Here is a 60,948-nt window from a genome sequence, read left to right as displayed (position 1 = left end):
ATCAGCTGTTAATCTAATATGTCACAAGCCATTTTTCTTTGCTATTTTCAAGACTTTATCTTTGTCTTTTAACGTATATTTTCATGTACCTAGGTGTAGCTTTCTTTATGTTTATCCTATTTGGAATTCGTTGAGCTCCTTTGATGTGTAGATTAATGTTTTTCATCAAATATGGATAGTTTTTAGGAATAGGATAGTTTTTATGCTCTTTACTCTGTCCTTCACTTCTGGTAGTCCCATTATGCATATTTTGGTATATTTAATAATGTCTGACATTTCTCTGTTCATTTTTCTTTACTTCTTCCCCCTTTCTCTTCTTCAGATTTCATAATCTCTATCAGTTTAACTTCAATTTCAGGAACTCTTCTGCCAGTTCAAATCTCCTTTTGAGCTTGCTAGTGAATATTTCATTCCAGTTATTATACTTTTCAACTTGAACTTTTTTTTTTTTTTTTTGGTGAGGAAGATCAGCCCTGAGCTAACATCCATGCCAATCCTCCTCTTTTTGCTGAGGAAGACTAGCCCTGGGCTAACATCTGTGCCCATCTTCCTCTACTTTATATGGGACACTGCCACAGAATGGCTTGAGAAGCGGTGAGTCGGTGCGTGCCCGGGATCCGAACCCAGGCCACCAGCAGTGGAGCGTGCGCACTTCACCGCTAAGCCACAGGGCTGGCCCCTCAACTTGAGCTTTTCCATTTGGCTCCTTCAAAATTAATTTTTATCTCTTTATTGATATTTTCTATTTAAATGAGACATCATCATCAAATCTTCCTTCACTTTTTTAACTATGGTGTCCTTTATTTCTTTGAACATATTTATAATAGTTGCTTTGAAGTCTTTGTCTGCTAAGACTGACATCTGGGTAGTTTTTCTCTCAAAGGTAGTTTTTGCCATCTTCTTTTTTCCTGTATATGGGTCATGCTTTTCTATTTCTTTGCATGCCTCATAATTTTTGGTTGAACATTGGACATTTTTGATTATATATCATAGCAAATCTATATACTGACCTACTCCCCAACTTATTTTATTTTATTGTATTTTTTTGCTGTACATTACATCCCTATGCCTTATTTATTTTATGATTGGAAGTTTGTACCTCTTAATCCTCTTCACCTGTTTTACCCATTCCCCCACCCCCCTTCCCTCTGGCAACCACCAGTTTGTTCTCTGTATTTATGAGTCTCAACTTGTTGTTTTTGTTTGCTTGTTTATTTGTTTAATGAGTAGGTTGGCCTATTTCAATGTCATCTATTTTCCCCACATTGTGCAGCCTCTGATGTCATTCCTCAGAGGGCATGGCCTTGAGTATGTGTACAGTCACCCTGGGATGAAGTGGTGTTAGCAGCATTCTCTTTGACTTTCTCTTTCCCTAATCCTTCTATCAAGCTGACTGCTTGGTACAACATTCAGCTGTTAGCTCCCACTAATTGCTGGTTGATTGCTCTATTGTTTTTAACAATGCCTTGGCAGCATAACATGCTCCACAGTATGATTCAATTAAACCGGATCCCTTTGCAAGAGTAATCTTTAAGGCCCATCTTTGACATTTGTTCCAACCCCAGGAGGGCACTTCTTAGCTATCTTTCTCCAGTTCTTCCTGGTAAACTTGTAGCTGGGTTACAGTTTAGTTTGTTGCTCTCACAGAGCCGTCAGCCTCCTCTGAATTTCTTGACACCATAATGTCCATTGCTTTTGAGATTATCTTGAGTTTGAACTTCCCCATACTCTATTTTTACCCAGTAAAGTCAGTTCCCCTAGGGGAAAGCTTTGGAGACCTCTGCTTTTACAGTTTGTTTCCTCCCCTCGGAAAAATCTCTGCCACCGCACTAGCTCTGTGGGCAGGGAGAATGACTTGTTTTCTCTGAATGACACCACTGCTTTATGAGGAGGGCAATGGGCAGAGGTGGTAGCCCTTGGCTTGCCTCTACTTGCACAGAGTTTCCCCACTACAAGCAAGCTAGGGTGAGGGTGATCAGGGCCCCAGTATTTGTGGCCTGCTACACCTGGGGTAGAATTTCTGCTCTATTAGTCGAGTTGAGTATAGTAAGATAGACCCAGACCACTCAACTGCTTTTGCATGGAACAGAGCTTGGAACTGAGGAGGAAGAGAATTGGTGGTGGCCTGCCTCTTTTGGGGGAGACCACAGCACTTGGGGGAGGGGGAGTCCTGTGTTCTTGGCTGCACCCACATTGAGGGGAGCTTCCATAATGCTGAGCTAGCTGTGTGGGAAGTGGAAGTTGTTGGTTGAGTCTCAAATGCCAAGTGTTGAGTCTCAAAGTCAAAACAGACTTAGAAACAGTCTGTCTTGCGATTTAGTAGATATTATTGAATAATATTTCTTCATTTGCTGTATGCACTTTGAACAATTTCTAGAGACGTTAAACGGTTGTTTACGTTTATTTTTAATTTTTACCCGTTATGGTTGTTTCACCGGGAAGAAAGTCTGCGGAGCTCTTTATACTGCCGTTTCAGAAGTTGTCCTCTCATCCTGGGCAATAGCTTCTGCTTCTATTTGTAATAGTATATCTCAAAGCCCTGCTCGATTCAGAGGACAAACTCCTTCCCACCGTTTTGGTCAGTCACATTTCCTTCGCATTTCTTACATTTGGAAGAAGGTTAGTTAAAGCTTCTTTACCAGACTCAGAAGCTCGCTATCATTTGCCTTCTTCCTGGAATAGGATAACCAGGGGGTATCATCTTCTTGCAAGAAAGTTTTATCCCCTGAATGTCTCTTTGCAATAAAGGCAAATTCTATTTGTCCTGATTTTCCTATGCCTAGTCCTATTTCCCTTAAAGATGTCTTTGATGTGGTAGTCCAATTTTGTTTTATCCACCATATATGTTGTATCCATTGTGTGCTAACAGCCTGAGTGTAATTAAGAAACATTTACACACAAATTTTTGTGTTTTCCAAGACAAACTGGTGTAGCAGTGCTTACCTCTAAATATGCCTTTATCGGTGTTTGTCTGAGGGTCTCTCACAGGCCACCTGGATTACAGGTGTTGTGGTCTCCAGCACATCAGCCCACTTTTGTTCGCCACAGGTTGGTCTGCTTCAATAATCTCCATGTTATATTGTTTAAAAAAAATCAAGTTAAGAAAATGATTTGGCACATAACACTTATGACACGCTGAGCAAGTGGCAGACAACTTTAGACCACTATGACCTAGTATTTTTCTTAACAGTTCATCATCAAAATTTATAGTTACACGATATTTTCAGCTCCGCTTTGAATAGCGCTCTTAAGGCTTGATCTGGGGAAGACATTCCCATAGATGTCCCAGAAAAGGTCCCTGATAGTACATGTAATCTGTAAAACGAGAGGCAAAAGATAGCCACATTAATGTATTTCCATTTAACTGGCAGGAATTTCTGTGGTTTCATCAAATAAATATGAAATAATTTACTTTAGTGGCAATGTTGCACAGCTTCGCTACCTCCCAGGCCATGGGATTTTGTTTGCAGTAATGGCAGAGGCTTCAGCCAAGAAAGCGATTTGCCTTTATGGGAATATGAATCAAAGAAAGAGACAAAATTCTTATCTTGCACGAAGTAACTTGCAAGGCACCAGAGTCATATTTACTTTTCCCTTTTGGATAATTCATCGGTTAGCTCCTTTAACTTCAAATATTATTTCACCTTCTTTCATTTATTTTTTATCATTTATTTACTCAAACAATCCCTCTCAGCATAGATCTGGTTTGACAGGGAGGTTTAGTTTGGCAACTGAACTACTAGTCTTTCTAGTACCTCAACCCCCATCCATTTCCAATTATATGAGGTAACACATCTGTATGTCTGTCATTGATTTTCTTGCCTTAATGCACTGGCTAGAACTTGCAGTACAACATTGAGTAGAGGTGGCAAGAGCAGACATCTCGCCTTGTTCCTGATCTCAGGAGAAAAGCCTTCAATATTTCACCATTAAGTATAGTGCTCACTACAGGTATCCTGTGGATGCTTTTTTATCATATTGAAAAAATTCCCTTCTATTTCTTGTTTGCTTAGAACTTCTATTGTGAGTAGATGTTGAATTTTGTCCAACGCTTTTTCTGCATCTATTGAGATGTTAGTATGTTTTTTCTTTTTTAATCTGTTAATGTAATGAATTGCACTGATTTTTGAATGATAAGCCAATGTTGCATTCCTGGGATAAACTCTACTTGGTCATGATATATTATCCTTTTCTTAAAGAAGTGTTTTTGGATGTGATTTGCTAAAATTTTGTTAAAATTTTTCATATCTATATTCTTGAGAGATAATGGTCTGCAGTTGCTTTTTGAAAATTTTCCTTTGTAATGTCTATGTCTGATTTGAGTATCAATAATGCTGGTATCATAGAATGAGTTGGATATCGTTTCGTCCTCTTCCGCTTTATGAAAGATTTTGTTTAAAATCAAATCATTCCATCACATTTCCTTGTCCTGATTTATTTTCCTAAAGCATTTATTTTGTTTCTTTGTTTACTTGCTTTTATGGTGTTTGCTTAAATTTGGCATTATTTCTTTCATAAATATTTGGTACATTCATCAGTGAAGCCATCTGGACCTGAAGTTTTCTTTGTGTGAAGGTTTTCAAATTTAATAGCCTATTTAATATAAGGCTATTCAGGTTATTGATCTACTGTTTTTTTGGCTTTGGTAACACCAAAAGGAATTCTTTCAAAAGAAATTTGTCCATTTCATCACAATTGTTGAATTTATTGTCATAAAATTGTTCATCGTGTTGTCTTTTTATTTTTATTTTATTTATTTATTTTCCCCCCAAAGCTCCAGTAGATAGCTGTATGTCATAGCTGCACGGCCTTGCTATATGTGGGACACGGCCTCAGCATGGCCAGAGAAGTGGTGTGTCGGTGCATGCCCGGGATCCGAACCCGGGCCGCCAGCAGCAGAGCGCACGCACCCAATCACTAAGCCACGGGGCCGGCCCTATTTTTATTTTAATATCTGTAGAATGTGTTGACGTCACATCTTTCATTATTGGTTTTTGTCATTTGTGTCTTTATTTTTTTCTGATCAATTTGGCTAGAGGCATATCCATTTTATTGATCTCAAATAATCAGCATTTGATTTAATTGATTTCTCTAGTGTTTTTATATTTTCTATTTAATTGAATTCTGCTTTTAACTTATTTCTTTTCTGTTTACTTTAATTTGCTATTAAATTTCATTAATAAAAAAGTTTGTTATAATTCTAGGTTTTTAAGAAATAAGCTAAAGTCGCTGACTCTTCTTTAATATAGGCATTTTAGTGCTATAAATTTCCCTCTAATTACTGCTGTAACTGTATTACACAAATTTACATAGATTGTGCTTTTGTTTTTATTAACTTCAAATTATTTTCTAATTTGCCTTTTGATTTCCTCTTTGAACAATGAATCATTTAGAAGTATGTTATTATTTACATAGATTTGAGGATTTTCCAGGTAACCTTCCACTATTGAGTTTTATGTTAATTCCTTTGTGGTCATTAAACATATTTTTAGATTTTGAATCCTTTTATGTTTATTGAGACTTGTTTTACAGCCCAGAATGTGTTTCACCTTTTTAAATGTTCTGCATGCATTTGAAAAGAATATATATATTGCTATTGTTTGGTGAAGTATTTTATATATGCTAATGAAGTCAAAAGGGTTGATAGTATTGCTATCAGCTGACATGACCTAATTATCCAGTCAACTTATCCCAGTCAAGCTTTAAGTAATATTATACTACTTCACATATAGATAAGAACCTTATAAGATTATAGCTGCATTTCTCCTCTTCTTGTCTTGGTGCTATTATTAGCATACATTTTACTCCACATATGTTATAATTCCCACAATATATTTTTATTACCTTTGCTTACTCAATCAATTATCTTTTAAAGAGATTTAAATCATAAGAAATTTATTTTTATATTTACTGTTTACACACTCCTATTCATTTTTGTAGATAAAGATGGAATCATTTTATTTCAGTCCGAAGAACTTCTTTTAGCCTTTCTTGTAATATGGATCTGTTAGTGATGACTCTTTCAGCTTTTGTATGTCTGAAAAATTAAGTATCTAACCTCTGTTTTTGGAAGTTATTTTCCTGACTATAGAATTCTAAGTGAGATTTTGTTTTTTCTTTTGGTGTTTAAACATACTGGTCCACTGTCTTTGGGCTTGCATTGCTTCCAGCAAAATATCTCCTGTCATTGTTTTAGTTGTGTCTCTGTATATAGTTTGTTTATTATTTTATGTATATTGCTGGCTGATATTAAATATTTTCTTCTTGTCATTGGTACCAAGTGATTTGATTATGACGTATCTTTGTACAATTTTTTAAGCCATAGGTGTAGTTTATTTAAAAAAACAAAAACAAACCCAAATAAGACTATTTTTGACAATAAAATATAAAGCAGGTAATCCTGTCAAGTAATTTTCATAGGTATAAATGCCTAGGTAAAATGCAGCACCTTATTAACTAAGTATGATTTTTATCATGTTTTTTATCTTTTTTTAAAATAGACTTTATTTTTTAGAGTAATTTTAAAAGCAGTTTTAGGTTTATAGAAAAATTAAGTGGAAGGTACAGAGATTTCCCACACATCCCTTCCTCTTGCATACGCACAGTCTTCCCCACTATCAATATCCTGCACAGAGTGATACGTTTGTTACAATTAATGAATCTACATTGACACATCATCATCCACAGTCCATAATTTACATTAGGGTTCACCCTTGGTGTTGTCATTCTATGAGTTTTGACAAATGTATAATGACATATATCCATTATAGTATCATACAGAGTAGTTTTATTGCCCTAAAAATCCTCTGTGCACTGCCTCTTCTTCTCTCCCTCCTCACTAGGGTAACCCCTGGCAACTACTGATCCTTTTACTATTTCCATAGTTTTTCCTTTTCCAGAATGTCATAAAGGTGGAATCATAGTATGTAGTCTTCTCAGATTGGCTTCTTTCACTTAGTAATATGCATTTAAGTTGCCTCTATGTCTTTTCATGGCTTGATAGATCATTTTATAGTATTGAATAATATTCCATTGTCTGTATATACTACAATTTATACATTCATCTACTGAAGGACATCTTGGTTGCTTCAAAGTTTTGGCACTATGGATAAAGCTGCTATAAACATCCATGTGCAGGATTTATTGTGGATGTAAGTTTTCAACTCACTTGATTAAATGTCAAGGGGAACAATTGCTGGATTGTATGGTAAGAGCGTATTCAGTTTTGTAAGAAAATGCCAGAGTGTCTTCCGAAGTGGCTGTACCATTTTGCATTCCCACCAGCAATAAATGAGAAATTCTGTTGCTCCACATCCTTGTCTACATTTGGTGTCATCAGTGTTTTGGATTTTGGCCATTATAAGAAGTGTGTAATGGTATCTCATTGTTGTTTTAATTTGTAATTCCCTAATGACATATAAGGTTGAGCATCTTTTCATATGCATATTTGCCATCTGTATATGTTCTTTAGTGAAGTGTCTGTTGAGATCTTTTGCCCGTTTTTTGATTGGATTATTTGTTTTCTTATTGTTGAGTTTTAAGAGTTCTTTGTATATTTTGGATAACAGTCATTTATCAGCTATGTCTTTTGCAAGTATTTTCTCCCAGTTTGTGGCTTGTCTTGTCATCCTCTTGACAGTCACTTTTGAAGAGCAGAAGTATTTAATTTTGATTAGCTCATTAAGTCAAGCTTATCAGTTCTTTCTTTCTTGGATTGTGTCTTTGGTGTTGTATCTAAGAAGTTATCACAATATCCAAGGTCATCTAGGTTTTCTCCTATGTTATCTCCTATCTATGTTATCTATCTTTATTGTTTTGTGTTTTACATCTAGGTTGATGACCCATTTTGGGTTAATTTTTGTGTAGGGTGTAATATCTGTCTCTACATTCATTTTTTTTTGCATGTCAATGTCCAGTTGTTCCAGCATCATTTATTGAAAGATTATCTTTACTCCATTGCTCCTTTGTAAAAGATCAGTTGGCTATATTTATGTGAGTCTATTTCTGGGCTCTGTTCCATTGATCCACTTGCCTACTCTTTCACCAATACCATACTGTCTTGATTAGTATAGTTTTATAGTCAGTCTTGAAGTTGGGTAGGATGGTTCTCTGATTTTGTTGTTCTTCTTCAATATTGTGTTGGCTCTTCTGGGTCTTTTGCTTCTCCAAATATAAACTTTAGAATCATTTTGTCAATACCCATAAATTAACTTGTTAAGATTTTGATTGGGATTGCATTGGATCTATAGTTCAATTTGGAAAGAAGTGACATCTTGAAAATATGGAATCTTATCCATGAACATGAAATATCTCTCCATTTATTTAAGTTCTTTTATTTCTTTAATCAGACTTTTGTAGTTTTGCTCATATAGATCTTGTAAAAAAATTTTTTTTAAATGTTTGAGACTTTCTTTTTATTTTTTTATTTTTTGTGAGGAAGACCAGCCCTGAGCTAATATCCGATGCCAATCCTCCTCTTTTTTTTTTTTTTTTGCTGAGGAAGACTGGCCCTGGGCTAATATCTGTGCTCATCTTCCTCTACTTTATATGGGACGCTGCCACAGCATAGCTTAACAAGCGATGTGTTGGTGCATGCCCTGGATCCAAACCAGAGAACCCCGGGCCGCTGCAGTGGAGCGCGCGCACTTAACTGCTTGCGCCACTGGGCTGGCCCAGGTCTTGTAAAATTTTGCTAGATTTTTACCTAAGTATTTCATTTTGGAAGGCATTAATGTAAATGGTGTTGTGTTTTTAATTTCAAATTCCACTTGTTCATTGCTGGTATATAGGAAAGCAATTGACTTTTATATATTAACCTTGTATCCTACAACTTTGCTACAATCACTTATTATTTGAAGGAGTTTTTTTGTTGGTTATTTTGGATTTCTACATAGACCATCATGTCATTCTCAAACAATGAGTTTTATTTCTTCCTACCTAACAACTTTATTTCCTTTTCTTGTCTTATTGTATTAGCCAGGACATCTAGTACAATGCTGAAAAAAGTGATGAAGGAAGACATTCTTTCCTTGTCCCAGGTTTAGCAGGAAAGCTTCTAGTTTTTCTTCTTGGTAGAATTTTCTTCATGTTTCTTCTGCCTGAGATTTGTTGAGCTTCTTAGTTATAAGGGTTTTTAGGTTTCATCACATTTGAAAAATTTGAAGCCATTATTTCTTCAAATATTTTTTTCATTTGTTCTTTTCTTTCCTGTCCTTCAGGGTTCTTAACAGATATATTAGACCACTGAACATTATTATCCTACAGTGCACTGACTCTGTTCATTTTCTTTCAGTCTTTTTCTCTCTGTATTTCATTTTGGATAGTTTCTATCACTATATTTTTAAGTTCACTAATCTTTGCTTCTACAGAATTTGATCTGCTGTTAATACTACAAAGTTTATTTTCTATCATAGACATTGTTTTTTACTCTGTAAAAATTCAATATATGTCTTTTTATATTTTCCATGTCTCTCTTTACATGCTTTTGCTTTCCCTTCCTTCTCAAACACATAGAATAAAATTTTAGTAACATTTTTAATATCCTTATCTACTTATTATATCATCTATGTCATATTGGTTTGTTTCAATGGACTAATTTTTGCCCTTATTTTTGAATTTGCGTGAATTTGAAACAGCAAGAAATATTTATATATAGTTCTGAATGGTTTTTGGTATTGGGGCAATGAAATGCATAATGTATGTTTTGTTAGCATTGAATACCTCAGCATCAAAAATGTAGTTTTCAGTTACATAGAAACCACATTTTTCCAGGCAATTTTATTCTCTGGGAACAATGAGATACAATAGATTTTGAAGTCAAATGTAATAAGTTTCAAAATGAAGAGGTCTTTATGAAATTAGGCAAGTTATCTTGCCTCTATGAGTTTTGACTTTCTTGAATGTAAAATTAAGACTCGAATGCCTACCTCAAGGAATATTTATAAACATTAAATTAGATATGGCTCTAAGGGACCTAATGTGGTATATGGCACATTGATAACAATAAAAAAGTTTGTCCCTTTAGTAGATGTTTATTTCCTATGTGTATCAATTCTATACAAATGAGACAATACCTATGTACCTATATGAACTTTGGTGATGTATCTAAATAATGCATACATAGTTATAGTAACTTTCTAATATGTTTAATAAACTAGCAGGAAAACGATCATTATTAAAACATTCAGTGTATTCTCTACTCTTGTGTACCCAAGGCTTTGAGTAAATACATATAGATTCTCTTGAAATGGAAAAAATTCAACAATCCAGATGTTTTATTTCCACAATGCCAGGTAATTGGATACTTGTTAATTCAGTTTTTAGGCTAAATATTTCCCTCATCTAAATGCTTAGCATCTTACAGACATAATCAGAAGAAAATATAGATATTCATACAGCAATTTAGACTTCAAGATGTTTTCATATAAAATAGATTAAAATGATGTAGTCGCAGTTTGAAAGTTTGAGAAATTTCACAATTTAGAAGACTGCTTTAGTAGTTAATTTACCTTGCATAATGCAGTTGGATGTTAAAAGAGGAAACTTAACTTTGAAGATAAAATTCCTAAAGACATATCTCAACTTATATGTAATATTAATTGCTTTGATATATATCTAAGATATATAAATATAAATAGAATGTTCATATACATACGTTCAACTGTATGTATATGAACACTCTCTTTAGTCAACTTGAACTTAATAACAGATTATTTTAAGTAATGAAATCCAAGAAGACTATAATAAGGACTTGTAATTGAGTTAGAAAACATAAAATTGATTACAATGCAAATGTTTACCTTGTCTAATTCAACTATGATAATTAAATGCTGTTCTTGGTTGACAATATCTGAAAAATTTGCTTAAATTTTGCAAATGTTTTGGCATATTTCATCAGCTTTTGGCTACATCATTGTAGGTAGTCCTTGTTACTATCCTTGTTATCACACAATTTTATCCTTTAATAGCCAAGAACTAGCTAAATGTTTTTCCTAGTGGAAAGAGTGTTACTTGGCTAACTTAACTGTGCCATTTCTGAGCAGTTTATATTAGACACAGACGGTGTTAATTTGGGAAATTATTTGTTCTTGGGGACATACTACTTAAAATAGTGTATTGGGTATATATTGAGTACATATTTAGGGATAGCAATACTCAGTCATAGGCATACATAGTTTTAGCCTTAATAAATATTGTTAAGCAAGTCTCCAAAAGAAAAAAAAAATGTTAACTTCTGTTAAAGCTCAATGTACTCGGTCACTGTGACCTAGCAAATCCACATTTGGGATTTGTTCAAATGTGCACCAGAACACATGTACAAGAATATTTATAGGAACATCATTCAAATTATCTAAAACTATAAAGAATTTAAATGTCAATCAACATTAGAAGGGATAAATAAACAGTGGTATATTTACACAATGTAATACTAAACAGCAGTGGAAAATGCTACACACAAAATCTGGGTGGATCTCATAGACATAATGTTGAGTGAAAGGAGTTGGATTCAAGAGTACATACTGAATGATTTCATTTATATGATGCTCAAGAGCAGGGAAAGTAATCTTGGATGATAAAAGTCAGAGAGAATAGTGGCTCCCTTAGGCAATAGTGGTTAGATTGTAGGTTCCTAATGGTGGTTAGATTGAGCTGTACATTTAAGAATTGTGTACTTTATGCATGCTATATTTCAATAAAATATAAGTTTAAAACTAATATGCCAGCTGTAGGAAAGAGTTTCCATATTTGGGGTGAGAAAAGCGGATCAAGGAAGAAGAGTGTGGAAGGAGTTCCATTCATTTACTTCATCCTTTGCCACTCGTTCTCTTTCCTATATTCAGTGATACAGCATCAGGGACTTGCCAGCTCAGCCACCAAATCCTCAGAGGTTCACAAAACTTGTCTGGGGCTCCTCCCGCTCGGAGGCGGATAAGGATGGATGTATATAGGGACGCCGTGTAAGAGAGAGGACTCAGATCCCCTTCAATTCCACACAGTACAACAGGAACCGCAGAAACAAAGAGCAAAACTGTGGCACGAGCAGAGTGCCGGCCGCCCCACGCTGGTTCCCGGTGTTTCAGCTGCGGTTCGCTGGACAGCGGCAGGATGACCTCCTCTGCTCCCAGTGAACGGTTGGGCAGGTACTTTTATTGACCCCAGAGGGATAAATCTTTGCTCACAAAAGGGCTGTTCTCCGCTAGCTATAAGCAAGAACAAACCACTGAAGACTGGAACAAAGACGCAACCGCTTTGCCTTTTTTTTTTTTGTTAAATTCGGAGCCAGCAGGAGCCAATGCGCGCCTTCTAGGAGCGAAGGACTGGAGCGTGTGGACAGCTGGAGTTCTCACCCGACCCTGTCCTCCCCGGGCCGCGGCGGGGTGACGCGTCCCCGCGGGCAGTAAACTTGTCCCGGAGAGAGAGAAATCCCTTAAACCCAAGTCCTGTGCGTTGCACTTGTCAGGGCACCTGGGCGCATGAAAACTCTAGCGGACTCTCCTGGAAAGGAGATCATGCCCCGCAAGTCTCTTTCCAGCCTCGCCCAGACCGCGGGGGAGAATCAGAGTCGTTTCCTTCCCGGGGTGTCCGAAGGGGGTTTCCTGCCCGCCCCCGACGGGACCACCGCCGAGTTGGTGATCCGCTGTGTGATCCCCTCCCTCTACCTGCTCATCATCACGGTGGGTTTGCTGGGCAACATCACGCTGGTGAAGATCTTCATCACCAACAGCGCCGTGAGGAGCGTCCCCAACATCTTCATCTCTAACCTGGCGGCTGGGGACGTGCTGCTGCTGCTCACCTGCGTCCCGGTGGACGCCTCGCGCTACTGCTTTGACGAGTGGATGTTCGGGGAGGTGGGCTGCAAACTGATCCCCGTCATCCAGCTCACCTCCGTGGGGGTGTCCGTGTTCACTCTCACTGCCCTCAGCGCCGACAGGTAAGGGCACAAGTAGAGGTGAGGTGGCCTAGAAACGTGGCGGAGAGCGCCGGGGAGGAGGGTGAGCCGGCATGCGGCTGGGGAGAGGAGGGAGACGGGGGTGGCTGGGAGGGGGAGGGAGAGAGTGTATCTGGGAGTTAGAGTAAAAGGAGTTAAAACGGACTAAGACGAGAAGCTTGAAAAAATATAAGAAAATTATTAATTTTAAAATAATTAAAATTGCATTAGTTTGAAAGTAGTTTTAAAATTGCATATCCTAGTCTTGCCCCTCCGCTCCACACACGTCGGGAATCTTTGTTATCTATTTCATATAAAAACTATAACATTAACGTGCAAAAGTGCAACTGTCTTGTAGAAGCTTTTTGTGTGTGCCCAAAACCTTAGAAGTGCACTTTCCTTATTCAGCAGTTTAGTAAACTTATAGGTAAGAATGTCTGCCTTAATATTAGGGAAATGTTTGATTTTGAACTTTTTTCCAAATAAGGGAAACAACATTTACACTTGTTCACCAAATTCGGCTATTTATTTGAAGGAAAAACAACTAAAATAGTAAATTTTCTTCAGACAGATGACTTTACACATTCTTTTTAATACCTCAAGTCAAGTGATATGTCGATTTTTTTTTTTTCACAAACAGGTAGGTACCAAATTTTAGTATCTGTGCTTTACAGTGCTGTAAAAATACACCTTTGATAGCAAATCTGCTTTTCACGTATTTTAAGGATGGGAGTGTCCTTTGCTTTACCTTGCAGATCAACTAGTTCAACTGTCATTTTCCAGGTGAAGATATTGAGGACCAGGGAATGTAAGTCCCCTGGCTGAGCTGAGAGGAGAATCCAGACCTGCTGACTTGGCCCAGTGCCACTACCCCAGGCCCTCTATCATCGTGGTTTGGGGGATTTAAGCAGAAGGGATGTCTGGACAGGGCTAGGGGCAAAATATCCAATTAGGCATCATTGCACAGAGCCTGGTCTGATTCCCTTAGGGGTGGGGTGTTGACTTAAGCTATTTAGATAAAGAATTTAACTTGGATGATTAAGGTTGTGTTCACTCTCCTCCTCTTTAATTTACATATTAAGTTATTAATGAAAAATGAGTCCATTTAAATTTCCTGGTATTTGCAATACTACCCTGACGTCACTTTGTCTTTGAAGAGTTAATCTGCATTGAAGGAAAGACAATACTCAGTGGAAAGTTGAGAGCCATTGTCTTTTTAATCCAAATATTATTGACTTTCTAGTTTGTGTAATAGTCTCTTCAAAGCCACATACCTATAAAAATGGGTGCTTTTGGGTAAATTGTGTACCTCATTTTATTTCTATGACACCATTTCTATCATCTTTTTAAAAGTTTTTTTTTTAATTCCATAATTAAAATGTGACTTTTTAGCTGCTCTTTTTTATGGGGCACATTTTAATTAGAAAGTTAAAAATTCTACTTAATGATTAGAATAAAACTTAATGAATAGCTACCACTACAATAGTGAAAATTGCTGTCATTGTGCTTCCACTTTTAAAAGGTAATATTAGTGGCAAGTCCCAGGGCTTGAATTTATTTCACATTACTTTGCTGAATCTATTGTCATGGAGACACACAGGTAAATTGGCTCTGGCTGAGGTCAGAGAGGATGCTATTTCTCATATATTTACTGACTTTTTTGGTTTGTGAAGTGCATCATGTACTTTTTAAATACAGCACGGATACTTTAACAACAATGATAAGGAAAGGTGGGTTGCCTCTTCTACTTGCCCAGAGGCTGCACTTGCCTATCAGTGTGTGTTTTGGAAAGGTGAATTAAGGAAATGGAATCACTGGTGATAAAATTACACAATACATTCTAATATTCACCTAAAATGGTTAGGAGATGTTTTGTTGTACATTGTCTATGCTTCTGTTTTTCTTCCAGAACATAGTAATCAAGCGTTGATTAGTCCTTGATCTTCTCACACTTTATCTCACCAAGTGGATTTGGAAACAAGTACGAGACTAATTGCACTTACTGCTGTGTTAACTTTTTTGTGTGAGCTTATTATCCTCACAACACTGTGAGGAAGGCACTATTATTATTACCATTTTAAGATTTTATTTATTTATTTTTCCCCCAAAGCCCCGGTAGATAGTTGTATGTCATAGTTGCACATCCATTCTAGTTGCTGTATGTGGGACGCGGCCTCAGCATGGCCGGAGAAGCGGTGCGTCGGTGCTCGCCCAATCCGAACCCGGGCCGCCAGCAGCGGAGTGCGCGCACTCAACCACTAAGCCACGGGGCCGGCCCATTTTAAAGTCAAGAAAACTAAGGCTTGAAATTAAGCAACATTTTGCTGATCTCACAGGATGGAGCCAGCATTTGAACCCAGTTCAAAGCCTACCCTCTTCACCATTAAGCCACGTCATTACTTTCCCAAGTATAAGAAATGACTAACGGTTTGCCCTATTTAATGGCAGACTGAAAAGTGATGTTTAAAACAAAGCACTGGAGAGTAAAAAAAGAAAAATGATCACAAAAGCTGATTCATTAGATTCAATAGAATGAAAGAAGGTCATAAAATGTAACTGCAAAATAAAAGAAACACTTGAACTCAAAATTAAGTAGTAGTTGTAGCAATAGGGGAAAAACCTCTGTTATACTTTTTAAACAGTACGTTCAATTGTCTGTTAAGCCAAATATCCTATTTCCATGACATGGCCTAAATGTCTTTGCCTAAGAAAGTAAAGGTAGAGAATTTAGAAATAGAGACCATAGTAACGTAGAAAAAAAACGGGAAGATAATTAGATTTTGGAATGCATATCCCAATGTGAAGTGGAGACAATGTTATGTATCATCAATGACAGCATCACTGGATAGCAGAGACTGAAATAAGAAATGCAGTACTTATGAATCTATCTCGAGGTCTAAATCGCCTCGTTTGATATGGCCAGAGGGTGGTATGGGTGATGATTTTTGGTACTTGTGATTATTAATCCTTGACTTTCCAAACTCTTTTGAGGAGTTTCAGCTGATGCATCTTTAGGGAAAATCATTTGTGTCCACTGTAGAAGTGCCTCAGAGGTGTCTCATAACCAGAGTGGGAGGAGGAGAGACAGTGCGTGATCTGAAGTGGGGACGGGGGGCTCTCAGTTTAATTTCACCTTTATCTTGATGGGTTTTTTTGTTATCATTTTGAAAATGTACTTCTTTTTGCTTTCTCACATTAAATAGCTGTTTACAGGCATTTGCATATTCTCTTTCTAACAGTTTTACACACACGCACATTCCCACCACCCACTGTTGTGGCACATGTGCTGTGACACTGGGTAAGGGGAGCCCCACAAGCCATAATTTGCTTACGGTTGTCTTTATAGATATCTCCCTCACTGTCGATGCCAGTAGCTGCATTTCCAAGCTTAGAATACTATTTCTTTGACTCTTGAAGATCTTCTGGTCTCTCAAAGTCCATAATTAAAATGCAAATAACTTTTAGGAATGGAGTTCTCCTTTTTCCTTTACAGGAAAAAATTTCCACAGATTCCTAGTGCAAAACTATAAACTTTATAATTTTACGTATTTACAAATATAAAACTAGGTATCAATTCCTTATTCTGTTTTTTATCATAACTATCTAAAATGCATTTATAAATTAAATTTTAAGAATCTATAGAACAATAAAAATGAAATTAATATTAATTTAGTGTCTCAGGTTATGTTGTTTTCTGATACTAAATCTCCAATGTTTGATTGAAGGCAAAAATAATATTGCACCAAATCTGACTAATGTATTAGTAATTTCAAACTTTCTTTTGCTAGTTAGGATAGTCAGACTTAATTCCATAACTGAGCTAGTTCTCTTAGGCATGAGCCTTGAATCTTTAACATTATTTGGGTATTATACCAATGCAAACAGATATTCTCTTCAGCATAATTATTTGTGGAAATATTGAAACACATTGAAAGTCTAAAACTCCCTGGTCCTCATGAAGCTTTTTCATCAGTCTCTGTCCAGGGGTGGGAGGGAATGCCATTATCTGTTTGCTGGTTTTTCGGCAAAACTTCTGACTGAGGCTCGGGTACTGGTTAACTGGCTGGCCGTCACTGGAGAGCCTCTCTTCTTTTGTCCATAGCCCTGGACAGTATGCTGAGAAGACCTTAGCTCTCAGTGGGTGCTGAGATTGGTGTGCTTCTAAACTCTTCTGGAGAGGTCAGCCTGGCCATACATATTTAAGAGAATAGTCCACACTCACTCTCAACATGGTAACCCATGTCGCCAGGGAGATGACATCTATTTCTAACTTGTTCCAAAAGAATTCAAGGAAGCTTAAAAATAGAGATCCAAACAACATACAAAAGGAACAAAAAAAGGAGGAAAACCAGGTTTAGGGAAAATAAAAGTTGAAGAATATAAGGCAACACATGCTTTCACAAAATGTGAGGTATACGTTTGAGACCTTTCTAGCTGTCAGTACAAAAAGGAAAATTTGTCTTCCATGACAAGTGCTCAGTTGTTATTTTTATATAGCCATAGAAACAGAACAAATTGTAACTTGCACTTAATTTATTAGTTTAATTTGAATTTATATGGTTTTTTGTTAAAGGCTGTTGTATTTGACTCCAGTAAATCAGATATCTTCTACTCATTAGTCTGAAATAATTCTAGCTTATTTCCCCTTCCTTTCTCTTTAGAAGGAATCTCAAACATTGAATTAGAGAGGTGCTGTATAATTCTCACAATATTCATACTAATGCCATAATTTATATATTACTTTATTTATTACTTTAGTATTATTTATTACTTTTGAAGATGATTCATCTACCTTGATCTGAAACTTTGGGACACTATAAATAAGGAGGGAATGTACCAGGCGGGGGTTCATGGCATCTGGGTACTAGTCCTACATGTGTTATGTCCGAATATTCTAGTTGGAGAAAATGATAAAACAGTCCAAAACACATGGCCATAAGGCAGTATTTTTCTCATTTGCAAAATAAGAATAACATCTTCAGCTGTAGAGCTGCATCTATCCAACCATGGATAGGATCCTATTAGCTCCCTCTCTGAATATTGAGCAGAGAGAGACCCAAAGAGGAGAAGGACGTGAGTAACTCGTGAAGCAACCAGATACTCAGTTCAGTGCTCTAGTGCTCTGCTTGTCACACTGTTCCACGTCACCACATCTCAGACAAATATCTCATCTAATAATTTATGCTGGTTCTATTTTGTCCACTTCTCGGTGGAAAGAAAGACCCTCTAAGGTGTACCTCTCTCTCAGTCTTTTGCCTGTAGTGATGCATTTAAATAGGGGGCCATCTGTTCTGGCTGAGCCATGAGGTCAGACAGTGAAGTTCAACACTTTTCTCGTTGTTAGTTGTCACCAGTAGTACAGTTCCTATTTGTGTGTTTCAAAAACTAAAATAACAATTTACCTTTGCCCTTCCAATAGCTGATTCCACAGGAGGGTTGACCTCTTTCCGAGGTCTTTAATAATTTTAATTGCATTTTAATTTTCTCATTCGCCATAAGTTCTTACTAAAAATTTTTTAGTTAGTCCTTATTTAATTGTTTATTTATTGAATTTCTGGAAAAATTGATGCTGATATGAAGTGTAGATGATTCCCTTCTGAAAAAGTTGATCCAATATTTTGTACAAAATAAGTAGTTATATGCTATATTTGTATATTTACATCCACTATTATTTTTACTTTTGAGTCAATGTGTACATTTTAGATAATATTTTATATAACCTGTAGATTTTTTTTCAGCTCTTTGGAGAACCTCACCCACATCCCAAATATACTGATGACCTGGTATTTAAAAAGTCCACTTGTTTATTTTCTATAGGAAAGGACACGTCTTCATTAAATTTCCTTTTTTAAAAATTGCTTTGCTTTTTGTTCCTTTATTCTTATTTATTTCCATATGACCAAGGTTATTTTCATTTCAATCCATGCTCCAAAATGATGACCCAACTTCATACTGCTAGCTTCAAACTTAATGAACTGTTTCTTAACATATTGTTTTAATTATTGATATAAAATATTAGCTATTATTAGGTCCACAGGCTACTCTCCATGAACACTACTGATTTATTGAGGTTCTGGGCAGTATTTTCTATTTCCAGTTATTCGTAGGTCTTCATGAGGAGCAGGAATAAGCACGAAACTTTCGCTTCTTCCTAGCACTTCCCTTGACTCATCTATTTGTCATTATGTTTTGATTTTTTTATTATGCAGATTTTCATTAGGAATATTTTTTTCAATGTCTGATGTAGACCTTGTTGTTTCCTTTCTTTTATTATTTGTGGAAATTTGGGGGGATTATTTTGAAAATTAAAATTTTAATGATTGTGGTTTAATTGAAATTAATTTTTGGAAAAGAACCAAATTTTAAGACAGAACTAAACCTTAACCATCTCATTAGGAACCAGTTTTAGATTATGAAAGCAGAACCTGGAAATGATCATAGATATTTATATAGATTATATGAAAATGCTGTTTTTAGAGATGACTTAAAAGAATATGAAATGTTACTTGATAGTACTGTTGAGGTTTAGTTTTTTCACTGTAAAAATGAGAATTAAATTGAAAAAACATAATTACAGATATAAGTTAAGTCTTTCCAGTTAAAAATACCATTGACTTTAATAATTTTATTTATTTATTTTTTTCCCCCAAAGCCCCAGTACATAGTTGTATGTCATAGCTGCACATCCCTCCAGTTGCTGTATGTGGGACGCGGCCTCAGCATGGCCGGAGAAGTGGTGCCTTGGTGCACGCCCGGAATCCAAACCCGGGCCGCCAGCAGCGGAGAGCGAGCACTCAACCGCTAAGCCATGGGGCTAGCCCCCAAAATACCATTGACTTTAAAAGGACCAGGAGATCAAATGTCTGAAAATGGATAGAACAGATAAGACATTTATTTTTTCAGTTGCATTCTCTGCAATGTGCTACAGTTGAAAAAATACAGAATTTGTAGTTATAAGATGTGTGTGTGAATCCTGAGTCATCGATCGGCTTACTGGCTCTGCCATCATTTGAACATCATTTAATCCCTTAGTGTCAATGAGCTTTTCTGTAAAACAGGGACACTAATAAGCTTTATTGCTCAGGATTATTTTATCAAATGAAACAATTAATGTGAAAGCATTTTCAAACTGTGGGTTGCTGTGGAACTACTTTTATTATATCATCTATGTGTCAGGATGACAAATGACTCATTAATTCAAGTCAATATTTAGTCACATATGCAGTTAATTATCAGAAAATAGGCATTGAAGTGGAGAGCAAAATTAGCCTATTGCAAAATTAGTGAAGGTGATCTCTCTTCCTTTTACAGCCTTTCCAACAATTCCTTTAACCATAGACTGGCTAGTTCCTACCTGTTGCCTTCATCAACACGGCTTGTCATTGTCATTCTCCTTCTCATGAAACTTTCATGTGTCATTTAAGCAATACACCTCAATGGATTAAGAACAAAGTGATTTTTGGGGGAGTAAAGAACAAATAGAATTGCTGAGCCCTCTGTAATCAAATCCAGTATTTCTCATCCTTTCCAAAGTGACACCCCACTTACTACATTATTTTTAAAAAGGTTATTTATAGTTTTAGGCATTCTGTTGTATAATAATGCATAGATATTTTTAAATGATAGATTTAATAATTTTATTCAGAATAAGATTTACTGCTATAACATATCAATACTGTTGAAACATGATGTGCCATATGGTAAAGGTCAGGCATCTGATTCTTCAAACACTGAACCTTTGGATACCAGATCCTCTCCACTGCTGAATGGTGTCCACTATGCTGGGCAAGCTTCCACAAGGATGCTTGCGGAAACATGCTCACCGCCGTATTCAATCTTCTCGTAAGGTGGTTTCTAAACCTGGCTTTTATTCAGAGCCACTTGAAAAATCTTAGTAAAATGCAGAATCTCACATTTTACATCCTAGAGACTCTGCACCAGTAAGTCTGGGGAGAAACCTAACACTCTACCTTTTTTCAGTTCTCCAGGTGATTCTGAATACTGATCCATCTTGAGCATCAGTAGATTAGACTGTGTCTCCATCTCTTGCCTCCATTCTTCCGGCAATCTACCATCCAGCTACCATCCCACTCTATTAAATCTGCTCTAAATAAGTGACCTAGGGCCAGCCCCAGTGACCTAGTGGTTAAGTTCCATGTGTTCTGCTTTGGTGGCCGGGGTTCAGTTCCCAGGTGTGGACGTACACCATTGTCTGTCAGTAGCCATGCTGTGGCAGTGGCTCACATAAAAAAGAGGAAGATTGGCAGTGGATGTTAGCTTAGGGTGAATCTCCCTCAGCCAAAAAATAACTAACTAACTAACTAACTAACTAAATAAGTGATCTATTTGTTGCTCAGAACACATTTCCTTATTAGTTCAACAAACATTTATTGAGAACCTACTACGAGTCAGGCATTGTGTCCTATACTTTAGATGCAACAGTGAGCAAGACACAGCAAGACACTAGGTTCAGGGAGCTTTTCTTCTTTACTTTTAGGGAGTATTTTAATTACCATAGCTTTGTAGTATAGTTTGAAATCAGGGCATATGATACCTCCAACTTTGTTCCTCTTTCTCAAGATTGCTTTGAATATTCGGGATCTTTTGTGGTTCCATACAAAGTGTAGGATTCTTTGTTCTAGTTCTGTGAAAAATACCATTGGTATTTTAATAGGGATTGCACTGAATCTGTAGATTACTTTGGGTAGTATGGACATTTTAACCATATTAATTCTTCCAACCTATGAGCATGATATATTTTTCCATTTATTTGTGTTGTCTTCAATTTCTTTGATCAGTGTCTTCTAGTTTTTAGCATACAGTTCTTTCACTTTCTTGGTTAAATTTATTCCTAGGTATTTTATTCTTTTTGTTGTAATTGTAAATGGGATTATTTTATTAATTTCTCTTGTAGTATGTGTAGATTTAGAAAAAGCTTGTGAAAGAGGTAAGCAAATTACTGCAATTTGGGAAATGGCAATTTAAAATATTTTCCTCTGTCTTCCTGTCTTCTGTGCTAACAAACAGTGGAATGACTTGTAGACACACAGGCACCTGGGATATTGGATATTCCAAACTTTACAAAACAGTCAGAGAATAATGGAGTGTTGGCAACACTCTCTTGGCAAGTGTCGACTGAGGAAAAATCACTACAATTTAAACAGCAGATATTTATTTGGGCAATTAGAAGTGCCATTCAGGAGACATAGATTCAAGTAGAAACCCCAAAACGTATTCCTCTAGGGAATAAAAGTCAGAGGCTTTTAAAGGCAAAGAAAGGAGGTTGTATTACAAAGAATTTTAATTGGAGCTGGAGGCAGACGGCCAGTCTTTGCTAAACATTGATTGTTGATTCTATCTTCAGAAAGTCCACAGTCCTCAGTCTTTGTGATCAGGATGTCAGTTCTCCTGCTGACTTCTCAAACAATTGCTTGTAAAACAATTGCTGTTTTGGTCCAGTCCAAAGGTTTTGTCCGGTCCAAGGTTCAAGACAGTGAAGCAGTTTCTCTGGAAAGGCAGCTCTGACTCCATTTTAAAATGACTCCACTATAGTTAATTTTGACACAAGTAGGATCTCTCCCTCCCTCCCTCCCTTCCTTTCTTCCTCTCTCCCTCCTCTCCTTCCCTCCCCTTCTCTCTCTTTTCCTTACTTTTATTTTCTTTCTTAAGAGAGTAACTTGAGATGTATTGTCTTCCCAGGTACAGAGCCATCGTAAACCCCATGGACATCCAGACATCAGGGGCGGTGCTGTGGACCTGTGTGAAGGCGGTGGCTATCTGGGTAGTCTCTGTGCTGTTGGCGGTTCCTGAAGCCGTATTTTCTGAAGTGGCGCACATTGGCAGCTTGGAAAACGGCAGCTTCACAGCGTGTCTACCCTACCCTCAGACAGATGAATTACATCCAAAGATTCATTCAGTGCTCATCTTCTTGGTCTATTTCCTGATACCACTTACTCTTATTAGTGTTTATTATTATCATATTGCAAAGACCTTAATTAAAAGTGCACGTAATCTTCCTGGAGAATACAATGAACATACCAAAAAACAGGTGAGCTTCGTAGGTGTGTGTGTTGGACTGTGCTGGACAGATGCAGTAAGTACTATTTTGTGTTTCGTTTCATGGGTTCTCAATACCAGGACTGATCAGAACAGAGTCAGAGGGCACTGGGACATGCACTAGCCTGAACTGGAAGGGGTGTCTTTGATACGTGGCCATGTCACAGCTCTCTGAAGGCCCACCAAGGTCCAGCTTATCTGCCATCTGGGCCTGGGGCTATTAGAATTTAATATCTTTGCAGGCTTTTCTTTACAAGCAAATGTTTATGCAAAGAATCACATAATAAACCAGAACTTTTTCACAGTTTAATTATAAATTTATTTCATTATTGTCTCTTCTCCCATTAGCCCACTAAGGATGACGGGAAGTCTAGGAGAAGGATGCATCAGGAAAGGGCTGTGGTTCACTGCCTGGGATCTGGGGATGAGGTTTGGGTAGGGTGCCAGAATGGGAGGCTCTGGGAACAGAGGACAGCATGACAAGTGTGAAAGTGAGCAAATGCAGGCCGGTGCGGAAGTCTTGCTTGGTCTGATTCAACTTTATAGCTTTTCCGATAAAGATTATCTACTCATGCAAAAATGACAACATGCACCTTGCATACTCTTGCTTCCTTAAAGAACATACAGTATTAGTTTAAGGTAAAACCAATTGTGTTAATCCACAAAGAGATGGAAATACTGTACCTATGGGACAGAATTTCAAGTTGTCCATTTGTGCACTCCTAGTGAGGAACTTCCTCCAAAGCGTTCTGTAGGTACAGGGAAGTTATGGGTGCCTGTTCCCCAATTTGAATGAAAACAAGTTGAATCACAAATCATTAAAGTTTGCTAGGCTATAGACAGGGGCACAGGCGGGGCTTTGTGCACATTAGCAACAGCACAGTCTGGCAAAGCTTTCTTATGTAGATCACCTCTGTTTACTGATGACCATCATCATCAGAGATCCACATCTGCTTTAAAGGCTTGAAAAATCAACCAATCATTATAGTAATTGTTAAACAAATTAATGGATTTATTATCTAAATATCTGTCATCATTGAAGCAAAAATGTCCAGGTCATAGGCTCACTGTGCTTTTTCCTTTATACACAATCCTTTTATTCAGAGCCTTGTGATCCAATTTGTATCTCAATTTGGGTATTTGAGTTTTTGCTTTGTTTTCTAGCGTTGAGTTCCTCTTACCCTCCACACCTCCACTTTTTTTTTGTCAAATGGCCCTTATTCCGCCTTGTTTTTGTGAGTTTCCCTGTTGGGACTTACAAACTCTGGCTGGGGAACGAGGCTTGACATCTGCTGAGAAGTAATTTCAATGTCAACAGCCTGTGTGTGCATTTGAATCTCCAAGTATAGAGTGCCATGAAATTCTTGCACTCATGCTCCACCTGCTAGGGTGGACACTGCTCAGTAATGTAAATTTCACATCCACCTCCTTAATATAGCCAGGTTGCCTAACTTATGCCACTGGGATACATCTGAGAACCACATTCTGCTTCCTGAACTAGATTCCTCTTCTCTTGCAGCTTTGTTTGCTGTCACCACTCACCACTACTCCCCAATGCCAGATCTGTTTCAATCTTAAAACTTTCCAGTCTTCCTTGGCATATTCTAGTTGACTATTAAGAGCTTTAGCTCAGAAAATATCACGTTGCCTTCCCTCAATATCTTTTGATAAATTATGTTTTCACATTCATGTTGCCTTATTTAAACATTTAAACAAATTAGCAACTATGAGCTAAACTTTGGACTCTAGATGTCAGAAAATGATTTTTGGATTAAAAAAGATTACCGTCCAGTATTTGAATTTTGTCTGTCACATTCCTGAAGACTTTCCTTTAAAACAGTAAACATAGTATGTAAAGTTTATGAAAAGAAAAAAAACATTTTTATTTTTAAAGGTAACCTAACATAGTAATGTTTATAGGATTGACAGTTATGTCAGATGTATTTGATTTATGTGAATCAGGAGTTTAAATCTCAAGGGGTGTGTGTGTGTGTGTGTGTGTGTGTGTGTGTGGAGTAAGGGTTAAAAAAGTCATGCCCTATTTCAATAGATTGATTTTTCCTATTTAAAATACCCTGATTTAAAAAAAAAAATCTAGGCTTGAACATATTCTATGGTTCATTAATTCAGTGGATTTAATACAAACAGAAATGATTTATATTTATAATGAACACAATAAGACTTTGAGCAAAAGGAAAATAGTTAAAAGTAAGAGAGAATTTTTTAAGATCATGGTTTTAACATGAAGACATAGCCATGTATTAATAATATATCATCTAGTCTTGTGTAAGCTGTCAAATATTTTTAAAGGAAAATAGTATAGTGACCAACATAGGCTTCTTCAAACTGTTAAAATCATCACTTTGTTGAGGAAAATAGCTTTTGTATTTTTGGACGTATTTGCATGCTATGATAAGTTTTCCTCCTTTCGTACCGTCGTGTTTTGCGTGTTGCTGGCTCTATACTCATTTTTACCAATGGGGCGATTTCCTTGTATCTGCAGATGGAAACACGGAAACGCCTGGCTAAAATCGTGCTCGTCTTCGTGGGCTGCTTTGTCTTCTGTTGGTTTCCAAACCACGTCCTCTACCTGTATAGGTCTTTCAACTACCACGAGATTGACCCATCTCTAGGCCACATGATTGTCACCTTGGTTGCCCGGGTTCTGAGCTTTTGCAATTCTTGCGTCAATCCATTTGCTCTTTATCTGCTCAGTGAAAGCTTCAGGAGGCATTTCAACAGCCAGCTCTGTTGCAGGAGGAGGTCCCGTCCACAGAGGTCAGCCAGCTGCCTCGTCAGCTCCTCTGCCCTGCGGATGACGTCTCTGAGGAGCAATGCTAAGAACGTGGTGGCCAATTCTGTTTTACTAAATGGACACAGCACGAAGCAGGAAATGGCACTGTGATTTTGGTCGTTCGACTCACTGTCTGGAAAGAACTTACCTTTCTATCCCTATGGAGTAGAGCAGAACAATTTTCTCGTTCTTACCGTTCCTCAGCTACTTCATTAGACGATTTCATGATTGACTCAGAAAAGACAAGACAAACATACTTCGCAGTTTTCTCTGAACAGGATTTTAAATTACATTAAAAAATATACATTGCTCCCGTTAAAAGTGATTCAATAGGCAATTCTATGTGTGTATAGGTCAATATTGCTTCATGATTTCAGCTGTTGCTAGAGACAAATCGAGTGGTCTTATCTTAAATTTGTTTTGTCTTGAAGCAGGAAATAAATTCCTATATTGACTGGTTGATTCAGTGAGGGTAGTATGCAAACTCCTATTATTTGAAATACAAGCCATATTTTCCTGGTGAATTTTATTCATAACTAATGCATGTATATATCTCTTTTGTTTGAATAAAATAATAGAAAACTCAAAAGGTGGAGCTTAATTACAGGTCAATAATATTTATTGTGATTCTTTCTGTGATTAACCGTAATTTATAGAAATAGCTTATATCTGTAGCTTCTAGGTATGTGAAAAAAGGTATGATAGCATTTGTATTATGCATAGTAAAATAGATATCATATGAAAATGATTTACATTATGAATGTGAAATAGGTGTATCATAAGTCCCAAATTTTGAAACTATGACTCAGAAATTGGCATGGCCATCTTTGTATACATTGTTAAATCCCTGAATATTTGAATAATTCTGTATAGATATGATAAGATTTCTGCAATTATGGTGAGTTCAACCATTTACTCATCCTAATTTGCAACAGCCACTTATCAGTGTCTGAAATCTCACTTAGGCACATTTACACTGCATAGTATCACAGTGTTCTGTGAATAAGGGTATTGGATTTTTTTTTTTTTGTCAAAATACAAATATGATCTTGATTAAATTCTAAAAACTACCCCTTCTTAAGCTTGTACCAATAAGGCTAACATTTGAATGAATATATTTCACACTATTTCTCTTTCCCAATTTGTTGAGTAGAAAACTCTGTTAATATACTAAGCTCTTTCTTAAACACTCCTAACCCATACCATGTAAGATACGAAATACTCTATCATATGTAGTGATAGGAAAAATAAACACAAGCAAATTGCCTATGGGAGTTGATAATAATAATGATAATGAACATTAACTAAGTGTTTTCCGTGTTCTAGGCGTAGTCCTAAAGCTCTACACGTACTATCTAATTTCACCCTCAATATGATCCCTGAGGTGAAAAAGAGAAGGATCCAATTTTGGTGGGGCATGAAGTTACACAATTTGGGAGATGTATCTACTAAAAAAATACACAATTTTGCAAATTTTACAAAAATACCTGATCATGTGGACACGTTGTGAGGGCCCCGCTGAAATAGGTCCTGCTATTATCTTTATGTTATAGATTAGGAAATTGAGGCTCAGAGATACTAAGAAACTTAAAGACGACGACACAGCCATGTGGGAAAAGTGAGATTTAAAACCAGATACCATACCCTGGTGCGTGCACCCACTGTTCCACCACCACTTAATTGTGGCTTTCTTCTATCCCGAATAGTTATTCTTACCCTTTGGGAAAGTTGTAGAAGTACTCATCAGAAAGGTGCAAAATATTACACACAAGTCTGGGTATTTTATAAATCTTTTAAGACTCATCCATTAAAATTGAAAGAACCAAGGGTAATCCTTGCTTAATGTAGAATCTTTATCCTTGCTGGCATTAAGAAAACGGTAGAAATATACATATATGTATATATGTATGTGTGTATGTATATATACATGAAATATTGCAAGATATATGCATACATATCTTGCAAGACCCTTTTAGTTTCATATAAACATATATATTGTTTTGTGTACATATATTTGTATATGAAACTATATATGTGTATATATATGAAGCTAAAGGGACATATGTAAGTCTTAACTATAAAGTCCTGATAATTTAAAGTTTAAGAGAATAATATTGTTATATAATCTATCTGATTTGTTTTTTAGGAATGAAAAACATTTATCAGGAAATATTTTAGAAGATTTTTACTTACACATATTTTGTTAAAATGACTTTTTGTAATGACACTAATGGAGTAATAAAAGTACCGCAAATTTCAGTTTTCCCCTTTAAAGAAAAGAATTTTAACAATAGCCACTTATCTGTTTATATAGTATTATCAATATTATCATATTTTTGTCTGCATTTTAAAATTTTCTTTCTGGTTGCTATTAATCCTGAAAGTCAGATTTTTTCTTTCTCTTAATGTTGAGCCCTCCCTTTTAGAGACTCGGCCAATGCTTATAGCTCTGCTCATAAATTAAGAAGGTTGAGGATTATCCGTGCAAACATTTTGAATTTAGCTGTTGCATTCTATTGCTGAGTTATAATCCTAATTCACTCAATAACTGTAATGATTTCTCATTTTCAAAAAGTCCTGTGAATTGCACCATTTCCTCAAATATTTCCTTTCTTTGGAATAAATACCTGAGAGTTAATATATTAGTATATATTCTATATATAGTATGATGAGGACAAGTATTTAATATTTGCTTATACCGTACACTTTTCGAGTCAAACATACTTTATGCCTTATACACACATACGTACGCTTACACACAAATGAGATTGGGTTCATATTCAAATTAGAGTTTAAACTTTGGCATTGATTTGATTTTAAATGTTTAGTTTGTGTATACATATTTTACATATTTATTTTTGAAATATTTAGATTTGTTTCTGGGCATTTGAAAATTTCACTGTTCTTATTATCAAAGAATGAAGTTAAAAGAAACAAAACCCAAATTTATCTATGAAATCGAACTACAGAAGCAAGTTAAACTAATTATGTATATCAGCCAGAAGTAGAACAAAATGTCAGACTCCAAATCTGTTAAAATAAACAGAGTGAAATAGACCTTTAAAAAGGTAATCAATATCCTGATTTATAGAATTCCATCTAGTAGTATCTTAATTCAAGGAAATATTAAAAAAAAACTGTGTCTAATGTGGTAATATCTGCCAAACTTAAGGAATTTTCACCAAATTATTATTTTTCATGTAGATATAGGATATGTTCTTTTATGTTAATCTTCTCTTTAAACCAGGAGTAGTTCAAATGAGCTACAAAATGACAAGATTCTTGGAATGCTTGGGACCAGAGGATGCTCCCCTTTCATTGTCTTCTCTGTAAAATGGGTTAACAATATCATAAGGGTTAAATTAGGTAATATGTGTAAAGTACTCACACGGTACCTGGCATACTAGTAAGTATTCAGTAAAGGTAGCTTCTATCATCATGTTTTAAAGTTATCTTTCCTCATGTGGTAAAATAGTAATAAACTTGATTCAGCATTTACTATGTGCCAGATCTTGTATTCGTTGCCATACAGGAATGTCTCACATCAGCTTCTAAGGCAGGTGTTATTTTGATTCTCAGTTCTATTGATGAGGAAACTCATCCATAATAGCAGAGATGAGGATGGGAGATCTTGTGGTTGAACTCTTTTCTATCTGACTTTAAATTCGTATATTGTATCTGTAGTCAATACTCCAGGAATCTGGAGCTCAGATAACTCACTGGAAGATAGAAATAGGCATGTCAACATTTTCCTCCCTGGAATGTAGATGTTACCTGACGATGGAGGATGGAAAAGAATGGGTCTCTGAGTTTACCGCTATCATTCTAGGGTAAGAATAATTGCTTAAATTCTGGATCACCCATGTGAACACCTTTATAGAAATAAATTTCATATATAAAAATATGGGACCATAATTTCCGCCTTCAATTTCCTTCTCCATTTTGCGCATGCTATATTAAAAAAGAGGAAGAGAAACAATAAAAATTAATGGAACATGTTTTTGGTATCAAAACATGTTTTATTCGACTATTCCCTTGTTGAACATGTCTTAAATATTTATATAATTCTATAGAGCTGTAAGATAGTTAATGGATTTTGAATGAGTATAATTTTTCCATTTACTAATATTTTGTTACTGGCTTCGTTGCACGCACAAGAAATATTTCCACCAAGTTTCTGAGAAAAGAAACGTTGCAACCATTAAGCTTCTCTTAAAATAGCATAAGCATGTGTATTTCAATTTCAAATAAATTAATATTTGTGCACATTTTCCTTAGACTTTTTCAAAACAAGGGGCAAGGTGTGAGTAAATATGGTCCATTTTGGTGCAGAAAGCCATTTGTGTAAAGCAATACAAGAATAACAAGAATAGTGCTACACAAAGTCTGGTTATAACTGCAGATTTAATGATTATTAGAGGAAACATTACTTACATACTGTGGTTACACATTTTACACCATTTCATTTTCTAAACTATTTTACCAAGTTATTCCAAGAGCTCTACTTTTCCCATATGTTGTATCGTATTAAAATTTCAAACAGGAAATTTTCTTATATACAGAGCCAAGTCTTAACCTGTGGTGGGTAATTTGTTTTTGAGGTAGCCTAGAGCAAAATTTAACCAAGATTTTATTTCTGGGAACTAACTTCTCCTCTTGGGCAATAAACAGATAATAATTACCCATTATTCCTCATGGTAGAAAAATAATATAAACTTAACCCACTTGGGGATCTAAAAAGTATTTTACAAACGATTTAACGATACTTGGAACTATTTGAAATGGGAAACCTGGAGTCACTTGACATATTTTGGCATTGTAGGTAATCAAATCTGAAAATCAACTACTTGAATGTTCAAATTGTTGTTTTCATATACCGCAAAAATTTAGTTGGGAAACATGAGTTTATGCTTAAAACTTTTAATTTTCCGCTAAATGTTAGAAATCTATTTATTTTGAGTGTGTGGTATTCTGCCTAAATCTTCAAGCCAAAAAGTATAAGCCTTCAGCAGCATGATCCGTCTTTTAACATTTTGCACACCTTTATTCACGTGCACGTATAAAAGAGGGGCATATATAAACGTGAGAGCGCAGAGGTAGGAGAAAAAAATCCCACAAATCATTTTAATATGACTCTGTTGTCTCCATTAGACTTACTCACCCACCTAAGTTCATGGTTTTCCATGGGTAAAGCTTCTCCACGGCAAAGCGGGTAGAGTTTAGTGAAAGAACTCTCTAGTATCTTGCAGATACTTAACAAAATTCAATGGGATTTAATTTAGTGTACACTTCTAACTCATTTTAAAAACACAAATTTAGGGACTGGTCTGGTGGCATAGTGGTTAAGTTCGCATGCACCACTTCAGCAGCCTGGGGTTCGTGGGTTTGGATCCTGGGTGTGGACATACACACCACTCATCAAGCCATGCTGTGGCGGTGTCTCACATACAAAATAGAGGAAGATTGGCACAGATGTTAGCTCAGGGCCAATCTTCCTCACCAAAAAAAAAAAAAAACCCCCACAAATTTATCCAAATAGCGAATTAGCAAGAACAGTGTTATTTCTGCTTATGCGTTTAATCTAATAAATCTCTTGGAATCAATAAGGACCATGGAAAAGTGCATGCTGGATTTCAGATGTGCTTGATCTGCCTTCATTAGTTTTGTATTTCAGCCTGAGCTATAATCAGCTGTCTAGAATATTTAAAAATTAGAACTTGTTTCTCTTCTCCAGGCAATTGGCCAAGAAGCATATTAATGAAATGTATCACTGTTTGAATAAAACTATCTGGCATATCTCACTGCACAGGACAGGAGGGTACATTTTCTTTGGGATAATTTATTATTAGTGAATGAAATTTAAAAATAGAAAATAAAGATAAGTGTTTGGACACTTTTAATTCTTTTTAGTTCTTCATTTTATATTGACCAGAATTAGAATACAATACTGGCTTCTTTTTAATTAATAAAATATTACTTAATAAAATCAGGGTAGAAAAGTTACGTGTTTGAAGACAAAAATCACCAAGTTCTAAAGTCCATTTCTAAAATCTTCTTAGAACACTATTTTGGTGTCAAGCAGAGAAATTTCTATTTAAATTATCTCATAATTATATCCTTTCCTTTACTAACATTTCCTGAAATCATTCAAAATGTAAATATCACTCTAAATGTCACTTTCTGTTAAGGTAATTATATAATTTTTTAGTTAAAACTAAAATCCTGCTAAATACTTGTGAAAAATATTTTTTCACCCTGCAATAATTCAAAATATCAAACTAGCAATAAAGTCATTGATGACCCAATTTCACTACCCTCAAAACCAGTTCTCTCTTTCTTAGTTTCAAATATAAAGAATATTTTTCTTTTATTGGATAATGATATTTTTTTTTTGAAATTTACAAAATTGTGTATATTCCAATTTAGTGATAGTCCATCTTATCCCAGAATTATTATTTAGAGCATTAGTGGATTGTCTCAATTGGATTCTGCTGTTTATATTTCCAAGGTGCAAATTAGAACAGCTTGCCTACGACTTTGAGCCTTTGGTTCTAAGGAGGAAGCTCTTCTTTTCTTCTATGATTTTTGTGTTGATGGTGGTAAATGAACACCAACTCGAAGCATTCAACAGGAAAAATAATACTATTTACAATAATCAAATCATATTGTGATTGTTAGAATTTTAAAAACTTACCTGATCAAAAGATGGTTTCTGTTACTATTAATTAATATTCATTCTATCTTTGAAACCTTAAAGAATTAGATGTCACGAGTAAGGGATTTGATGATAGTTCTCTTTAAACTCCTGAGTTATGATTTGGTAAAGATACAGATTATGGGAATGTACAGAGTTGGGAAATTAATAATTCCAATTAATATATTAGTATGTCTGTTTCCTCTTATTTCAAAGGGATAATGAATTTAACTCAAGTTAAATTAGAATCAGTTCCAACAGGTTTCTTTTTTTCCTTTCCACCTCAGAATCTATAATCTATAATCTGTTATTGCATAAATATTTTTGAATTTATTTTAAATGTTGTGCCTGTCAGTGAATGTTGACTGATAAACTAGTTAGGGGTCATTGATTGCAATTATTCTATCTCTTTAAAGCATGGGTGATTACTTTTTATATTCCTTGATTGAATAAATGAAAGAAGTCAGTGTATAGTGAATAAATTTATCTTTTTTCTTGTAAAAACATTAGTTCATAAAACTCAATTTTGAGGGGTATTATCTAGGAAAAAACACACAACAAAGAATGTATAAGCTTTGTAACTGCTGACAGAGAGGAGAAAGTCATATGTCAGAAACTTGAAATCAATGAGGATTACAGCAAAATGAAATACAGTTGAAGTCGTTCTTTTCAGACACAAAAATTTTGACTGAAGAAAACTTGGGTTTGATTTCAACTACATGTTCTAAGACAACAGAAAATCTTGCTCTCTCGGTATACTTGTTGAGAGATTTTTATTTCAAAGCTCAATATGTGAGGAGTCTGTTCTGCTGTAACAGTTTAATTGGCTGATGCATCATGTCGTTTAGTAAATAATATGAATTACTTGATGGTTTTCTGTTGCTGTAACTGTCTTCTGTAATGATTAAAATCACTGTGAGAGAAAGTATTTCTTGGCACATACTCTTCAGAACTGTCTTATAGGATTTAATGTATATTATTATCATCTCAATCTCTCCTAACAGAAAGACTGAAAAACTGGTGATAAATGAGTGTCTTAACTCAAATTTTAATAAGATAATGCTTTGCAAAGTGAGAGATGGATCTGGAATCTTGAAGTAAAAATTGCTGCACTTGATTGATCTTTAAAGGATATTTATCACTCCTTTTTGCACGCATACTTTATGGTTGGATAGCATTCGTGTCCACTAGAAACTTACAAACCAATAGTATTTCGACAGAGTCCCAAGCATCTGGATGAAAAATGAAACATTCAGGGGCCAATCCAGTGGTGTAGTGGTTAAGAATATTTCGCTTTGGTGGCCCAGGGTTCGCCAGTTCAGATCCTGGGTGCGGACCTACTCACTGCTTATCATGCCATGCTGTGGCAGGCATCCCACATATAAAATAGAGGAAGATGGGCACAGATGTTAGCCCAGGGCCAATCTTCCTCACCAAAAAAAGTAAAAAAGTAAAACATCCACACTATTATCTTACTGTTTCTTATTCCATGCTGAGATGAAATATCTATATGATGATGTCAATCCTTTATCTTATCTCAATATTTTAGTGTTGATACAGCTTAAATTCTCATATTAGATCCTAGTGGCTAGGTTAACAACAAATAAATTATTTTATTAGTATGGGTTTCTTATGCTTTCCTTAGATTGAGGCAGTTCCCTCAAAGTATATGAAATCAATATTTTTCTTAATGTTTCTGCCTAATTTTTAATCATGATGAAAGAAAAATAATGAATACATAATTTCTCTGTCTAAACAATTGAGAATTCTATTCTGAGCTCTTAGGAATAATAATAATAACCATTCCAAATAATAGTCAGGGAAAACCTTTGTGGATCTGCTTATTAAATATAGAAGGCAGGAGACAATAACAGAGACAAGTACAATCATGCACCATGTAACGACATTTCAGTCAACGATGGACTGCATATACCACGATGGTGGTCCCATACAGCCTAGGTGTGTAGAAGGCTATAGCATCTAGGTCTGTGTAAGCACACTGTATGATGTTCACACAATGATAAATTGCCTGAGGATGCATTTCTCAAAACGTATCCCCGTCGTTAAGTGATACATGACTGTACAGCAAAGGAATTGCCTTCTTATATATAACTTCTTGAGAAAAGGCAGAAACTGGAATTTTTTTTTGTTTTAGCTAAAAATATTCATAGAATAAGAATATCCTTTTATAGAAAAAATATTTTATTCTTAAAAATCAGAAATATAATTAATGGAAGCTTATTTTACTGAATATTTTTCTTTATCAGGGGAACATAGTCAAAATGTTTTACATGATAGCTTTTATATATTTCAAAGATCATTTTCTTGTATTAGTACAGATTATTAGCCATCTTCAATGCATTCTTTTATGAAGGTTCTGGAAAACTTTAAAAACTGCGCTTTATCATTGTAGTCAATAAATTATTTCATAAAATTCCCCACACTTGTGAAACAAATCAAGGGCACATTGTTTACAGTTTTAATTTGTAGTGAAGACTTTAAAGAGGAACCTAAGAATTACGTAGAATCAGCCAACTAAACTAGAGATGCGGTGCTTATGGGTTTGATTTGGAAGTGGCTGTCAGAAGTTGATGCCTTAAGGGGAGTCTGATGGAATGGGACTCCTCAGTCATTCCTAAAATAACAGAGGTAGGCGTGAACTCTTTTTGGTAGACTGGGTATGTTTAGGATCCAATGCAGAATCACTTAAAGTCCCAAAACTATGCTGAAATATGTTATAGTATCCTGGGCTGAACAGTTGAACTCTTTGGGAGTAGCAGAAGGAAGATTTCCACTAAAGAGTGAGAAAATAAAAAAGATGAAAATGGGAGGGATTGTTGAGGCTGATTTTCAAGTTTTAGCTCAGAGACTGATTTGCCCAAGAGCAAGGGGCAGGGGTGCTTGGTGGGCCCTGAAGAGAGCAGGAGCTATGGGCCAGACCTGCAAATCTCACTGTCAATGTGGACATCTGCTCTGGGTATTTCAAAGTCATCTCAAAGTTAAAGTGTCTGCAGCTAACTCGTCATTCCCAGACTTGATCCCTCTTTCTTCCACATTTGGTAAATGCCATGTCCTCTACTCCTTACTGAAGGAAAATAAACCCAAGAATGTCATCCTTACTTCTTTCTCTGCATCTCCACATCCAATGCATCAACAAGCCCTGTTGATTCTATTGTCAAAGTATATCTTGAGTCTTTCACTCTCTCTCCATTTTGACTGTTACCACATCGTCTAAGCAGCCATTCTTTTCTGCCTGGATTAATGCAATAAGCTCTTAACTAATCTCTCTTCTTTCACTCTAGTCCCAAATTAAATCCATCCTCTACACTGCAAACAGAAATCATGATAGACTTAAATTAGATCATGTCACGCCTTTGCTTCCCAATATAATTAGAATAAAATATAAATTACTTGGTTAGGCTATATAATCTGGCCCCTGACTACCTTTTCAAATTCATTTCCTACTTAGCTCACTGAACTTCAGCCTCATTGACCCCTTTTTTCTTCCTCCAGCACACAGACAGGTTCCCACTTCAACGCCTTTTCACTTGTGCCTGTGTCTATAGCTCTCTTTCCTCAGATATTCACATGGCCTACTCTTTCTTGGCAGAGAGGCTCTTCATGATCAAAAAATCTATAGTAGCCACTCTCAAATCATTCTATCATATTTCCTTGTCCTGATTTATTTTCCTATAGCATGTATCTTGTTTCTTTCTTTACTTACTTGTATGGTCTTTCTCCTTCGTCTTAAATAAAAGTCATATGAGAGCAGGCACTTGTCTGTGTGGATGTGACTATATCCCCAGGGCTTAAAACAGCTCCTGGAATGTGGTTTAATGTAGTTGATGCTCACCAAATAACTGTAGACTGAATAAACGAAGGGTTGATTGGTGCTAGGCTGGGAGATAAGAGAGGGTACCCAGAAATAAAGAAAAGAAGCATTTTGTGCAATGCCTCAAGGCATCTCCTGCACCCCTCTTTCTTACTCCACTACATGGAAACACTTCTTTTGAAAAGGAACTAGAAGATAATTTTCCACTTCTATGAAGTGCTGAGTTCATCATTATCTTACACCTTGCCCATATCCTCCGCATTACTCTACAGGAATAAACATGGGTTTCCCCATGTCAGGCACCTGTAGAATTTTACAGATTTGTATCTTTGTCCTCCCAAAGCTGGGAGTTTCTTACAAAATGTCATTTGGATATATTTCATGGGAAATGCCAAGGGCATAAAGCAAAACTATAACGTTTTTCCTATAATCCACATGAGATGCCCATGTCTTTAGATTTGCCTTATTCTTAAATGCCATATAATATGAAGTGAGAAGAAAACTCGTAGCTGGTCACCAGGATACAACCCTTTGGCCACCCTGAGAATCCTTCCTGCAGGTTAAAGCAGCCACTTTGTGACATAGGACCATGACTACTGTAGCTGAAAGGTAATCCACTGACTTCCATTATATCTGTACGAAAACTTCCTTCCCTTTTTAGGGATATATAGCTAAAAACTGACGGCTTTCTGTTCTGTTTGATGAGAAAAATGAAAAACAGAGTCACTGTGTAATATAATCTTAGGTTGTACTTTTAATACTATAGATAGTACAGATAAATTAGTTCTCTAAGATAACGTGTAAAATTTGAGAAATACCTGTCAAATATTTTTCGATTTAAATGCTCATGGTTGCATATAGTTGGCTGATTAGAATACAAAGGCCAGAGACTTTTGGGTCAGCTGTGGGCATTTGCTATTGTGAGTATCTGCTTTTCTGATCTAGTTCTTGTATTGAAAATTCTAAACTACTGGGCTATAAATTCCATACTTTATATGATTTACCACCATCTGACTCATCCAAATTTGGTTCTTTTATCCATTTGGATGCATGCTGCCTAGAAAGGCCGGAAAATAATAGAGTCACAACACTGAGAAAGGCTAGATATAATTCTTGTTTTTCTCCAGCTGGGTGCCAGATTTTTCTTGATCGAGAAAGTTTCATTGACTTACAGAAAATATAGGTGATGATAAACATGGCTGGGCTTTTTTTTTTAAATCTTCTTATGCTTGGTAATAAAAACGAAAATAAAGTTGCTCAGAATTAGACATTGGTAAAATACGAGGAAGGGGAAAAATAATCAACCTTGGGACAAATGTGAAGTCTAAAACATCAGGATGACCAGGGACTCTCCTTTGCTGGTGTAATGTACGTTCTGATCCTATTCCTGTCCCTAAATTTTGCACAGTGAAATGGCATTTAAACTGTAGATCTGATGAGCAATTTTGAGTAGGGTGGTTTCTTACAGATTCGTTATATTAGCTTCTAAACAACCATAGAGCCGTAGAATCATAATCTGTGCCAAAGCTTTGTGGGTGTAAGATGATATCTAAACCACTAGTGAGAGAACTGTGGTGTCTCATCTTTAAAGTCTCCACGAGAAACAACTGTACAGCTTTCTTGGCAGCATATAGCAGTGTATAGCCTCAATGTCAGAATGTTTTTCTTGATAGTTTACCCTTCTTTTTCTTGGTTACGGTTCATCTTAGAGATAAAAAAACTTTTTTGGTAACCTCAAGGGTAAGTTTCCCAAGACAACATTTTTGCACTTTATTGTGATAAATACTCAGCAGACCCAGATAGCAAGGAAGGCATGTATAAATCACACCATTTAAGCCCATGAAGCTCTTGTAAACCAATTATTACTCTGTACAGTGATCTAGTGTGACTGCTTATATTTGATGATGATTTTAATCTCACAATCCTCAGATGATTGGAGCCCTGACCAGATGGAAAACCATTGGTCTCCTGGATTTCAAAATCTCTGTCTGAGATCAAGGTCTTATAATGGGCCTCTTTGCCTGAACTTATGCAGATAGAGCCTTGAACTGTATTGATTTGATTACTTTTCAATTTTTTTTTTTGGTGGGAGATTATAGCAACAGTTTTTAGACTTGTGTTTTCTACATGAAATTGCATAAAAATTTCATTTTAACAAATATTTATGTAGCAACAAGTATGTAATGAGTACTCAATTAGGTCCTGGGTATACAGTGTACATAAAACAGACATTGTCAGAGAAATCTTTATTGGCAGCAACAGACACTGGCTAACTGAAGCAGAAGAAAAATCTTGGGGAAGGATATTGAGAATTCCCCAAATTAATGGAAACTAGAAAGTTAGTCAAGAAACATGGGCAAGAAAAAATATTTATATTGGATGGCCAAATAGCTAAAGTGTCAGTCCTCATGGGCCTTATAGACAAGTGTGGGAGAAATATAATGGCCAAGAAAACAAAAACCATCAATATGTAATTATAATGTGATGCTGGTGCTCCTAAAGAAATAGAGGGGTGAGATAGAGAATAACAAAGTGTGTCTGGGGATGGGAAAGGACTTCTGATGTTTAAGCTGAAAGGAAGGATGAAAAGAGCCTCCCCAAATGCTTGTTTCTAAAAGATTAGTTTTTTAATAACATTGTGTGATTACATCATTTGTACCTGAAGGAGATCTGAGTGATACCTAGGGGGCGAGGAACGGCTTTGGTGGGCAGTGGTGATTAGGCAAGCATTCCAGACAGAGGATTAGTACATATAAAGTCTTGATGGTAGGAAAAAACAGGATATACTTTATGGGCCTATGGGAGGCCAGTGTAGCTGAAGCAAGGGGGTTAGGGAGAATGTAAAACAAGATGAGGCTTGGGAGCTAGGCAGTAGTCCTAATTCCAGACTTGAGATTCTATTTGAGGTGAACTTGGAAGTTTTGAAGAGTTTTACTCAAGCCAGCATATATTTATTTTTTTTTATGTATTAATGATTAATTTGGCTGCTGTGTGGAGAATAGAGTAGAGAGAAGTTGAGAGATGAGTAAGGAGCCTATTGCCGTAGTACATGTGACAAAGACATGTATTGTCACTGTTTTGTATCAGCGTGGTGGCAATGTATATTGGGGAGAAGTGGTTAAATTTAAGATAAATGGGAGCATACACGTGTGGAATTGTTGATGGATTACATACCAATTTTAATAGAGAGACCTTCAGTTCTTAAATAGAGAACTTTTTCTTATGTGCATGATATTTCTATATTATTCCAGACTCTTTTGGCTGCAAATGACAGAAACCGAATTAAAATTAGATTAAAGGAAAAAAAAGAATTTATTGATTGGGAATATTGGGGATATGATCGGGAAATCTAAGGGTGAATTAGGGCTTTAGGTGAAACTATCCAAGCCCACAGATGATTTCTGAGCTCTGTATCAACGTCTTATCTCTGTTTCTGTCATGTTAAAAGATATATTACTCTTCTTTCTTCAAGCATCAGGGCACATGATCTCAGGCAGCCCCAGATGAAAAATATCAGAGGAATAAAAGAGAAATTTCTTCATCCACGATCCACATACTGAGTCTCTGAGAAGAACTCTGATAAGTTCTTCTTGGGTGTCTCGAGCAGCGGTGATCAAGCATTATGTGTAAGGCCTGGTGCATATGCTTGCCTCCAAGGAGGCAACAGCTTTACCCTACAGAAGTGTGGAGGAAAGAGGCCTGTGCATCCCAAAATAACAAGCAAACACAGCCATGGCAATCGACTGCAGCTCTACAGAATAATCAGTGAGGAAGACAGAAACAGTCCCTGACAGCCAGGAGCTGACCTGGACTCAAGCTAGACCTTAGTGTTCTCCTGTTGAACATAAGCAATTCTGTAGAACATTAACATCAGATAAGGTCATGCTGTGACCATGATGGATCAAGAAAAAATAATACCACTGGTTAGTAATGTCTGAACACGGAAAAAATATGTACATTGTCTGAGCCACGAAAATTACCCAAAAGCCCCCTATCCTGGCTAAATATAAGTAACTACTGCTTCTTTACCAATTACAGTGTTAGCCTGGGTTACTTTATTATGATATTCATCCATAGAATTTCCCTCGCATCCTGATAACATCCTATCCAGAGCCAAGTCCTGCTTTCTTAAATCCTCCCTCCAAACTACCTAACACAAGCTCAAATCCTGTACTAAGTCCTCTCTAACACCCTCTTACTGAGATGCCCCATGGGTCCCCGTGACGTGCATTCATTCTTTTATGGGCAACAAGCAAAAACTCAACTTGTTCAACTATAACTTTATTCCTGGTGGTCTTTGGCTGGAGGGGATTGACATTAGTTTTTTTTTTTTTTTTTTTGCCGAGGAAGATCAGTCCTGAGCTAACATCTGTGCCCATCTTCCTCTATTTTGTATATGGGACGCCGCTACAGCATAGCTTGATGAGCGGTGCATAGGTCTGCTACCGGGATCTGAACCTGTGAACCCGGGCCCACCGAAGCGGAGCACTCGAACTTAACCACTATGCCACTGGGCAGGCCCCACGTTAGTATTTTTATCATTATTAAAAACAAAAAACAACCACCACCACAACAAAAACTTTATTTAAGTTTAAGAGGAATAACCAAGTAGCCACCTGCGAACTTCATCCAGCCCTGCCTGGCAATCTTTCTCTCCCTCGTCTTTTCATTTTGGGGAATAATACAAAAGACAGCAATAGTGAAGAGCCTAGAGACCAGTAATCACCCTGACATTACTATCGTGGTGATGCACTTGAACTTGGATGAGATATCCTGTCACTCCCCATGTCGTACGTACATTAACTGGCTCCACTTCCACACAGAGCCTGTCCCCTTTCTTTGATGAATGGGGAAGCTATGGTGCTTCACTTTATCTATCAATCTGATAACACAACACCATCAAGCTTCCTTTGGTTTTCTCTGATTTTAATCATTCACAGTTTTCTACAAATTTTTCTCTAGGACTGTACCAGCCAAAAATTGGCTACAGCACTGAAAAAGAAATCAGCTTTGTTTGTGACTGTTTCCTGGCCATTAAAGCAGGTAGAAGCTTCAGGCAAGATAAGTATTTTTTGCCTCTTGGAAATGGGATAAACAATTGCAGGATGGTCTCTGTTGAAATTGTTGCTTCTTCTGTGTTCTTTTAGCAACCAGCTATGGCTGAATTACACCTCGTTTGTATGATTTGTTTGAATGTCTGTCTCTTTCTTCAGGGATGGTGTATTCATTATTCTTCTATAAGTTCTTAATAACTAGCTTTATTCCTGATATAAAATGGGTACTTAATAGATGTTTGTTGAATGAAGTTATCATAAATAAACTTCACTGTCTTCCCATCTCTCCTAAAACAAAACCCACACTCTGTCCATGACCTGTACAGCTTGGCATGAGCTAACGAACCCTGCAGCTCGATCTCAAACCCTGTTACACTCTCCACCCGGACTTTTAAAAATGTGCCAAACCACTAATATAGAGGACTTTGCTCTTGTAGTTACTTCAGCTGGAATGACCATGCTGAATCCTTCCTAGGCCAGCTTCTTCTCATTCTTCAAGTCTCAGCTTAATTGTTTTCTTTTTGGAATAGTCTTCTCTGCTACCCGGGTAAAATTACCTCTCATATGTATATCACCATATCTATTTTCTTAATAGAATTTTTCCGAATATCTAGGCTTCTTATATATTTACCTATTAACTTGTGTACAAGAATGTTTTTCCACCAGAATTCCCACCAGTATTCCATGTGGCAGGAATCTTTTTTAGCATGTGCATAACTCTCTGCCCAGTGCCTGCCGTGGGGGCTGGCAAACGCTTATCAACTTTATGAGTAAAAGAGTGAATGAGAATTACTTTTGTAGCTGACTTAGGGAATTCATCTTCTTTTGAGTGGAGCTAAAAATAAGCACAGATAATTATAATATTTTGAGAAATGCATTAAATATTGTAGGAAATATACAAATGATGGGAGTTCAGGGGTTGAGAATTCCCTGATGCTGGTTATCAGAGGAGGCTTGAAGAGCTGGTAGCGTGTAAGCAGGGCCTTGAAAGACAGGAGTTAATGAGTGGAGATCTAGGATGAGGTAATATCAAATGGAAAGAATAGCATGTAACAGGCAAGTCTTGGAAATGGTAATGGGTCTATTTTGGCTGGAGCATAAACTTCCCAGCATAACGGAGCTGTAGAAGCAGCATTAGAAAGGTAAATTGGTGTCAGACTGGGCACGGTTTGAAAGGCACGCCAAGATGGGATTCTGTGTTGCAAGTTAAGGGCAGTTATTGACTTTAAGCAAAAGGATGTCTTAGAGTTATTCCTTTGGGGACTAATATGAAAGTAGCCTGGAGAATTGTTTGTAGAGAGGAGAAATTGTTAGGAAACAAGCTGGAGATTACTGCCCGGAATAGTGCAGATGAAAAACTGTGAAGAGCTGAACTAGGGTGTGGAAAGTGGAAATAGAAAGAATATGGTGAATGCAAAAGATAATTGAAAGATAAAGCGAGCACACGAGGGATTCAATAGGGTATACAGAGTTGTGCTAGGTACTTATTCTTTACTTTAATAATTGCCTGTATATAAGACTTCTGACTGGTATAATTAGCTCTTTTATTGAGAGAATCTGTGAAGTGGAAAATTAGTTGATCTGGAAAGACAGCAAGGACACTCTGACCACACTCAAATTGCCAAGAAAGAAACTTGAAATCTACACAGTGCAGAGAAATTCACTAGCACTGACAATTGCAGAGACATGTCCACAGTCATGCAGGGTGAACTGACCAGATACAATTAGAAATGGACCAGAGTTGGGGATTCACACTGGGACAGAATGTCATAACGATCATAGAGCCAAAAACAATGGCAAATTATAATATTTCAATTCTTTTCATAGGGGCGAGATCTGGGGGTAAGCACTTTATAAAGTCCTAGTTTGAACTTTTTGAGCCAGTTTTATCTGAGGCAAGTGGTAGTGATATTGTTCAAATGGAATCAATAATATTTTACTACTACCATTGCATACTATAACGTTCCATATTTATCTCAATGAATCTATTATTGATAAGCAGACTCTAACTCACGTTTGGGACAGCCTACACATAATCTTTCAACTCGTAAATAAAAGGTTTCATGGAACAATTTTTACTGTGTGAGTCTGAAACTCCACAACTGCATTGGACTTAATCATGGAGGAATATTTTCTTTTGGGAAGGGTAATCTCTTATCGATATTAGAATAAGTTAGTCATTTACTCAAGTAACTATTTTATTGTGCCTAATATTGTAAAGAACAGAAATTGCAATAATAAACTGTTCTGGTAGAATGAATGTCTGCCTTATGCATTTAAAGTTTAATTTACTGTTATGTTTGTAACAATAAAAAGGCAGTGTTGAAATATATACAAATCTTAATTAGATTACTCTTTTCTCTCTTTAATCTTTGACTTGGCTGGCATCTTAACATTTGGGACTGATTATTATTTGCTACCCACAACCAGTATCTAGGTTAAATGACTTTATCAACTATGCATACATTTTAATCAGCTCTCGTTCCATGTTGGGGTATAGTTCAATTCTATTAAATAATTCACTTTGCCATTAAATGCACCTCTCAATGGTGCTGCCTGTTAAATACGGTGTTTTGGAGAAAATCTATATTACTGAACATTCACTGGTGACATGAATTATCTCCTGAAGATGGTGTTGTGATTTGGTGCCATAAGTTATTTGGACAGCTCTTACGGTAACTCGGTTTTACTCTGTAGCACCTCATAACTCACTGCTGTCAGCTGAAGAGTGTGGGAGGAAGTTCTCAGATCCTATATGCCCTCTTCCATTAGTTCGCCTTCTGTTCTTTCCTGGGAGAGAACAGCTCTGTCGTGGTAATCACTGGTAGAATTTCCCTTTGAACCGCATGGCTTGTGCTTGGAATTGTTGGAATCTAAAGCGATTAAATAACCTCTTGAAAGAAGGGGGAAAGATTCTGATCCTTTCAGCACACAGTGTATTTATCGTGCAACTCTCTGGAACAAATATTTGCATTAAGACTTCCTCACTTCTTCATGTTCCCTTTGGGACAAAAGGCTTATTTGTAGCCTGATGAGGTCACCCAAGAACAGTCTGAGCGTGTGCTATGTTGTTATGCTGAATTACAAACAGCAGGGGGAAAATCTTACGGTTAGGATGCAGAACTGATACAATTATCTGTCATTTCAGACAAATGCCAGAAGATGGCAGTCCTATTTATTCAGGACTTTATGAATTTTGTAAGACCCGTGAGTCCTCTTTGGTGTCAATATGATCATAGCTCTTGAAGAAACCCAGAAATTAGTTTTTGTTACTATAGAAACCAAATGGAATGACTGAATTTTTTATTTTTAAAGAAACAATCTCAAAAATCAGGTAAAAATAACAGAGTACCCGAAAAAAAAGGCCTAAGGAAACAAAACACTTAATTTTTTCCCCTTATGGCAGCAGATGAAATCTTCGGGCTCTTAAAAGTTCTTTTGGATAGATAGCTTTTTTTTTTATTTTTTTAAACAGAAATATATTCAAGTTGGCTTTTGAAATTGTCTATTCCTTTAAAACAAATTGATTTAATTTGTATAATCGTAAGTGCAATAAATATACAAGTTGGAAGCTGAAACGATTTGTTTCAGTACAAGAAATAGACCAGGATACTTTTCATGCTTTTGACTTGGGTATAAGGGATTTCAGTACAGAAATAGTCTAAAACAGTGCTAGATTTAGAAAACAAAAGTGTCCTGTTTCCTCCTCCTCCTCCAGATGTTACTAATTTAGATAATTTGCAATTGCTTTTGTTGAGTTTATTTACTGTGTGATCTGCAAGGTACAATGACCATTTTTGACTATTCCAATTAGAACATTTAGCATTAGGGCATTCAATCTCTCTCCTTGTATTTAGGACTTGATGGGGACTATGTTTTATTACATTTTAATTTTACATGGAATCTACTAACTTGTGATCATAAGCAATACATATAAAAATTGCATTTTAAGAAAGTTCCTTTCTTTTCTATCCTGGGAGCAAACAATTGTATGCCCATGGACAGTCACAATTCATGAGATGCTCTGCAGGATAATTGAGAGGGGCTAGTGCAAACAAGCTGTGTAACTATTACCCGCTGCTCCATTCCCAGCCTTTAGCCTCACCTGGGATCTATTACCTTCCCCTAAATGTCTCAGACCCTACAGTCTAAGATGACCCAAGGCCTGTGTTGTACAGCTCAGCATTTCTGCCCCTTACTGGTGGTGTGCCTCCGACTTTGGACGCCAGCCTGGATAATCAGATTTTCTACTTTCCTTGAAATTTACCCCCACTGAGTGCCCTTCTTTTATTACTTGGACTCCAGCCCCATCCCATAGCCCTTGCTGAGGTGATCAAATATCTCTATTCCTTAACACTAAGCCACTGCTTTATTCTAGCTACTGCTCTTCTGGGAAGACAAGAACGCTGGCCTTGAATCCTAGCTAGGTCACTGCTAAGGGCCTGCTGTCTGATGACTGACCCCAGCTGTACCCATTGTGACTGTGCCTGCTTTTACCATCCTACTCCCTTCCACACCTCTCCTCTCACATCTCTTGAGAACCATGCCAATACTGCCTTCATCACCCACAGGTTCACCTAGACTGTGATCTGGTGTCACAAATAGATCCTTGCTTGTGTTTTGCTTGTCTGATGGAAACTTACAGTGGTACTTGCAACTTAACATGCTCTTAAGTCGTGCCCACAACTCCTATGCAGCTCTCCTAGTTCCAGAATTTGGCTTTGTCTCTGTATGGTGGAAATGCTACATAATGGGTGCCACATAATGAGTCTTCCCTATTCTGTGACATCACATTGGTAGCTCGAAATCAGCCATGGTGGGAGCATTTACTACATGTAAATTGGCAAGCCTGACAAACCAGGCTTCTCCCTCGCACGCCCTTGACTCAGCCTGCCCTCTTCCTTCTCTGCTGCCTCGCCTGTACTGTAGCAACAGCTTCTTGATATCCTCCTCTTCCTCCTCTTTAACCCATTTTCCACTCTACAGCAAAAGGGAATTTTCTAAACAGCAAGTCTCTCCCCTGTTGAAAGTCCTTCAGAGGTTTCCTTCAAAACAGAGGTTGTCAAAGTGTGACCTGTGGAGCAATGGAATCAGCAATTCCAGAAATTTGTGAAAAATGCAAATTCTCAGGCCCTATCCTAGACCTATTGTCTCAGAAGCTCTAAAAGTGGGATCCAGTACTCTGTTTTAACGTGCCCTCCCGGTGGTCCCAATGCACGCTCAAGTTTGAGACCTGCTGACTTAGGATGAACTTCAAACTCCTTTAATGGGTAGAGTCTCTAAAAGCCTGCTCTGGTTCACCTCTCCTCTAACCTTGCTTTATCTCTCTCCAACTTGAATTGTTTGCTTCTGCAATATAGAAATACTTTCAGTTCCTCTTTCTCATATGCCAGTGGTAGGTTTCTCTCTCTCTGTCTTCCGCTGAAATTTTTCCTTCAATCTTCAGTGCTTCCCACTTCTTTACCAGGGTAGGGCTTAACCATTCTTAAAATTTAGGATTTTAAAGACAATTGCAAGTCCAAATATAGCAAGGTGGACTATGACCCCATTTTATCTTATTTAGCATAATTTTTAAATTCTTAATTGTATATTTCAAATAAATCGTAACTATAGCCTTATATATCATATTGATGGAGAATAATTTGAGCAATTGAAAATCACTTGATTCTTAACATCAAAATAAAATGTTAGGAATCACCTTGTTAATGATTGCCAAATATCTTTAGCAATGGCTGCCAAATATCTTTATTAATGATTGCTAAATATCTTTAGCAATAATAGGTAAACTTAGGAATGCAGGAACACAATTTCTCTTTTAAAAATTAATTATGTAATGAAAGAGAATACAATTCATGTGGAAATGTAGGCACTGGCAACTTAGTGACATAGTTCTTGGATGTGTATTAAGGCATTACAATGAAAAAGGAAAAATTAACTAAAAGTGAGATTTAAACCTTTGAAAATAGAATAATCATGTACCGAAGAATTTGGTGGGTGGTGGGTGGGAGAAATGGGTGAAGGTGGTTAAAAGGTACAAAATTCCAGTTATAAGATAAATAAGTTCTGGGGATATAAGGTACAGCATGGTGACTACAGTTAACAACAGTGTATTGTTAAAATAAACAAGAGTTGATATGAAGAAATAAGACGTATCATACCAGAGAAAGAAGCATTGTCTCCTTATCATACTGGAAAGTTTAATATATACAAGTCTTTCAAAATGTGTTGATTTTTAAAAATCATATATTCTGGTAATGTCTTTGAATATCCTATGTCTATTTTGAAGTACTTGTTTTATTATATTTCAAACTGTACAAATATAATTAATGCTGTTTATTGCTGAAAGATTACTCAATAGCTTTTTAAAAAATTTCATACTTTAAAGCAGCAATTTTGAATCCCAGCAAATATTTATATAACAGCCACAAGTTCAGTGGGAAAAAAAATAGAACAACAAGAAGCACAGCTATTTCAAAGGTGAAAATGTTACCAAATGCCGCTGAACGCTCTCAACATGAGCCTGTCTTTATTCTGTCTCTTTCTTTGACATCTTAAAATGAGATCTTTTTAATACTTCCAACCATCTGATAGAATCTGAGAGAAGACTATACCAGCCATCGATGTTTAAAAAAAGAAAAAAAGTTCTTGATTTGGAGCATACACAAAACCAAGAAAGAGTAAAAAGTGAAAGGAAGAAATTTCCCTTTTTCCTTTATAATCCCCAATGATTTATAGAACAGTTGTTTTGATTAATGGTATTGTGATTGAGTTAGGCTGACCTTTCCTCTTCCTAGATGCAAAAGCTCATAGTTCTGGCTGTTATGTACCTCTCTTCAACAGCCAGCCACCTGGACCACTTCCGTGGAATCTTGCGTCCTGGATTTGGAGTGATTCCCTGTATTCTAAAAAGAAGCCGGAGCTAAGGGGACGCAGAGAAGAAAAGCTGCACAAAGTCAGGCCTCTCATTATTTAGAAGCATTTCTAAGACACAGGGGACTCTATTCCCTTTGTTGCTTGTGCTTTTAGGTACACACTAATAAATTAAGTCTTTTTTGTTAGCTTATTAGGTGGGTTAAATAAATTAACACAGGTAGTGCACTTAGAATAGTGCCTGGCATATCGTGTTTGCTATTATTTTTGTTCAAGTCAGTAACATCTATTAAATTACTTCTCCTGCCACTAAGTGCACTGCACATGAAATATGCAGCAGGTCTCTGCAGACCCCCGATGTTTTAACGAACTGGACAATTACAGAAACGGTGCACGCGCTGGAGAAGCAGTGCCCTCCGTGTTGGTGTGGACATAAACTCTTAGGTTTGAGTGAGAGTAGAAATTAAATGAGGGATTCTGGAATCTTCTCCACATTTAGATTTAGGTTCAGCCACAATTCTGAGTGTTGCTATATGTCAAGTGCTGGACAAAAGAATTTCACATTTAGGTGTGACCATCACTGCTTCACAGTGAGGAAACTGAAGCAATTTGCTCAAGATTGCACATACAGAAAACAGACGAATCTGGATTTGAACCCAGGACTTCTGACCCCATGTCTGGGGTTATTCTCACTATGCCTGAGCCAGCTGGAATGTGACTTTGTCACGAAGTGATGCCCCTAAGCTAACTGCGTTCTGTTTCAGCTCTCAAGTTCCCCTTGGGTTCTAGGATAGTGGCCTTACTGCCTCATGGTTTCCATTGGCATTACACCAGTCTGTGAGATGAGGATGGGGGTGAGGAAAAACATAGTCACTGAGAGTAAAAGATTATTGTCTGTATAACTGACTAGGCTATGGCAAGTTTCAGAGGGAAGGTTCCTGCTTATAAGAAGAGATTTTAGGATACTAAAATGTCATATGTTGCTCCCTAAATGGTACTCCAGTAATCTTAAAATGTTCCCAATTGTTGGTTCCTAATTGTTTACTTGACATGGTGGGAATTATTCTCAGATACGGGTAATACCATAAAAGTATCTTGGCCTATGAAAAAGAACAATCTGTTTCTGTTTCTTTCTTATTAGGAGCTAATTATTTTCACACCTCAGATTTTTAGTGTTTACTTTTTTTTGTCGAATCCCACTATTTTTGTTCTTAGATATTGGTTCATTGTCTTTTCATGTCACTCTTTTTGCCCATTCTGTATTTCTTTGAAGTTTTGCTTCCCAGGCTTCGTGTTACTACTGAGATTGTTCTGTAAGTGAAGCAAATTGGTCAGCGAAACATACAACTCATTCACTAAAGCCACTTGTGTTCAGTGAGTTGAGGATGATGGATTTTATTACCTAAGACCATTTCATCACTGTCCAGATAACTGACTGTATTAAAAACTACCATCCTTAAGCATCTTTTAAAGATGAGTATTTCTAACAGCACCCAATGAATGGTCCGTAAAACTCTAAGCAAATATTAAACCATTGGGAGAAACTCAATGAATTATAACCATTTTTTGGAAAAAACTGGCATAATTTCCTGTCTATAAAAGTTTATCATACACTTGAAGCATGTTAGCCCATGAGAATATTAACTTGTTGCAAGTTAAACATGATTAATTCTTCTCTGGGAACCTATTTCTCTCATAATTCTTACTCAAATTTTGTACTTTTTCTGAACTTTCTGAGACATTAATTCCTAGAATGGTTCTCAAAATTCCATGGATCTCACTGACATGTGGAGTTCATCACAATAAAGTGCTGAGGGCAGGAGAAGTGACCAGAGAGAGGGAGGTAATATATGTGAGGAAGACATCTATGCTGGCTAACTGGAAAAGTGGACAGTTTAATTCATATTTTGTAACATTGATGATGATATTTCTAGAGTTTAAATCGCTATTAGTGGAGAATCACTAAATGTAGGATACAGGATATGTATCGGAGGCATTTTGAAAGAGCAAGTCCACATATTTAAGTATAGGGGGATCTAATGATTGCCTCTTCCTCTTAAACTGGCCATACTTGCACGAAGAGTAGGCCGTGGGAGGTGGGAACACAGAGGCTATACCCAGAATTTTGGGGTCGTTATGGAAAGACAGGATTCAAATGGGGAATGTATTGAGACCCTATCTCAACTTTTCCTACCAGGCCACTGTCCCAGGAGGCTTTTTTTTTGAGGAAGTAGAAACCAGAGAAATGGCATTGAGGAGGGAGACTTGAGTTGGGATTCCACATCTTGGGAAAAGAAAAGTGATCTCCAGCACTTTTCTTTGATACAGTTTGATGATACTGTTATTGATGATACAGTTGTTGCTTTTAAGCAGCGGTTGTTGCAACACCAGCAGCATATCTGGGCCTGTCTATATCTTCTTTCCATCTCTGGCACATTCTGTTTCACACTGTCATCTGATAACATGCTCTTAATCTGAGAAGTTTGTCTTTCTTTTTTTCATAAGGAACCAGCCACAATTATAGGCAATGCCAGATGCCTTCCATTGTGTCTCTCCTTTGGGCAACATTTCTCAAAATCTACTCCTTGGAACCAACTGTATTCTATTACTTGGGGATGGGGGCCGATTATGAAATGTGCAAACCTATTAAGTCAGAATCTCTCGAATCTTCAAATTTAACCTGCTCTCTTGGTAAACCTGCTCTTTCTCTCTCTCTCTATGTACCTTAGCAACTGAGAGCCCAAACTACTGGGCCTGCATCATAAAGGACCAACTAAGATAATACCATGTATGTTGTATGTACAGGTGTGTACTTGGGACAAACCGTAAGCTTCAAAGAGTCATTCCTAAAATTCTATTGTATAGATTGGATAAAATCATAACAGAACACGATACTGTAGTGCTTCAAGAAAAAAGAATTAGGAATGATTTTAAACCTATATACTCATACTAGCATTTGTCCTTTTTCTTCCCATCTTGTTGGTTGGAAAGTCAAGAGAATCAGTACCTCAGGTGAGACAATACCTGTGAAAATAATTTCAATAGAAATGGAAAAACACGTCTTGGATTTTCTTTTTTCGCCTGTGAAACTGTTTGCTCATGATGAAACATGAAATTATTTTAACTTGATTAGTTTTCACAAGATCATTAAGTCAGAAGGAGAGAGTCCTGAGAGGTAGCTCCAAATAGGGATTGAACAAGAGAATGCATGTAAAGCCTAGCAAAGTGGTTGTCACTAAATTATAATAGGAAGCACTTCTGTATAATATTCTGTATTATATTGCCAGGTACTATTCTAAGTGCTTTACATATATTTAATCATTTACTCTATCATCATAACAGCTCTCTGAGATAGGTTCCATTATTATACCCATGTTACAGATGTAAAACTGAGGCATAGAGTTGACATAATTTGCCCAAGGTTATAGAGCTGGTATGTACTTGAGCTGGGATTTTGAACTTGAGTCAATGCTCTTCATCACTGTATAAAACTGCAACATAAATGGGAACTTCATTCTTATCTTAAAGAACAAGAAGATGTGAAACAATTCGGAACTTTTGGAAAGGAAAAATAATATGTAGGGACTAGTCCTAGAGATAATAACACTTTCTATAAGACTGGAAGAATTAAATGTGTAATTTAATTGATTAAGCTATAGTAATTAGTGGGTAAAAAATAGACCAGCAGATCAATGGAATAGAATACCTGTCACGGAACCAGGTCCTGTAAAGTAACGCGTGATGAATGAATCCTGAAGAATCAGGTGAGACAGATGGATCATTCAAAATGTACTGTTGGGAGTATTGATGAACTAGTTTAAAAAATCCATTTTGATGTTACTTCACTCCATTTCATCAAAATAAACATGGAAATTGAAAAAAAATGATAGGAAATATAGGTGAATATTAATCTAATTTGTAAATGGAGATAAGCTTTATGAATCTGAAAAAAACAAACATCTACGAATGACCAATATGTCTTACTGCATGTCAACGCCTTCAAGTCAATAAAGTAAAAAAAAAAAATGAATGAAATGAAAAAATATGGAAATAAACTTGAAATAAAATGTGACAGGCTGTTAGTATTCTTAATTTATAAAGACATTAAGACACTTCACAGAGGGGAAAATGCCCTAAAGTAAGCCACAGATAGTTGGACCAGGCACACAAACTATTCACAAAAATAGAAAGCAAAGGCCGGCCCAGTGGCATAGTAGTTAAGTTCACGTGCTCTGCTTCTGTGGCCTGGGGTTTACAGGTTCGGATCTCGGGTGCAGACCTACACACTGCTCATCAAGCCGTGCTGTGGCACGTCCCATATACAAAATAGAGGAAGATGGGCACAGATATTAGCTCAGGGACAATCTTCCTCACCAAAAATAAAATAAAATAAAAATAGAAAGGCAGATGGTTAATTAATGTTTGAAAGATATAACTCTTACCTACTTACTGAGTAGGTAAACCATAACTATGATATACCATTTTCAATAAATTATGAAAAATATAAAATATTAACAATTACTCTAATACATAGTGCTAGTAGAGGTATAAATTGGAAAACAAATTTTTTGGAAATTGTTACGATGACCCAGAGCCTAATTATGTTTACATGCTTTGATCCAGAAATTCTATTTGTGAATATATACCCTAAGAGATATTCCTAAGAGCAGATAAAGATTTATAGAGAAAAAATTAAAAAATCCTGTTTTATAATGGCAAAAAATCAGCAAATTACTGAATGTTTCAAACTCAATTATGATGTATCTATACAATGAAAACTATAATAAAACTATAAAACAGTTTTAGCATTTTATCATCATTAGAAAATAGTGGCTGCATCATTTTAAGCACAAATTTAATGTGTGATTTCTTGTTTGGTAAACAGTTTGCATAATAATAGAGAAATGAATCCAAAATGTTGAGTGGTAAACATTTGAGTAGTTTTTCTTTATTTTCTCCCTGTATTTCTCTAGTATCTCTTTCTCACAGTGAGGGTGTATTCCTTTTGCACTCAGAAAAGTCTTTTTTTTTTTTTGAAAAAAAGAGAAATATGCTAGGAAACAGGGGTGGAACAATGATACCATGGAGAGAAGCTGCCCCTCATGGGGATGATCACTTCCTGTTGGAGAAATTGTACCTAGAAAAATGGGAAATCTAGTGTGTATTCACAATTTCAGAATTTTCTAACAAAGAAATAAATTTTCTTTTCTTAGCTCTAAAGTTAGTGGAAATATAACCCAGTGTTTTCTTATAAATAATGCAAAAGTATGCACTCATAGTTAAATTAAATGTCTCTCTCTAAATATCCTACTTAAAACTATTTGGATTATACCCTCAATGTCCATCCATGTTGTCACAAATGGCTGGATTTCATCGCTTCTTATGGCTGAGCAGTATTCCATTGTGTATATATACCACATCTTCTTTATCCATTCATCCCTTGATGGGCACTTAGGTTGCTTCCAAAAGTGAAATAAGTCAGAGGGAGAAGGTCAAATACCGTATGATTTCCTTCATTAAGTAGTAGATAATAACAACAATAAACAAACACATAGGGACAGAGATTGGATTGGTGGTTACCAGAGGGGAAGGGGGGAGGGAGGAGGGGGAAAGGGATAATTCGGTACATGTGTGTGGTGATGGGTTGTAATTAGTATTTTGGTGGTGAACATGATGTAATCTATGCAGAAATAGAAGGATAATGATGTACACCTGAAATTTTTACAATGTTATAAACCAAGGTTGCTGCAATAAACAAAAAATTAAAAAAATAAAATAAAATAAAATAAAATTAGATACTCAGTATAAAAAAAACTATTTGGGCTCACAAGTAGGAGTAGGACACATTTAGAAAGTAAAAAGAAAATATTCTGGAATTGTCTAACGATGCATGGGGGCATGCTTTACTGAGGCAAGAGAGTAGGGCTGAGTTACAGAGCTCAAGAGCTAGAAGTGACTAACCAGGCTCAGAATTGGTTCCACAAACATGGCGGCAGCATGAAGAACAAGGGTTCCTCTGAAGACAGGACACAGGGAAGCAAGTGTGTCTAGAGAAATGGTTCATGATGTTTTTTATTATTGGGTTCTTCTTAGATAGGTCATCAATTTTTCTGTCTTCATTGCATCATTTTCATCTGTTTACCAATTTCTCACATAAAAAATGCCCTCTCGAATCATTGTTTTACAGTTGTCATCTCCATGTTTTACAGTTGTCATCTCCATTTCTCAGTTCCCTTTTGCACCAAAGTGTAAGAAAGAATTATCTATATTTGCTGATTCCAATCTTATCCTCTAAGTGTTTGCCCCCTAGCACACCATCAAAATTGTTTCTGTCACCAGAGACCTTCATATCAACAAATCCAATGGCCATTTCTCATCTTTACCTTACTTAACCTATCAGCAGCATTTAACACAGTTGATTACTCTCTCTTTCCTTCCTAACACTTTCTTCGCTTGCTTGATGAGATGCGTATTTGCCTGGCTTACCTACAACCTCTCTGGCTTTGTTTCCTAACTAGTTCTTTTTCCGTCTTCCTCAACTCTTTCTTCTCTATCCACATCCACTTAGAAAGTGATTTCATCCACTTTTGAGGCTTTAAATACCGCTTACATGGTATGATCCCTGAAATTTATATCTCCAATCCAGTTTTCTCTCTTGAACTCCTGACTTGCTTATCCAGTCACCTATTGGTCATTGCCAATGTTACCACTCCTGGTCCAAGGCAAAAATCATCTCTCGCCGGACTGTATGGTCTTCTAACTGGTGTCACGTCTTCCACTTTTACCCTCTCCCGTAGAGCAGACAGAGTGACTTATAAAACTCTGGTAATGTCATTCCTCTGCTCAAAATCATCTAACCGCTTCCCTTCTCAGTCAGAGAAAAAGCAAAAGCTACAGCAGCCTAAAAGACACTATCTATTTGCCCCCAGCAACATCTCCCTAATGTTGGTCTGCTCCATTGTCGTTGGATTCCTGGAAGATGGATGCATAATCCTGTCCCAAGGTCTTTGCTCTTTCTTTCCTTTTCTTAGACCAATTTTCCTCAAGCAAGCTAAGCGGCTTGCTTTGTCACTCCCTTTAAGTGTCTCCTCAAGCATCATCCATCAGATAGATCTCTCCCAGGCCGCCCCAAGCAAAATAGCGCTCGTTTTTCCTCCAGCACTCACTAATCTCTTATCTGTTTCATTTTTCTCTTGATCCCCATCACCTCTAGGTATATCATTTATTTATTAATTCCTTCCTCCCACTATAAGGTGAGCTCCATGAGGGTAGGGAATTTTTCTGTTTGCTGATTGTTGTATTTTCAGAGCTTTCAACAGTACCTGGCACACAGTTGGTATCTACTAAATATTTGTGGAATGAATAAATGGATATGGATCCTAGTATACCTTCTAAGGACTCAGTTTAGTGTGAATAAAGGAATACTCCTCAAAAATTTGTCCTCATCATAATGTAATCACTTCATAATTAGACTGTATATTTTTGTGATTTTGAATTTGAGAGAAAATTATTAGACCTTTTTCTTCTCTCCCCAAAATTTAGATTGCCATTCTGTTCTTAAGATATTTTACTTCTCTTTTCTAAAAGGCATAGAACTTTGAAAAACAAAATAATATAATTTCTGTACAAAATGTTTTTTATTATGTTAATCTCTTTGTGTTAAAATCTAAGGGAGTCAAACATAGCTTTGGAGTTTGTAATTGTCCTCTCAGGAAAAAAAATCACAATCCTCATTGACATTAGTTAATACCCTTAGTAAGAGTCTATTGTATAGTTAAGTATTATCCCCTGGTGTGAATGAGAAAAGACACTCTTACAGTCTTTTTAATTGATTGTTTTACATTATAACCAGGACAACCATAATTATATAACTCTAGTCTCAATTTTTTTTTGCGGTTCACATAATTTTAGTCAAGTGATTTTTCACATTGAAGAGGTGTCGTCGGCTATGTCAAGCAAATTATCAAGAGCCAGCACTTAAAAAAAAGTACTAATCAAAATTATAAAGTGGAACTCCATTCTTGTGAGGTTTTAAGAGTTTCTGTGAGTTCCTTGTATAATGCATGAAGGATTTGGATTCTTCAATATTTATGCGTGAATGGAGGAATATATCAGAAAGTCATGATCCATATTTATTCACAGTAAAATGTTCAGTTTTATGCCTGTACAGTTCTTTTTAGGGGTGAACGAGACTGAGTTCAGGGCTCTTCTCTTTAAATCTTCTTTTTTTACTTTGAGCTTGTGGACATAGACTAGTTTTGTTATCTATTATTGGATATCAACCCCCCCCCCAACTTTATGGTTTAAAACAACAAATATTTATTATTTTTCATGAGTCTGCAGATCGGATTAACAAACTAGACTTGTTTAAAATTAAACACCTTTGATCATCAAAAGACAGCAGCAATAAGCGAAATGAATAGGCAACCCACAGCCTCCCTGGTGATAATATTTGCAAACCATATAACTACAAAAGGACTGGCACACAGAGCATGTAATGAACTCCTACAAGCTTATAGTGAAAAGACAAACAATCTGATTAAAAAAGGGGCAAAATATTTTAGCAGACACTTCACAAAAGAAAATATACAAATGTTCATTAAGCATACATAAAACTGCTAAATATCATTAGTCATCAGGGAAATACAAATTAAAACTATAATGAGATATCACTATATATTTGAGTGGCTACAATTATAAAGACTGATAACATCAACTGTTGGCAGGATGTGGAGTAACTAAAACTCCCATCCGTTACCTGTGGGAATGTAAAAGCAGCAGTCACTTTGGGAAAGCATTAGAAGTTTCTTATAAAACAAAACGTACACTTATCCTGTGACCCAGAAGTTTTCATTTTTGGTATTTACCCCAAAATAATGAAAACAAAAAGATTTTTAGAATTATACCTATACCACTCTATTCCAAATTGCTCTAAACTGTAAAAAACCTTGGTGTACATCAATAAGAGAATGGATAAACAGTCTGTGGTGTGTTCACTCGTACAGTGGAGTATGACTCAAAATAATAAGAAACAATGTACTGATACATACAACAGGAAAGAATGAATCTCAAAAAACTTGCTAAAGAAAGAAGCCAAACACAAAAGCACATACTATATGGTTCCATATATACATAAAGTCCTGCAAAGGGCAAATCTAACCTATAGTGGGGAAAAAAGCCAACAAAGAGAATGACAGGTGCCCCTGGGGGGACTGGGAAGGGCCATGAGAGAACATTCTTGGGTTGAGAATAATATTCGTATATCTTGACAGGAGTTTGGATTACACAAGGGTATCCATTTGTCAAATCTCAATAAATATCACTTATACTTTATGTATTTCATTGTATATAAATGCAACAATTTCACAGGATTAGATAAATGAAAAGATTTAACAATACTACAGAGCATACTCACGTAAGGCTTTAATCAAGGCAAAGGGAATGGCATAGTGTGTTCCCAATGTAGGCAGGCATGGGGGCCAGAGACTCCTAGGCTTAGCCCCCCCGGGAGTCTGTTTTAGTCTCATAGAGCGTGCTTAGTCTGGGGATTTTGAGCCATCGATATGTGAGTGAGGAATCGTAGTTTCAGGAGCCCATGAGGAAAGATTTCCAGCAGAGTCTTTTATGCCCACTTGTCACACAGCCAAGCCAAGGTTTTGAACCAGTTTCCCTTCAAGAAACAAGTTGGTCTTGGGTGTAAAGCTTAAAGTTGGAGGTTTAAACAACACATTATAAATATTTAGTTAGCCCACTTGTTCTTATCTTCGTACCAGACTTCTAGGCATCCCTGGAGATGAGGGCAAAGCTGCCCAGTTTAACTGTCAGATGATGTTATCTTGTGCCGTAAGTTTTACATGTAAAGAAAAGAAATTATAAAAAACAGTTGAACTCTAGTTTATAATATGCATTCTGAAGTACCTAAGTGGAAGCGTACAGATTCTGCAGTTTACTTTAAACTGCTTCAAAAACTGAGAGAGATTGATGGAGGGGTAGATGAGCAGATATGTAGTTGAAAATTATTTTTTCAACTTACCGTAAAAGGTTAATGGCAGAATCTAGGAAGTGAATATACTGTTTTTTATATTAAAATTCTTTCAACTTTGTTGTATATTTGATTTTCATAATAAGATGTTAGAAAAAAATCCCTAAGTGCACAGATATATCAGGTGTGCTATAGCTTACAATTTTGACCTTGGAGAAGGAGATTGCCTCAATAAAAATGTGAATTAAACAAAGTCCGTTGTCTTCCCTCTTGTACCACCTTTTAGTTGCTCCTTATTTTTCTTTCCACCTCCTCTCTGCTTCCAGGTGCTCATGAGCTTTCTGCTCACCACTGTTTCTCCATTAAGGTTTCTTTCAAAATTACTCTTCCTCCAACTTTTTTCATTTCCTCACTGCACTAAAAACTAGTTAACTGAAAAGGCAATTTTCGCTAAGATGCTAATAACTATAAACAAACTTTTAATGAGGTCTAGTCTCTTTGAATAGTGCTGACAACTGTGTGTCTATAGGATTTTAAGGAAATTCCATTTTCCTGAGATACTTTCAATTTAAATGTGAAAAAAGACATATGTTTACATATGGAAGCAATTCACAACACAGTGAAGAATTTTATAAATGCAAAAATCAGTGGTGTATCCTAGATGAATTTTGTTCTGGAGAGAATGAGAACATACTTGACTGGAGGGTGAGAAAAAGTTTCAATTTGAAGGTGGATCTTAAAAGAAAAGTAAGTTCCCTCACGTGAAGATGGCATTCTGGGCAAGGAAAATGAAATAAGTAAAGGGACAATGGTCTGTCAACTGGCTAGATTCTTTTTTGGGGATAATATAGGGTTCATATGGGAGAACTGTGATTTGGCAGAAAATTTTGAATTTTATTTTGGCTATATTGGAAGGCAGGATATTCAATATATCCCCAAGGAAAGTAGAAATTTTAGATTGTAGCCTTGAGGCTAGGAGTAGAGAGCAAAGGCCCACGCCGCATTGCATGTGGTTTCATAAGTCACACAAAAATTCATTTCATTACCTGATTGATGTACACCTTACATAGATTTTAAAAGTATCCTTATACAGATAATTACTGAATGTGATGTGATCTCTGAGCCAGAACTATGTAGAGTCGTCGGGCAGAGGTGCTCAGAAAAGAGAGGTGAAATGTGATATCTCAAACCTAACAGGAAGATTCTCTAAGAACGCTCACCCAAGTGGTGTAGCAGATAGATACTGCTGCACGTCAATAAATAATCCACTCGTTAAAAGAAATGGATCTTCAGATTGGAGCATAAAAAATACGTAACTCTTGATTGAAAGCAAAGTCAGTAAAATAATTGAGGAAATTTTGGGGAAAAAAATGGGCAAGTGTATTCTCATGCATCCAAACAAAAATAACGTAGGGATCTTGACTTTAAGAGATTGAATAAAATGCAATTTAGGCCAACAATTGTTAAAGGAGAAAGAGAAGGCCCCTTCGTAAGGCTAATATGAGGAATTTATAATGGCGATAAACATTATGAATAGCTATGCCTCAAATAAGAGAAACTATAAAAAGCCAAAAATGCTGAAGATAATGGAGAAATATATCCAGTTACTAGAAATAGATGAATTTAACTTATCTCTCTCAGTCTATGATAGATCAAATTAGACAAAATGCAAGATTATAGATGACAATTTTAAAAGTGCTTCTGATTGGTATATATCAAAATTTGAACCTGGAAAATAGAGAACACCCCATCTTTTCAAGTTTCCTTGCTATTGATCATATTTCAAGGTCACAAAGAAACTTCACTATGTTCCAAAAAATGTAAATAGTATAGAAAATTTCTCTGATTGAAATGTGATAAAAATAGAAAATAGTAACAAAACCAGAAAAGAAAAGACATTTTCATTTGGAAATCAAAACAAACCAACAAAGCAGTGACTTCAAACATCTCTAGAATCAATGTAGAATGCAAACTAGAATCACAGAATTTCTAGAAAATAATAGTAATAATGAAGCCCCTTATGTATAATAACTTATGAGATTCCCTACTGCAATGCATAGAAGAAAATTCACAGGCTTCAATACTTATACAAACAAAAGAGAAAATTGAAAACAAATAATCAAGCATGTAAATATGGAGATTATAAAAAGAACAACAAAATGTGTTAGAAAACAGAAAAACGATAGAGTTAATAAATACCAAAGCCAGTTCTGTGAGAAAAAAATCAGGTAAGTCACTATCTAACCTGTTGAAGGAAGAAAGTAAAAAAATGCACCGTAATGAAATGAAAGAGATAAAAACTCAGAGAAACAAAGGAAGCTTAAAAACCCATTAGACACCACGTTACTCACCTCACTCCACAGTAGGACATAGAGATGGTCATCAATCCTTCTCACAGCTGCACATTACTCCATTGTGTAGGTATACATATTTTATATTTATTTACATACACGTACATGTAACTATACATATTTACAACTAGCTTCCTATTGATAACAATTTAGTATTTTCCAGTTTTTGGCTGTTGCACGTGGTGCTTCAATGAATTCTCTTGTGCATATATCTTTCTACACTTTTGCTAATAAGATAGATCCCTAGAACTAAGATTGGTGGTTTAGAGGGCAAATGCACATGCAATTTTGCTAGGTATTACCAACTTCCCTTCCACATTTTTTGTTTTCACCAGTAGTGTATAAGAGCAGCACCAATACCTTTTTTGAAGAAGAGGAAAACTATTC

General features: G+C 36.4%; 1 protein-coding gene across 1 annotated transcript; it reads left to right on the top strand.

The window, feature by feature from the left end:
• Nucleotides 1–12,509: 12,509 nt before the first annotated feature.
• On the top strand, nt 12,510–25,889 carry NMBR (neuromedin B receptor). The gene is made up of 3 exons (XM_058534314.1): nt 12,510–12,931; nt 22,628–22,976; nt 25,488–25,889. The coding sequence occupies exons 1-3, from the start codon at nt 12,510–12,512 to the stop codon at nt 25,887–25,889; spliced, it is 1,173 nt and encodes a 390-aa protein (XP_058390297.1).
• Nucleotides 25,890–60,948: the final 35,059 nt, after the last annotated feature.

Source organism: Diceros bicornis, chromosome 39 (assembly GCF_020826845.1).
Source record: "Diceros bicornis minor isolate mBicDic1 chromosome 39, mDicBic1.mat.cur, whole genome shotgun sequence".
NCBI classification, from domain to species: domain Eukaryota; kingdom Metazoa; phylum Chordata; class Mammalia; order Perissodactyla; family Rhinocerotidae; genus Diceros; species Diceros bicornis.
This window is presented reverse-complemented; position numbering and strand designations above follow the sequence as displayed.

Coding starts and splice junctions, on each gene's coding strand:
- NMBR (XM_058534314.1), top strand. CDS start 12,510: ATGCCCCGCAAGTCTCTTTCCAGCCTCGCCCAGACCGCGGGGGAGAAT. Junction 12,932..22,627: donor ACTGCCCTCAGCGCCGACAG/GTAAGGGCACAA, acceptor TTGTCTTCCCAG/GTACAGAGCCATCGTAAACC. Junction 22,977..25,487: donor ATGAACATACCAAAAAACAG/GTGAGCTTCGTA, acceptor TTGTATCTGCAG/ATGGAAACACGGAAACGCCT.